Below are 60,948 nucleotides of genomic sequence, written 5' to 3'. Positions count from 1 at the left end.
CCACTGCAACAACAGCACAACAGGTAACTCAATTACCCCGCCTCCCGTGCGTACACACAACAGGTACCACGGACAAACAGTTTAATACCCATTTGTCTGTTATATGACTGTGATATCGCCAACGGCGGAACATTACGCATATTATTACGTGTTATACTAATAATAATGATAATAATATTAATAACACTATAAACACGGTCTGCCGCACGTCCAACCGGTAGCGGCGTCGGCGGTAGGACATGCCACCGACTAATTAACTACGATTATTAACAATACGAATAATAATAGTTATTATAATCGTGACGACGGGACGCCGCTGGGGCGAGAGACGCGCGTCAGAGTTTCGCGGCACCGACCTCTTCGGACGGGGGGGGGAGCCGGGGGACGCGCGTTTCCCTGTCGCGCGAGTACACTGTACCTGCAGCAGGCGGCCGGTTAGCCGTGTCACGTACACACCGCTGACCAGGTTTCCGCGGGCGGCGACTCGGAAAGCGGCGAGATCGTCGTCATCGGCTCTCGTTCTCTTGGCCGGCCCATACCCTCGGGCGTCCGTACGCGATATTTCGCCGCCGCCGTCGTCCCCGCCGTCCCGCGCCCAGAGTTCGGGTCGTATTCCGCCCCCTCCCCGCCGCCGCCGTAGCCGCCGCCGCCGACTGGTCAGCAGCGTCTCGCGCGCTATACACGGCCGACACGCACGCGACGCCGCGCTCGTTCACCTGCGCCGCGGGCACGCGCGCGTTTTTCCGAACCTCCGCCGCCGCCAGCACACACACCGCACCGGATAGGTCGACCGCGAACACTCGCGCTCGAGAAAAACTCCCGCAGACGGACCGACCTCCGACGACGGGGAAGTATATCACACCGTGTCCGCGGACGAGACGCGACATTCACGACAGCATAACGGCGAGCGGCTGACGTACCGGTCACCGAGAATTACGTGACACCACCTGTAGGCGAACGCCGCGTAACAATAATATAAGTATAATATTGTAAACGCACTTTCTGTCCGCCAACATCCGTCGACGCCGCAACACTACCGCCGCACATAGGTATATACACACACACACATATACATTTTTTAATATATAATATTGTACGACGTACATAACAATAATATGGGCACTTGCCGTAAATAGCACTATGATTTTGTACACCGTTAATGGGCCAATCACTGTCGTTGTAGATCGATCGTTGTGTACACCGGTTAGTCAGCACCCGTCACGCACACCGCCGTCGTTTCGCGCCGACCGCATCACCGACGAACGCCGCGCGACAACATGGCACGCTTGACGTTGGTCGTCGGCATAGTTTTCGGCTTCGTCGCCGCGTCCGCCGTCGGCATCACCACCACCGGTAAGAAGACACTATAAGAGACCACCTGCACGTAATACTACGCGCCGTGAGAACGGTTCCATTTTGTCTGTTTGTTTTTTGAAATAGCTGTATCGTTTATACCGTCGAACCGACGATGACGACGAGTACATATTTTTTTCGGCGTTTTCGTTTTGCATTTATTTTCAACCGAATAAAGTTCGATCGATGGCTATGTGATTTAACCAGTAGTCAGGTTTTTATAATAATATCCTGTGATGCAATACTGCAAGAGTAATAATTTGTTTGCTTATTTGGTATATTAATGTTTTTGACGATATTACATACGTATGTATTAATATACGTAATGTTTACGCAGATTAAAAAAATATCCTAAACAATTTAGATACAAACGTAATAATATATTATGTAATAGAATAAAAATTACTTATAAGTTGATTTGGTGACCTGTTCTAATGCAATATATTATGATGTATAAGCACTGTTTTAAATTATTGTTAACGCAGTATAACTTTATCAGGTTATTGCTTTATATTTTTTTTTTTTTTATCGAATATGAAGTAATAGAAACACTTACATTATTTTTTAATACTATCACCGATTTTTAACAAAAATTATTATTAGCTTCACTATTATTGGGTATATTTATGTTTGTTTGAGTAAAGTTATTATCTTAAAATATATTATAATTATCATCAACACACGCTTTCAAATTTTTTTCGTGAAATATTTTTAATTAATTAAAATAATGTGCACGAAACAATATTAATTAAATATTAATGAATAGTTTTATTTAGTGGTGTATAACGTATTATTCATAATATATTAATATAATATGTACAATGATTATATATTAGTATACAAATAAATATTCCTTTTATATCAATATGACAATCAATTAGTTACCTGAAACTGTTAACTAATTATAATGATAAAATTAATATGTCCTACATCAATAGTAATTTACACGTTGTTATATTTATTATAGTTACATAATTTATAAATTATAATATCATCACAAATACTAAATTCTTTATTCGTATAATAATTGTATAGCTTTTGTTTTAAAAAAAATTTTAAATTCGTGATGTTTCTAAATAATTATTATAATCAAACATTTCGTGTACAACATATTTCATATTTGTTTAAATGAGAATGAAAATGTGATTTACTTCTAAATATATATATATTATTTATTTTAATTTCACTAAACCAGTAGATTAAACAAAACGAGTACAAGATTATTTTCAGTTCAATTCATAAACACACAATGTATCAAGAAAAAATACTATGTAATATGTATTGTAATAATATAGGGCATTTAATAGACATGCACAATATAAAAATTACAATAATTCATTCATGATATTTTAAATATAATAATATCTCAACCTTAAGTAAGTTTCAAATATAAGTCTTAAATTTGAATTCATTATAACGTATGCAATAGCATACGTAATACAATTATTAGCAGAGGTGTATGAATACCTACGTATATCAAATTCTATTTGTAAATATTTTATAATTTATTTATATTGAGATTGATTAGGTGTATTTTTTTTTCTATATTAGTAGTACTTATACAACAAATTAAACTTATATTTGCAAATATTATAAAATTATTATTATTGTATTTTATATTAATATTTTGATTATTAATCTATAAGTAAACACCAAGCAGCGTGACAAATTCGTAAACTTGTAGTTTAAATATCTTAAAATAAATGTGTATAGGAAATATCAATAAGTGTTATGGAAAAACGTTTCAACTAGTTTCAAGTCTTTGCAATTAATATTTTTTGAATTATAAAAAAAAACTAAAATCATCATTACAAATATTATTACCTTCCGTTAAAATATCCAATTTTGTCAAATAATAAATATTGGACTTAAAATGTATATAAAAAAAAAATATATAAATTAAATGTATTTTTTAATTTTTAAATGCGATAAAAATGCTTATGAGGAATCGTGTAATAAAATGTCCAAACTCTTTTGTTGAGAAAAAAACAATTATTGACAAATTTAAAAAAAAAAAAAAATTCTAATGTCTGTAAATATACCCACCCATAGTATTTATAGTAAACATTTAATTATTAATATCATTATTTAATTATTACACAATTATTAATAAATTAACTTCAAATTATAAAAAATATTAAAGTTGATTTTACGTACTTAAATATTTCTACTTTTCAGTATTTTTTTTTTTTTCAGTAACTACTTGAAATTGCTTTTTATTTACTCTCTCCCCTTCCCTTGGAAGAATTATTGCCTATTGTATTTAGGTATCAACCTAAAAACCACCATTTATCTACTAAATAATTAACGTTTAAGAGGTAGATATACATAATATAGCTAAATAGTATAGTTTTTTTACTGTTTTTCAATAGAGTGGATAAACTATTTTACTTGTAATTTATTCAAAATTTCATCAAGACAAAAATGAATAAAAATTAAAGTATAAACTTTAAGATTTTGGAATTTTAACTGAATTCTTAAAAATTGTTTTATTAATATTAGCTTCCAATTAATAACTATAATATTATATAATATACCTATTTTATTCATGTAAAAATAATATCATAAAAATAATAGATTTATAAAGTCTAATCATTTGTTAAGCCTGAAGCTTTAAAAATGATATTTAAATTGCATTAAATAATTCTATCATTCACGTACAATTTAAATTTAAGCATTATGAAAATGTAACATTATAAAGGTTTTTTAATTATAGTAAATGTAAGTTGAAGACTAAACACACTTGTTAATGAAATTTATCCATAACGAAATAAGTCGTGTAACTCAAGTATACATCAAAACTGTTATCGGAATCACAATTTATTTAGAAGGATATTACTACACCCGTATATGTTGTCTCTATCTTATAAATAACATACATCATGGCAAATTGACTGTCAGTAGAACCGATGCTATGGTGTTATTTTTAATCTTTAAGTAAATTGACCTATTATTAGACTTAAAGGTATGAACATTATCCGTCATCTCTCATCGATTTTTAACGATATTTTAATTTTTAAGCAAATTATATGCATTTTTATATTTTATTATTATACATACTTATAACTTGTTTAAAAATTATAAAACCATAAAAAACCAAGAAATAATAGATAATTTTCTTACCTTTAAGTTCAATAACAAGTAGGTTAGTTATAAAAATAAAGGTAACAAAACAATATCTGTTTTATTAAAATCAAATAAAGTTACTATGTTGAGCGTTTGTAAGACGGAGACAATATACGTGCGGTTGTAACTTATAAATAATATCCTCTTAATACTCAAACGCTTATTGAGCTAATTAACTGAATTCGAAATTTTCTACACAGGTAAAATTAATTCTAATATAAATTTAAACTGAACTATTACAAATATTGACAAATTTCAACAGAGATTAACCACGTTATATCGAATTAAAACCATGTATGATTTTATCTTGTTTAAAAAAAAATGAATTTAATTAATAATTTATGTGAAGGATAAATAATTATATTGTAAACATCAAATATGTGCCTTATGCAGAATTACAAAAGGTGTTATCACGGTTTATAAAACTTTTTCCAATACCATGACTTAACCAGTTTATTAAATCTAAATGTTAAGAGATTGAAATAATGATAATTATGTAGATATTAATAGTTTTTCAAAGAGGTGTAAATACTTAGACCAATAAGTGATATTAGAAACATAATTGTTTAATTATAATTGACATTTTTATTATGGTGGTATGGTAAACTAAACTAATTTATACCAAAAATATTGTATTTTAAAATATAATTTTATGTTTAAAATAAATAATATAGGTTAAATGTTCCAAATACCTACTATCTTTAAATTACAAAAAAATAAAAAAAAATAATTCTTTGTTTAAACATCTAATTTTGTCCAAATTTTAACAATTTCTAAACAATAATATAATAATAATAATAATACTTGTATTATATTTTTTAGATTTTCTAGTTACAGTATATAGTACCTCTAAGATATTTTATGTATTAAACTTTAAGTCTTTAGTTATAAAAATTCAACATTTTTAACATTTTTAACTACAAATTACTTGCAAAATGTAGTGATTTTGTACAAAAAATCGTATATATTATATTTCTTTAATATTTTTAAGGAAGCTATTAAAACATTTTATAACTTATCTTGTATTCAATTTTCAATTTTTTAATATAATATCCAATGATTTGACAAAAAATAAATTTACATTATACTCGTAATATTATTTTTCACTTGAGATCAACAGCTAAATACTCTTGAAAATTAACATGCCAATAAATTAAAATTGATCATACAATACCAATATATTATATAATAATATATAAATCGTTTTATGTTATTATCAAAAAATATAGTTATTTATTTTATTATAAAAATGAGTGAACTCTATGAAAAAAATTAATATATTTAAAATATCCCATTGGTAAATTTGATTTTTTCACGAATCAAATAATCAAATAATAACATAAAGTGGCATTGAAAGTATAATGATTACACTGCCAATGCCAATTAACGATAAAACATATAATTTTTAAAATCAAATACATATCATAATAATAATATAATTTTGTTTTTTCGTTCGCGCGGGGTACTATGACATTACATCTCTTCATTTTGAGAACTTCACGATCATGATCGTAAGTATAAAAACATTTTTTTTCAATTTTTATTTAAAACTAAAATAAATATTATACTTATTCCAATTCAAAAAAAAAATTAATTATAATGATTTCTATTATCTTTTATTTAGAATCATCCATTGTGGGTTTCAAAAATATATAATTGAATGCGTGCGTTATAAATTTCAAAAAATGTCTAAATTTTTTACACTGCACAAAGTTGTTGAAAATATATCGTTTTTAGTTTTAGACCGACAAATGGAAGCTTATAGTTAATATATTCCTTAATGTCCGATTACTGTTTTAACATTATGTATAAACGAAATAAATTATTTTCTTAGATATTTAATTTAATTTTTTTAACTCAAGAAGCTTTTAAGTTAAAATTATTAGAATTTTTTTCTTAAATTCTAAAGATTAAATATTTTTCCAATATATTCCGGTAAAAAATAATATGTTAAATAAAAATCTTATGGTAAATTTAATTGGACCTACTAAACCCAAGTTTATACTTAAAAAAACTTTCGGTTACTTACAATTTCTAGTTTCTAGCGTTTCTACTTTTAATTATTAGTAAGTTAGAGTATATTTAGCAGTTTTTTTTTTATGCGATTCGACATTAATGCAAACATTTTTATGAAACATTTAACATTATATCCATTTATTATTAAACCCGATATTATTATTTTGCTATAAAAATATGGATGATAAGTGAATAAAAATAATTCTATTGACAATATATAATATGCAGATAAATATAAAATAATAACAATATTATATATTTAAGTCATTAACCGAGACTAGCTGAAAAATAAAATTAAAATAACTGATTTCATTGTCACTTAAAAGCAAAATAATTGTAGCTATTACGCACAATTTAAACATTTTTTAATTACTTTTGCGAGTAAAAAGTAAAAATTCCGATTTTTTCACCACGTTTAAATGTAGGTTAGTATGGTAAATTTCGTCATTTTGCTATTAAAACCAAATCAAAAGGTTTAAAATATATGACGTATAAGTGTATATAATCATATAATATTTACCTTCTCACTACTATAATAGCTCTGTTGTTTAATTTTCAAGCAAATTCGCAGTTACCGCATGTGCAAATGTCGGGTAGTCAACCATTTTTACATTACTCGGAAACATGTCAACACGCGCGACCGCAAATCGCATCTCAATAATTATTACAGCTTATATACCTACTTGTACGATAATATTATTGAAATATTTTAAGACGCTGGTCCTTTGTTCAGCTCTATAATTAGATACCCACATTTGATTACTAACGCACAATTAAGTACTTCTGCACATGCCACTATATACAACAGTCGGATTTTGACTTGAAATTTCCACTCAGTCGTTTTGAAATACCGAAATTTCTCGGTGCTTATTGTCACCTTCTATTATTATACTAAAATCAAACAAAAGATCAAGTCTTCTTATATATCCTACACATGATTCATGAGTAGGTACAGAATAGTACTACAAGGCAGATATACATAAAATTATTTCCTAAAGCTATTGAAATATCACTATATTTTTTAACGGTTAAAGCGATTTAATAAAATAATGATTTGTATCATTCGATGCCTATATTCTGCTTAAAGCAGTTATGGGAAAATAAGCTAAATAATTAGGTATAACTGATCATTAATATTTAATAGTTTTTAATAAGCACTAAAATATTAGGTTGATGTATTATTATCTATTATGTAAATTTTATAATCAAAATTATTTAAATTTAACAATAAAAAAAATTATTTTGTAAAATTGATAATACTCCATATTATATTTTATTGTTGCCAGTGATTACTTGTATTCTTATTAATTATATAATATATTTCAAAGTATTATTATATCTCAATTTATTGATCCATATAACATATTATATTGATTTATTCAACTAATTACCTGTATTAAATTTAATTAATTAATTTATAATAAATGTGTTAGATATTTTTTATAAATCATTTTAGATATAATAATATTTATAAGCTAGGAATTGATCATAGATTTATTGATTAACAGTTAAATTGGGATGATATTTTTAATAATATGGTTTATATTTTTCACTTTTGTAAATACGGAGGGAACTTAATAAGGGCTTCAAAAAATATCATTAATTTATACATTAAACTATACTGTTTTATTATTATTGCATAAGCACGTTTTAATTACACCATCTTTTATGAAATCTGTTTTAATTGATTTATGTTACCTATTTACAAATGCTTATATAAACTAGGTATTTTACAATTATTTTAACAGTAAAGAAAATTCAACGAAACACAATTCAAAAGTTCAAAGCACGTTAAATGTCAATTATTTAATTAATCACCATTGGAAAATTTAAAACATCTTCAATACTTACGTATAATATTACAATCATTATGTTCATAAAGAGATTCTTAAATATTTCGCCTGAACAAAATCCCAAGTATTATAGCTGTAAATACTATTCTGCAATTTATTGATATTGTGTATGTAACAAAATAAACAACTATTTTTTATAATTTATAGCATTGAAACGTACATAATGCTATATATTTTAAATTATAAAACCATGTATTTATCATTAAATTTGTTGGTGTTATAAGTCAGTTTTAAGTAAATTGAAATTCCGAGAAACTACTATATGTATTCGTACCCAGGAAAACAATATTCTATATTAATAAAGGCAAAGATAATATGCTGTCAAGCGTCAAAAACACCATTTATTTAAAATTATAATATAACAATGTAGGTAGGTAGTATAGACTATATGGATATCTGCACGTGTAGCAATAGTCTGAAAGTTTGAACAAGTGGCATGTTTAAGTGTATCAAAGAAGGATGTTATTTTGTTCAATATAAATAATAATAATAACTTCATCATTATTAAGACGCATGTTGCATATAATATTATATAATATTATAAAACATAAACTCAATCCAATAAATAAAAATAGCTTGAACACATAATGTAAGAGTCTATTATAAGTTCTCCTACTTATATTATTACTATCACTACTCTGTACTACAGTATAAAACATAGGCAATTTTGTGAGACATTCGATACAACTATTAAATGCTGAAAAGCTTAACAACAAAGAAAAAAAGTATAAGGAAAACCATCTCCGGAATTATTTTATATGTAATTTTCATTATTAAGTGTTAAAGTATTCGTATGAACTAAAATTATGTATTTTAACCGTTATTATACATATAATACATACAGACTATTAGGCAGATGTAGCATTACTTAGTTTTATTCATTTTACTGTCGTTTTAATAAATTTTGATTTTTTATTAATAATAAGAATCTCAAATTTGTATCAGCTAATTAATAAATACAATATCAATAACTATAATTATAAGCCATTAACTTCGCTAAAATCGAAAATAGTATATATTATATTATAATAATTCAGTAAGTTAGGTATACTTAAGTATATCTATTTGCTAATTTAACTAAGAAAATGTAAAGAACTGTATTGTACTTTTTTTGAATTGTTAAATGTAGATAATTCTTATTTTTATAATAGGTAATAACTAATAATACATTATCTCTCAGTCAATAGATAAATTTAAATTTAAAAAATACAACAACAATTCTAATAGAAAACTTAATCTATGCATTAATTTAACACAATTGTTGGCTTATTCAAAACACTTCTTATTTATAAAATGTAAAATATTTATATTTATCTAATTTTAATTTAAAAAATACAATTTGAGATTGTTGTACATTCCTCTATAAGTTATTTTTAGAAAATTTAATGGTTTATTGTCTATTACTCATTTAGAAATATAAAAATTTCCAATTGAATTAACATTTGTAAAATGTTTGTGTTAAGCTTTAAATAAAATATTTAAATCCACAAATCGATTTTTATATTAATAAAACATTGTAATGATGTTTAACAATTTATTGTTAAGTACAAAATATAACTACTTTATACTATTACCAATTACTATATATATATATATATTAATTATAGAGATCAAATTATAAATAAGTTAGCCTTTTGACAACATCAACACGATTAACGATTGTTCGGATCTTTTTTGTATATTATATTCAACTTCAAAAAAAAAAAGGTTTACAGACATTATATGTGCACTTAGCTAACACAGTAAAATAACGATGACGTCAAGATTACATAAAATATAAATTTCTTTGAAATATTCGAAACATGTATACGCCCTAGAATATTCAGCTTCCAGTATCCCTATTAAAATTATCTAACTATACATTTTTCTCTGAATAAGTATTAGGTACCTAATATACTATAGTCTATAACTATTAAAGTATTTAAGTGAATTTTCAGTAATTTCCTTAAACGTTTGATGATTATAGGTACATAAATTATTTAAAAAATAAATTAAAATTAACCATCATTCACCTAATTATTAACAATTTATGAACGTTTAATTATTTAAATAAAATAATAAATTATTTCAATTTTAATTTTTATCATATGAATACCATGAAAATTACAATTGACAACAGAGTGCTTGTGTTTATTACAGATGATGGTACTGAAGGTTTGTCGGCGGTGGCAGCACCTTGGGATGATAGTCGTATGGATGAGAGGATCTACGCCGATACTCCAAATTATCTGACATTTCAGCTGAACAGCAAGAGATATTCCGTACCTTATCATCCAGTGGCCAGGTTGAGGGCCAGTCAAACGGCCGGTGTAGTGCTACCATACGGCATGATTGCTAACAGAAATTACGTAAACGACGATGTAAACCGATGTAATGATTTAAGTAACAATTTTACTTAATTTTATGATACAATAATATTAAGTCTTATTGGTCGCGATGATATAAGTACATATTTCTACTTATACATGTACAATCCCTAATAACCCCCCCTTCCAAGCCCTCTTAAATGCGTTTATACAAAAAACTATAGATGTTTATTGGCCAATTTACTGAAAAAAATCATAGCAAACAAATTGAGTTTCAAGTTTCTTTTTTCATACTAATTTCGTCCGATGTAAATATACCTTACTTACTTATCTGTGTAATACAGACTTAAAATTATTGTCAATAGTAATATTGAATAACATTGCTAAAGGTAGGTTAAAAATATTGTTTCAAACATTTGGATCATTTTTTAATAATTATTAAAAACGTAATTTATAATAATTAGTTACACAAAATATTTGATGTTGTTCATTAGTCATTACTCATAAAATTTCACTCACAATATTATTAAACTCGTGTCTCAAGAATTAGAAACTGAACAGTGCTCTATGGTCAACGATCATTTCAAAAGAACGACATGCAATCTAAACACTTTATTAAACGTGTAAATGTATTCATAAATTTCAAAGTATTTTCAACAGATAATAATATGATAATACTCACATATAATTAGATATCGGTACATAAGTATATTGGAATAAAAAAACCAGGACTTAATTCATATATCACGCACTTAACTCAATTTTTATATTTAAGACGCAATTCGTAAATTTTTCTAATAATCCGACTGCTATATTAAGTACTATATAGGGAAGAGCAAGCGCCGTGGTTTTTTGTTACCTTTTGTAGTACAAGGTACCTAATAGATTTATATCTATAGTTAACACTTAACTGCCGGTGAATAATATGCGCATCGTACCTTTGACTTGACGATCATTAAGAATTAGGAGGTACATGTATCATAGATTCAAAGGTAATCAAGAATCGTTTTGCTATACCATATCACATATATTACCAAACATATTATAATTTATAATACGTGAGCGGTAAAATGGAATTCCACAGCTGGATTTTCGTTATCCTTAAATAACACTATTGCATACGTGAAAAATGGAAGAAAAATATAGCTATCTATTGGACAATCGAGAACTTGACAGTTCCAGGATACAAATTCTGAGAAAACAATAGATGAATATATAAATGGATAGGATATCCTCATATCAAATATACAATGTTTATTATATATTATACATGATATGTTATGACAAAATTATATAGCGTAAAGTATTAGAATATAAACACCAACGTTTGCAACTTTCTAAAGCCGGGTTCACAGTTATGTCATCAGTAGTGCCGTGTCCAAAACTTAAGCTAGGCCCAACTCACAATATATCATGGTTAGTGAATGATAACATGAATACAATATCCAATCAGTTTATGATACAATGAACACGACACAACTATCAACTACGACTTAGTTCGGAACTTGATTTAAGAGAACGCCACAGCCGCATGTGTTGTTCTCATCGCACATGCATATCACACAACAAATAAAGGTTCATCAGAATTCATTTTATGTTGTTACCTTCAATAATGAAATAAATGAATCAATCATCAAACATAAAAGTAAGAATATTATCTAGGCTTATCTGGGCTTTTATTATTAATATCATTTTAAAATGAATTATAGCTATGTAAAATATTACAACATTAAAATGCTCATAGCTCACTTTAAAATTATAATATTATGGCTTAGATAATATTCTTACCTATACGTTTGACAATAGGTAAATTTACTCAAATATTAAAGTTGACAACATATTAAAATGTATTCTGCTATGTTGTATGTATGTAAAACAGGAATATCACATGTGGGTGTGACGTCTTCTTAAGCGATAGATGCGGTTTATTAGCTAATCGTGGTATAAGGCATAAAGAGTTATACATAGCAATATAATAAGCAATTATCCTTCATGCCAATTACGTTAGATTCACAGATACACGTCTGTTATGTTGCGTTCCTTGTATTGTATTCTGACTGGCTGTTGTAATCATGGTGTTATTTTCACTAACAACTATGATCTATCGTTAGTTATCGTTAGTAATCAACTGTTGGAAACAACGCGACAGATGACATAGTTGTGAATTTAGATCTACACGGTTTTTATATCAGCGAAAGTTTAAATAATCTCGACCACGGTTTTGATTATTTGAATCAAGCAGACCAAACAGTAGATCACGGCGTTCGCTATATTTGCAAACGTTTACTTTACCGCGCAGAAAACTTACATCATGAATTTATCCTTCATTAAACGTTTACCAGTATGGAATTTCCTCTATGAATGACGACTTTCTGAATGCGTCACGTTCTCCTCCTAACTTTACTATTTATAGGTATCTTTAGTTTTATTCATCTTAAAAAACGTACAAAAGAAATAAATGTTCATTTCAAACCACTAACGCGTTCCGAAAATGACCGTCCTACAGATAATATGTAACAATAAACCACGCATAGCTTAGACAATCAATAAACCATTCCACTCATTAGTTCGGGCGCTCATAGTTGACGTAGTTATATACTAGTCCCCATATTTTCCACGGCAAGCCGTATTGTATTTTAAGTTTATTTCAATTTCATATGGCGCATCATTTAAAATCAATTGCACAATAAAATATCAATAACTCACGACACTAACAGTTTTGGTTCAGTAGGATCTAAAACACGATCTATAAATTATAGCCAGAAATAAATATAAAAAAAATATTATCAATAACCTATTGGAATAGAAACACATGTTGGAAAAAAAATAATTTAAACAATTATTCTCACATGCAATTGAATGAAAAAAAAGATAGGTATTTACAATAAATGTCCATGGATAAACGTACCATAAGTTTATAAATACGATCTGATGTACTAGCCGCAAGAGTATTCTATGATGATTATAGATGCATAATATGTAGTGTTGGAGTGTATCTATCTCTAAATATTGTTTTTTGTAAGCAATAATTTGCGTCAATATTTCTGATAACTATCAAAATATGAGAAATAATATACTCGAGCCCTCAATTATCTGTGATAGAATTTCATTACATTTTATAAATATATATAATTATATTATTGTTTGGTATCGATTTTATCTATTTGTAGAATAACTTAGGAGGATTATATGAAGTATCCCCTACAGCTGTCTATACAAAAATTGTATACTTGTAAACTCTTATGAATTACTTAAAAAATATTTATGATGATTTGAAGTGGTTACTACTATATTGGTGAGCCAACTTCACAGTAGTTGACACTGCTCTTTCATTGAAACTCCAATAACCGCTGAGCGGCAGCTGGTACTTCAGTGTTAGCATGACATATTTAACAAATATGATATTGTGTTCAACGGTTGTCTAAATTATTGAGATCTTAATAAAATTAAACGATATTATAATAATAGGTATGTAGTCACTTAATGCAAAATAAGCGCAAGAATCAATAATTAAAAAAAAAAAAATGGTGATTAGACACAAAATATGCATTTTTAAATATCTATCTTAGTTTTGAAATTGATAGACTTTATATACATAAAAAATTGTATATATATATAATAATATTATGATGTTATTACTAATATTTATAATTTATGCAAACAGTCTTAATAATAAAATACTTTTATACTTAGATAAATATGATCATATGGTACCTAAATAAATTAAGCTAAACCTTCAAACATAAACAAAATTCAAACATTCCTACCAAAATAGTTCCATAAAATATAAAACACCCAAAGTACCTATTTAAAATAATGCACTAATAATATATTACTCCATAATGGTTAAAGATTTCTTAAAAATGTTGACGAAAATTTTATCAAACGCTTACACTTCAATCTAATCGACCATCACAATCCTTTAATATTCGACCAATCCGTTTGTACTACCTATCCTAAAATCTATAATGATTAACTTTAAACGCAACGTAACAAAATGGTATCGTAATCTTTAAGCGTCTAAAATCAATCATTCAACGGCCATCGCCATGCAGTTCAATCAATAGACGAATCATTAGTTTCTTTACTAAGATATCTGAATTAGGTACTTAAATAATCCATCATTTGCGCTTATTGCAATATAATTGTACACAGATTGAAATAAATAAAATCAAAAAAAATAAATAAATAAAAATAATTTGAAAGACTCTCAATCGTTTAATCGTGTCGTGTCATAGTCTCCATTGGAGATAGGTGAATTGGGTCCGCGATAATTTGGGTTCGTTTTGAAAGCGGTAATTTGAGTCCCGGCTATAAAAAGGTAATAGATAAGTTGGGTCCCGGCTATAAATCATTGGCGCAATTAGGTCTAAAATATTAAAAACTTAAAACTTTAATATTTCATATTTATATAATTTACTTTTGAATAATTGTTACAATAATACGTCATATTGCATACAGTGTGGTACACCGCCTGGACACCAATTAATTTTACGCATGATGTTAATGTGTGTATACACAGGTATTCTTCTTTATTTAGCTTATTAACATTTTTAATATTATTTATACCATATATTGTAAAATTTGACATACTATATTATTTAGCGTATTAACATTTTTTTCCCGGTACACAATTTTTTAATCATTTATACCATATATTATTTATTGAGAACATAATATTATAAAAACCACATACATTTTAATTTATATTTTTTTTTCCGGGACCCAATTTACTGAGATAAGGTCATTTGGGACCCAATTTACCAATCCCGTCTCCATTCTATAATGAAACTACTTTTCGTACTATAAGACTTCTCGTGGCCGCAGGAGATTCGTTTTCGTTGATAGACGTGCGCGTATTCATCGCCTTATGCCGAACAGACAGCTAGCGTTATTTCGATACAAAAAGTTTTGTTTTCTTTTCATAAATACATATCATACATTAAACATGTGACAAGTTATGTCAATTTTAAATGACGAAAATGAATAACTTAATACGTTGACCGATCAATTACAATAAAAAATAAGATTTTTTTCTGTAATAACATTATTATTATACAATAATAGAAAATCCCACATGGTGAACATAACTAACAATCAAAATATGTTCAGAATATCGTGAAAATAAATTATTATTCATTTCGCATGTTTGTCGATACTCTAATTATGACATTATTTTTAAAAACCTATTATTATTCAGTTCGTATTATATAGTTTATAATAGCATATATGATTATCACAATATAGTATTAATACAATGTAACCCAGATCATTTATTTATGTATTGTATTCACTCAATTTATTATTCAAAATTAACCACCCAAACAATATTTATTTGCGTATTTCAAGTCGTCGTTTGAATGATCGAATCGTTGTACTGACACATACAATATTCGTAATTAAAAATAGGAAAAATAAAATCATTTCATGTAATAAGTAATAAAATGTATGTATAAATTACTATAAATAAAACGAAAAAGGTATCAACAACAATAAATATTGTGATTATTGGTTACATTAAAAATTATACAATACGTATTGGATAGTGAGCGATTTATGGCTATTTTTATGTCGACATGATCCAACTGGATCAAACTCAACAGTCGTATATAATATATTTTATTATGTATGGTTTGTACTTATACAAAAATATATAAATATGTGTAATCATGACAATCATTTTGAGTGACAACCATAAAACTCAAAGGTACTAAAATTAAAATTAAGCATGTAGAAATAATTTTAGTATGAAACAAATATATATGCAGTCATATCGAATTGTTGTAAATAATAAAATGAGTTGAATAACATTTTCATACTATACGTAGATCATAGGTACCTACTATAATTTAATAAATTATTATACACAAGTATATATTCAATTAGTTTTGATAAAAATCAATAATCTAAATTAATAATTTTTTTTTTTTTTTTTTTAATAGCATAAAGTAGACAATTAGTCAAAACAAACTATTTTGTATTACCTATGATTATTAGGTACTTACATATTAAAATGCTTTGAATTTTGTTTTGAGATATCATTTTTAAAATTATTTAAATTTTAAAATAAGTATTTTTCATTAATAATATTTAATACATTTATTCTTCTATATTTATTATTTTTAAATTGATATTCATAGGAGAACTATTACAGACATAATACAATTTAATAGGAACACTCATAATATTAATATGTAAGTTACCACTATCATTTGTGAAAATAATTAAAAATATAATAAATTAAAGTAAACAAGTACAATTTTTGTTTCAGAAAAATTTGATTTTTTTACATTAAAATTTATCACACATTTAATTAATAATATTTTAATATTGGTGTGAATTCGTAATATTTTCAAAAAAATAAATGCAATTTCGAACATTAAGTTGGATATATTTTTATTTTTTTGTTTTAGAACTTTTAATCACAATTAGAGATATAAATTAAATAAACGTATCATTAAATCTTAGAAAATGTATTTAATATTTTTTAAAATAACCTAAAATTAAAATTTTAAAAATACAAAAACTATAGTTTTACTAAAAAAATGGATTTTTTTTTGCACATGCTTAATTTAAAAATAATTAGAAGACTAGTTTTTCTGCGTAGTTTATGTTGAATAATTTTTGTCATTAAGTACACTACAATAATTAATTTATTTAATTTAAATTCAATGATAAATCGTTGTACACGAAAAATAATTCTAATTGAAGATAGTTTACCTAATTCCTAAAAACTAAATTCCTAAAGGATATGTACCTATGTGGCTATGTGGTTATTACTTATTAGTAATTTATTTTACTATAAGAAAGAATGAACTATTTTTTATAAAAAATGTATAATATAATAAAGTTTCATATTATAATACTAACTTATAATACAAGGCAATATATTGTTTATATAAATATACCAATAAATAGGTAGGAATTATATGCGTATAGTAAAAGTTTTTAAATTAAAATAAAACTATAAACTAAATCTAATTTTTAACAGAAATAATATATAAATTCAAAAATCGAAGTACTTTTACTGCTCTTAACGGTAAAATGTCTTGTTATTATTATTGTGTTTAAATAATAATAACAAGAAAAAATCTAAATGTCATTGTTAGGCAATAAATTAACTATTCCGCTCACATTTTAAAATTATATATTATATAAACTTCATTCATTTAAATAAGTGTTCAGGAATTATTTTTATTTTTTTTAATTAATTGATAAATAATCTGTGTAAAATAAAAAATAATTATAAATTTCTGTATGAAAGCTTTAAGTATTTACTGAAATCGTAAAAATAGCACAAATTAAAATAAAATAGAAAATAATGACTTGGAAAATTAAAAGTACCTACCTATTAAAATATGCAACGAAAAATGAAAAATAAAAGTTTCAAGGTTAAATTAAAATACTTTGAGTTTGTGGCGTGTGCTAAAACAACGACGTTTACATAAATATTGTTAATGCAATAAAATAAAATAAAGATTATTTTTCTACAAAATCAATCTTGGTGTTAATTAACACGTATGTCATAGTATAATATTTTAATCATATCATGCCTGTGTCATTGCAGTTGAACCAGTATGGAAGCCGACCGCTGCTGAGCTATTGAATGTGCTAATGAACCGTCGGAAGAATACAGACACTGGAATGGACAACACAAATTTCATGCGATTTGGCATCAGTAAAAGAACGCGTTTCTATGATAATTAAAGAGCCTTCAGCGCGCTTGCTTCTTATTTCTGTAACGGCCATTGTCGGCTATTATTATTATTATTATTATTATTATTATCATTATCATTCCAAAATAGTTAAATATTGTTTTGACATTGCACTTGAGAAGGAGAAAACAAAAATTATAAACAAAATGTCATAACTCATATTTTATCGTTTTGTTTTAATTTTTAGTTATTTTATTGGTTTTAATAAAATATTTTTTTTTCTAAATATCTCATCACATATATTCGTATACAAAATTGTAATAAAAATAATTTAACATACTCAAGTTATATTATTATACTATAATAATATCCCTACATCTGCGTGCACACGTATACCCACGAATGAGACGTAGTTATAATATAATATAATATAATATAATATAATATAGATTAGGCATTTGTATCTAATGCAATATGTGGACATGCAGTGAATGAATGGTTTTCATTTTTTTTTCAAGATTTAAAAAAAATTAAATTCGCAAGGTTTGAATAACCAGAAGAACAAATTGCTCTTGTAGTGTCTGAACAATCTGAACACAGTACCTAAGTTAGTGATAAAAAAACAACAAAAAAAGAAAACAATTAACTAACTGTTATTTTTATTATTGTAAACATTTCGTACAATGAGTAGCTAATGAACACGTCTTCTGCTTATCAAATATTTATTATTTTTTACACGTTACGTGTACATAGGAGTATAAAATATAAATATAAATAAAAAGATAGGAGGAAAGTTAAAGAAATATTTAATATCTATCACACAGCATACCTGTAGCTATATGTTGGCTAAACATAGACGAATTGTTATTAAAAATATACTGGTGGTAAACGTATTAACAGTAGTCCTGTCAGTATAAAATGGAAATAAAAACTTAGGTATACGCGACAATTGGTGATTGTTGAATTGGAAATACTTTTAGCCCATCTCCAATGATCCGCCAATGCACAAAGTTCTCAGACTAAAAAAAACATTTTAGACTACTGGTCACTTATGAGACCATCGTACAATTATTATGATATTATGTTATATCACTATACGTTATTTACAGAACAAACTACGCTTTAAGAACAAGCTTTTTTTTTAACATATAAATAATATATTTAAGTATAATAAAAAAAAAATATATATATATATAATACTACTTATGTATTTAATAATTAAACGCGTATTTAACTTATTAATATGTATGTGTGTATAATATATATATATTATATACATTAGGTAATAGTTATCTGTATTAATACCGACAATGCGAAAGTAAATACGTAAAGAGGAACTTTCATTATTGTTTTACACGAATAGTAAACAAACATAGTACACATATTAAAATATTATATATTGAAATACTTTTACGACGGCTATAACAATAATAAATCCACATAATCTACTATCGCGATGTATGGTTTCAATGTAGGAAAAAACCATCGGGTAGTACAAAAAGGGAAAATATCTTGAAGTTAAAGATTTTTATATACAATCAATTTAAATATTTCTTCGATAAATTTCATAAAAATGAATTGCAATAAAAACAAAATTGTAATTTACATAATTAGTATTACATACGTAATAGTTATAAAAATAAAAAGAAAGAGAGTTTAATTGTTAAATTATTTAACAGTATTTTTCAAAAGATCTTAAACATATGATGAATCATTTAGCACGATTGATCATGAATTATAATTTGCTTATCACAGAAACGCTGATTGAACTCGGAGACTATTGATCATCCTGACTTAAAATAATTTTGTTCGGAACCTATTTGCGAACTTCTAAGAGTTTCATAAAGAGAGTCACCATATTATAATAATATCAACAAATAGTAATAAAATATATAATAAAATTATCAATTACTTATATAATAACTAACGATATAATGCGAATATAAAAATAAAACATATGTACGATGTCATTAAAACGAATCCAATACACCTCCTGAGAGTTTACTTGCATACAGATTCACCACCTGAAATCATTAATATGTTCAGTTAGACTTTAAACAATATAAATAACTATATAGAGTGATTACCAAGCATTCACAGTACACACTATGCACATACCCATTTATTATTTTTTTTATTTATAATGAATTCGGTTTTTGGAATTTTAGAATTGTTAAATAGAAACACTTAAGGATCATATTTTCAAAACTTTTATAGTGTTAATTTTTTTAAGAATTAAAAAGTAAATACTCAAATAAAGATTTGAATGAGTTATTTCTTAGTTATAAATTGTAAATATATGGTAACTGCTAAAGTTAAAAAATCTTTAAATACAGTTTCACGAAAATTTATTATTTTTAAATAATTAATTTCATTCAAATTTGTACTTAAATTTCTTAAAAAAATTAATTAATTTTTAAATATATTCATTACATTTCATGGTTTCAGTATAAATTACTTTTTAACAATCTTGTGTTTAATTTTCAAAACTTAGATGTAAAAAGAAAAGTTTTTATGAATTTCTAACTATAAAATAGTTAACAATTTTTTTATGTTATTGACGAATTTCGTCAAAATTCTAACTTTAAATGCACATAAAAAAAAAATTATCTATGCATTTTTAATATTTATATACAAATATAAGAACAACTTTTGTGAGAGCTTACATAAAATGTTCAACAATTTTGACCCAGCAATTATTGATATTTATAGAAAAACATTTTTTTTAAATAAAAATTTGTCATACCTAGAAATAGCTCCAAAAAAAAAATTTAATAAGGTAAAATAAAAATTATAATATAACACTTGGTTAAAATTGAAAATATCTACTGATATTTTGAAAAGAAATAATTATTTTACAATTGAATATCCGATTTCATAAAAATTTGAACTTGAAATGCTTATAAACATTTTAATTTTCTCTCCGGTATAATTTTTATTTTTTTATAAAGGTCAAAAAGCATAGAAAGAAACCAGTATTAAATTTTCAAATCTTAAGTATAAAACTAAATTTTTTATGAATTTCTAACTACAAAATAATTTGATAATTTTAACGATTTTCATTAACATTGTGACTTAAAATTTTCAATATTTTTTTAGTTTAAAAATTATCAACTTATGAGAACTCATTTAAATCGTCTATCAATGTTGTTCTTACGAGTATAATTTTTTTTTTTTTTTTTGTATAAATGTAAACACTACTTCATAATTCCACGTATCTATATTGATGGGTATGATATATATAAAGTTATATTATATGACGTACAATTGTACAAAAATAATTTTCGTAATAATATTAAGTGTTGAGTGTTGATGTTTCATATAACTGTGATTAGATCAACAGGGAGTAAACACTTGTTAAAAATAATATAGTGCACGTTTCTACTGCAATAACTGCAGAATAAAATGATATAATGACTTGTGAAAAAAAAAGGTTGGTTATTCAGAAAACTTTTTTCGGCTCGTTAATCTCTGTGCGGGGTAGAGGTGGGATGTGCTATTTGTATAAATTGAAAAATTTCATTTAAAAACTAAGATATATTTGAATAAAAACAATTCTCGTTCTTCTTAATGGTACTACACGAATATTTTAGAGCACTAATGCTCCATTTATAAATCGGGAAACAAAAAGTGTTAACTGAAACGATAAAAACATTTACATAATACTGAAATTAAAATCTACCCATCACCTGAAATGGCGAAATATCTTTCGATATACAAGTACTTCTATTCAATAAAAATCGTATGTGGAATTTAAAATATTTTTTAGGTGCGTCCATCAACTGACAGAACGTCTGAACACCGAAATCCGGTCGTTGATATCATTGCACACACGGTTTACAATTTTTTTCCCCCATATCAGGATAAAAAAAAAAAAAAATTAAATATTGTTTTCATACTTGTTAAGAATCTGAGATAGCCAATTTATATAACTATAACAATGTACGAGAACAAATAATACTGTAAGATAACCTAACACCTGTATATTTTATGCATTTATTTTTTTTTTAGGCAATGTATTGATATAATATGTATCACTGTTTAAGAGACACGTTAGGTGGATAATGAAAACCTACTTGAGTCCTAAGTCATAAATATAATTTATATTATTTTCAAAGCAACATCATTATACCTTATATATGAGAGCGTACTGTTCCCTGGTCTGTACCGCGCCGGCCCTGCATCGCCTAACAGCGTACACAGTTTTCGGGATGTCGACGGTCCGAGTCACTTCAAAATCTCTGATGGCCATATCGCACGCGATAACCGTACCTGTTCGCCCGGTTCCGGGGCTGCAATGCACCACGTGGGGTCCGCTGTTGGTTTTCATGTGCGATCTGGCCTCCATGACGAACGACAACATTGCACCCGGATCGGACGGCACTCCCTGCACGGGCCAACCTCCGTACCACAGGTGTGTCACGTCCCGCCAAAGATTCGTCTCCAAGTTCTGCCGATACACAAGAAAAAAAATTAAAACCACATAAATTGTATTTCGTGTAAGCATAGTAGCAATAACCTCCTGGAAACCTAAAGTTGTAAGTGTCAAAATTATAATTGAACGCTTATTAGCAACTGCATAATATTATTAAAATATTCTACATACGCGTTTATTATACTGTATTATATAACCTGAGTAATACTCATGCAGTCCCGTCCCGAATTAAGAAATTTTGAGATAATTTTTAGGTACCTCTAATTTTATACCAAATATTTATAGTAAGTATTTTAATTATTATTAATTAAATAGGTATATATAGTGCATAAAATAAAATCTTTTCATCTATAAAAATATTAACTTTAAGAAAAAAATTGAAATCGGAAATTTATTTTCAAAGTACTGTACTACTTTTATTTTTTAATTTCCTTCTTGACATTTAATTTTATTATATGTCAGGTCATATGAACAATTAATTAATATGATAGTTTGATAATATTTAATGGAACTATCAAGGACCACTAAATCATGTTTAAACGACCATTGGTTCACTGTTCACTATTGATTCGTTAAATGTTTAGAGATTTTTAATGCGACTCGGCAATAGTATTTTATTTTACAGTTAATAAATTTATAGACGAGATTTTATAAAAATTTGTTATAATGAAAGTTAGAAAAAAAAATTAATTTAAACAGATACTTCTACGAATTATATTTAACGTTTTATAAAAATAAAAATACAATTGTAGACAATTATTTTTATTTCATATTCGTGTTCTAAAAAAAAAAAAAAATTTAAAAGGCCTCAAAAATCTTAATCTGATCTTATCTTATACACGAATAGCTCAAAGAACAAAAAAAAAAAAAAAATGTGAGTGATAAAAAATATACACTTACATAATAACAAGATAAAATACTCGCAGTTTTATAAAGTGATATGAATAATATTTATACATGTATAAATTATTGAATGTAGGTACCGTTGTCTGTTTAAATATTGTAAAGACTAAAGAATGGTTTGAATCTTTAAGAGTAATAACTAATAAAAGTGAAAATATGATATATTAGTAAGTCTAAAAAAAAAAATCATTAAAAATCCTCAGCCTTTCTTCTCCCCAAATCCGGATCACACTCTGTGAAGTGTCCATGTACGATTAACATGAAATATAACTGTTGTATTATGCTAATATATTTATGGCTTAGGTTAGTACCTTTAACTGTAAACTGGATATTATAAACTTCTCTTTTACTTCTCGCTTCTTCAATGTTATTTGATAATCACCAAACAACCGATGGCAGTCCAAGACTTCTGAAGGTGGTAAATAGTCCGCACATCTTTCCTACACAAAAATAAAAATAAATATATATTAAAACATAATAATATATAACGCAAAAAATTAAAAAGCAAACTATATTGAATAAAATGGTTAAATTTTTATATTCCTGACTATCTCTAGTTATACGTTTTTATACATTACTATTACACTATTGTGTATAAGCTATAGTATCGATTAATTTACTTCAACATGGTTTTGTACACGAATGAGGGTACATCATAAATTAACATTCAATGTCTGCTAAAAAAAATCGACAATAAAACGCTCTTTTTTTACATGACACAATCAACAAATAAATATAAATAAGGGCATAAACAGAACAATTAATGAATTATGAACAATGAAATATATTATAAAATACACCAAACAAATAAAATTACAATATTTTTGAAACTATCTCCATTAAAGTTAAGCTACCTATCTATTCACCACTATTATATCGGCCTTAAAAGTTAATTTTATAAATAATTATTATTCTTTTAAACATATAGGTAATAATTTATAGTTATAATAATATGGACTGGTATAAATATATAGTATTGTGAATGTACGCACAAAAAAATAAAAAATTATAAATCACTATTTAAATATTGGCATTTTGTAACAATATTAAATGTCCTTGCAAATAAATCGTGATATGTCAAATAAATGTCGAATTATTTACTTTCGATTTAAATGTATATATAGTTTAATTTAATATTTAAATTATTATAATACCTTTTTTAATGAATAATGGTATAATACAATATAATATAATTGAAGCATTTATTTTATATTTAGACAATGCAATTGCTGACTAGAATCTCTTATATCTATTACTTTATATTGTTGAATAATCATACTTCACAGATAAAATTTAAAAAATATATATGTCTATAAAAAAAAAAAAAAAATGTATTGCTTAAAACAAATAAGCATTACATAATTAATTTATTATTATAAAAAACCCTGTCTTTTGCTTTTCTAACTATCTCTTTAATGATTCAACATTTTACCATAGTGATTTTAAGAAACAAACAACTGTTTTTTTTTCTTCAATCCAATTAAACAAAAAACATAATTAATTTAATTGTTAGTATGAAGAACATAAAAAAATGATTATTAATTTATACGAGTATTATAGTACTTGTTTTTACACACTAAAACATAATAAATAAATAATTATTGAATACCTAGCTGCTAATGTGAAACCTATGTTATATTTTACATTTATATAGTTATTACTTTCGAATATGAGTCATTCTGTATTGACACTATTTTAGTTTAAATACCACCTATAATAGTTATTATTTTAATTTATTTACTGTGAAAATGCATCTACAAAACACTGTCCTTATAGGAAACTAAGTACATAGTAAATGGTATGATGAAAAATTAATGATAAATATATATTTTTCATGTGAAATTGTGAAAAAGAAAAACATGTATTTTGTAATGATAACAATGCAATGGGAAGTCATTTGAAATTTATTTAACAAATAGTTATTAAATTTGGGTATATTTTTCATTCTTAATTTGTTTGATTGTAAAGTTAAGTGACAGTCTGTAAGACTACTATATCATCGAAAATTCACAAGCATTTCAAAACAGCTTGTCTGGTGTGCAATTTTGAATGGAATTTCTATGACTCAATTAATATCCATAACATGTCTACCTACTTAAATTATTTTTAGATAGTATACTATAATAGTATAAATCATTACATTTTAATTGCATGGTTATAATCACAGATGAAGTTTTTTTTTAATTTTATCGATAAAATTGCTTAGATGATAAAAAATCCGATTGTTCTAATCGAATGAATACAAAAAACTTATAGTATTGCATAATATAATGAATTATTTTTTATTGCTTAGAAATATATACAGTATTATTGTATATTTAATGTCTTACATAAATTATCAAGCATTAAGTATACATACAATGCAATACAGTTAAAATTTTTCCGAAAATATTTAATTTGTATTAATGAATACAGCTGTGTTTTGTGTATTTAGCTAAATATTCCTATTAATATTTGAGCTAATGATATCAAGCTCTTATCATAACAGTGGATTTTAATTTATTAAAATATATAAATTGTAACATAAACTTCTTACCAAGATCTGAATAAACATTTGTTTATAATATAATTTTTTTCTTTTTAACATGCACGATAAAACATATCACAAGAAATATAAAACGATTTATCAAAAATTATTATTTTCCTATTAAAACATACAACTTTTTTAAATAGCAGATAAAATACCAGTTAATTTTGTTTTATTTTTTATGATTAAAAATGCGATAATTATTTTAGATTCAATTGAATTTATGAAAATACACATCAATAAATAAAATTCTATGAAATATGTGGGACGAGAATTTAGTATGGTTAACCTAAAGAAATAACATATACATTTTCTTTGTACCTTGCTATATTAATACATAAGTTCTCATAAATTTTATAAAATATGTTAGAGTTTATACAATATAAGTTATACTATATTATTACTAACAACGTATAATAACTCAACAAATAATTTACACACGCAATATTAATAAAGTTTATGTTAAAATTTGGCTAGACAAACTAAACTTTAAACTTACCACTCCTTTTTCAGTCAAGCTAGTAACCATAATAATGACTCTAGTATTTTGGTCCCAAATCATTTGCCAAAAGTCGGGAATGGTGGATTGCATCGGAGCTTGACAAGCGATATAAAACTTTTCAGCACCCTTATAACCCTAAAACAGTGATCAACGTTTAAAGTGTATTTCAAAATACCTATACAGCCATAATACAAGTAAAACTATCATACCTTGACATAATTGGCATTTATGTAGTCTGAATTCAATCCAGAACCACGTGGATTCAGCAGAACTCTCGTTTCTGGCATTGGTATAACATTGGCGTAACGGTTCTTCGTTTCAGCACCCGGTGGCAACTCGTCTGGTTTCACTGTAATCACTGGTATGTTGGAAAACTCTTCGTCAATCGCCGGTCGATCTTCCGAAAAGCTCACAAGCCCAGCAAAGTTCAATACGTGTGAACAAGCCGACTAAAATTAAATACATAAGTATACCAAAATCAAAACATTCAATCAAACTTGAGTAGGTACATCTTTCATAAAAATTGTAAAAATACTCCATCGTCTACTATCTCGTCTACTTGACCTACTGGCTCTGCTATCTCTTCTCGCCGGTACAGTCCGACCGTACTTTTGACGAAAACAACACCAATAGCACATAATTTGCACATAAAATAATATTTTTAGAAGATTTCTACTATTTAACGGTATATCGTGTACTATATGTTAATCTGGGCGTAACAAATGTAAACTAAGCTATTAAATCCAAACCGAACATGTTATAATATTATTTGTGATCACGACAATTATTATTTATAATATTTATAACACATTGACAAACAGTCGTTTTATCAATAGGCGACCTTTCTTTTTGACTAGCACACCGAAACACTAACATGTCAAGGAACAAATCATACGGGAAGCGATAAAATAATTTGTGTGTTGAATGTAATATTGTATGTATAGGATAATATCTAATACAATAAGTGGGAGAGAAAACCATTTTCAACGGCGCATCATCATATCTAGTGTAATTGGTTTCATTAGTTCTAGTGCACGTACGACGTACGTCTCAATTATTTTCTATGGATTAATAGAACGACGACGTTGGTGATAAGTGAATCAGTAGGCGAATGTTTTGGGTATGCATTTATTCGTGTGACATTTTTTTTTTTCTAAAGTTTATTAATAAAACACATTTTTTTAATATTTATATATAAATATTAATAAAAAATATAATTTGACTGTCGGAAAACAAATATTGCCTATCAGTACGTTTTGTTTTTGTCACAAAAATTATTACTATAAATATATACGTGTACCGATCATAATATTATTATCATTCATGTGTAAGTTTTTTTTAAGAAAATTAACTGTGAGCGATAATTATCGTATGTAATTTAAAATTATTGTTAACGATTTATTTGGTCACATCTACCAATATTGAAATATTTTATACAAACATACAGTTTTGAATTTCAAACCCATAGTAAATTATGTTGAAACTATAATAATTGAACAATTATATCCTTCATATGTAAAAATATAACTAATTTTTTATCGACTAGTAATACATTAATACCAAAATTAAACAAATAAAGTAATAAAAAACTTATATATTCAGTATTATAGTAGATATTATAGTTAAAAAAAATTAATTATTTATGTTACTTATGTAACTAATTACTATAATTAGGTATCATACAATTTTATTTTTATATTTATTAAAAATCATTAAATTTTTATGTATCTATAAATAATTCATAAACAAAGCCAATTATCAGTCTCTTAGCAAAATAAACATTTTTAGAACTTGAATCTAATTAAGTTAATGGATAAAAATCGATTTTATGGCAAATGAAACTTTTACCACTTAATTATGATGTTGTCAAATTAACATGATATACAATATATAAGTGAAATACGTTTTAAATAAAAATAAATATAATTTATAATTAAATTTGTTTTTAATGCATTTATAGTACGTGTAATCAGTTTTTATATTTAATAGAAAAATAAAAATTATACCTAAGAATAAGCAAAAAAATAAATAAATAAAATATCTTCATTTTTTTAACATACAATTTTTAGTTATTTATGTATATTAAATTTATAATATGATAAGTTTAAATATATTTTTATAATCATTTAAAAATACAAAATGAATTAAAAGGTTAATTTAATAAGAATTTATTTTTATTTTATTTTTTAATATGGATTCTAATAAAATATTGTTTGTATATAAATTAGAATTAAAATAAAACAAATATTTTAACAAATCCAAATTTATGTATTCAAAATAAAAATTACTTCTGATATAACAAGAGCGGCTTCGTAAAAAGCATAATCTTGAAAATATTTTGTTTAACCCAAGTCAAATAAAAATAAATTTAAACTTTATTTATCATCATACAATAAAATACGAGTATTTAAATGTAAATATGCTTCGGATTTTAAACATAGTATTAAATTGCTAAATAAACTAAAATTGTAAGAACTATGGATTTATTTATTTTAAAACAGTATAATCATATAGGTAGTTTTTATACCGACACAAATTTGTAAATGAATATCGACCTATTTATTTATTAATATAATCTATATTGAAATTAGAGTGAATTTACTATATTTAACTAATTAAATATAGTATATAAATATTGAATATTGTAATAAATAATAAAAAAAATACAATTACCTATATGGATAGGTATTTGTTTTATACTTAATATTAAGTTTTAACTAAAACAATAAATTAGATACTGAAACTTTATGCTATCTCGAAGTTTATAAAAACAACATTTAAAATGAATATGAAATGAACAAAAAAATACTTACAGAATCGTCAAAGGCAGGATTTCCATATGACCGTTTTGACGCCCTTCGTGCGCCTTTTCTTCTAAAGCTATTAAACACCGATATATTGTCCATACTATAGTCGTCTAATGAGACAGGAGTACATCTTTGGCCATAGTTGAATCGTTTTTGACGTTTACGGACAATTATCTTAATTGTTAATAATGTTTAAATATCAATACTTATATAAACACTAAATCACTAACAGGTATAATACGTATCAAATATTTACTCACTAAAATCAATACAAGGATGGTGCAAACACCGGCTACACATGATAGATATATAGCAGCTTTCACTCTTGGATTTTGAGTTTCATCCTTATCGATGTCAACTTCTAGAGATCGTTTCATAAACTTGGCTCTTATTATCTGTATAATATATTAATACATATATCTATAGTTAATTATTATTATTAAAAATAATAAAATATTCTAACATTTTAATATTTCAAAAAAAAATAATAGTTTATTTTAATTAAACAAAATTCAATAAAATTGCATTATTATTTTAGATCATTATATATTTACGTACATCTGATTTGTAATCAAATCGATGGTTGTCTAGCAAGCTAATAAACTCTTCGTTCATTAATGTGCTATAATCGCCATTACTGTTCATCAAGTAAAATTCAACCTCAACCGGACTTTTTTCATCATCGGGGTTTAAACATTGTTTTTCGACGGTATTAAGGAATCTGATTTGATTTTTCGAATTAACACTACGAAAAAATACATTTTAAATTATAATATTTTGTACAAGACACATTGTTATTTTTTTACCTCTCGGTTCCACTTTCAAACAATTTAATAATTGCGTCCTTAAGATTTTCTTTGTTTTCGCATACGTCTGCCATTGTCGAGTTAATCAATATATTTAAGTATGATTGAATAATTGGTACATTAGGTGCAAAAGTAGTCTTATCTGAATCGATCACGGCTGGTTTTGGTCTTAAAGTAATCGAATTTGGCCGAATAGTTGTTGTAGTTTGTTTACTTGACAATGTAGTGGTAGGAAGTTGTGTAGAGGATATAGGCTTTCTAGTTGTACTAGGAGTAGTTATTTCAATCACTATAGGTGGAGCAATAGATGTTGTTATTCTTTGTGTAGATGTTGGTGTTTGAGTAGTTGTAGTTGTTATTACTACTGGTTTAAATGTAGTCGTAGTTGTTGTTGTTGGTATCTGGGTAGTGGTAGTTGTTGTAGTGGGTTTTGAAGTCGTGGTAGTTGTTGTAGTGGGTTTTGAAGTCGTGGTAGTTGTTGTGGTGGGTTTTGGAGTCGTCGAAGTTGTTGTGGTTGTTGTTATTAGTTTTGGAGAAGCTGTTGATGTTGTTGTTGTTGTTGTTGATGTAGTCAATAAACTAGTAACTATAGGAACATCATTTTCAGAAATATCTGATTCTGAAGTTGGTTCATTCACTACCACAGAACTTGGAGAAGAGGTTTCGAATGATTTTTGGCCATCATCTCCTGTATCATCGTGACTGTCCGTTGAGTTCGATTCGAAATCAATAAAAGATATATCAGGGGTGTTAGACCAACCAGGTGCTTGAGAAGTATTTAATATATCATTAGATGGTAGTTGAGAAAATTCTGTTGATAAAATAAATATTATTAGTTTTATGGACAATAATTATATTAATGTTAAATCAAAAAACTTACCCGATGAGGTTTTTTCTGGAACCGCTGTTTCAACTTCAGTCCCTACAGTAGAACTAAGTGTAGGATGCTCGGACGAAAACTTATTTGTAAAATCAATAATTTCTAAAGAATCATGATTGTCTATAGATTCTGTTATTTTTGTATCTAACTTAGTTTTAATACTTTCTATATAATGTTCAGTAGTAGTCGAATGATTTTGATTATTTAAATCAATATCATGAGAAATCGAAAATTCAACGTCTGAATTACTCGATTGGTCTCCCGCCGTTGTCGGCATTTTATTACTATCGTGATACTCAGAATAATCAAATAAGATTTCTGGCGCTTTACTAAATATTTCTGTAGAAGTCTGTTCTACTGGTAATTTATGATCTTTTTCATTTTCAGTATTCAGTGTTACTCCACTATAATTAAAAATATTTAATGGGTCCGTCATCAATGTTGTAAATTCGTTTTTTGTCATTTCTATTTTTGATGTGATTGATGACACAGGAATTTCAGGTGGCGTAAAAACATTTTGTTTGGTTTCTGAATCATTGTTGTTCTCAAAAATTGATTTATAAGACGTTACCAACAACAAATTAGAATTTTGCGATTCCGTAGGTATTGTAGACGACGATGGACGCAATGTTTCAATTACTGTAGTTGTATTTTCAACGTCAGGTTTTTGAGATCCATATATTTCATACTTATTTTGATCAGTGTCACCACCAATACCATTCGTAGTAGAATCATTTCTATTTGGTTTATGACTTGTTGACAACATTGACATTGTATGTATTAAAGATTCTGTTGAAGTAATTTCCGGTGTTAATCGATTGATAGTATTTAATTTACCAGTTGAAACGTATGTCTCAGGCATTCCTGTAAATGTTTCATTTGACTCCCCTATAACTAATGCACTGTTTGAAGTAGAAGTTGTGCTTAAATTATCTTCATTTGTTTTTTGTAATCTAGTGGACCAAGTAATGAATGGTTTGATTTTAGTAACTGATTCTTGTATACTAGTTACGTTTAAAGGTTTCTTAAATATTCTATTGGTGTTATTTGGCGCTTTTAACGAAGCCAAAGCCCATGCTGTTGCAGTTGGTGGAATCGGCTGTTGAGATGCTGATCCTTTTGGAGTGATCACTTTAATTGGTCTCATTTTATTTAATTGCACATTAAGTGAGCCAACTTCAGATGTATTGTTATTAGCTATTATATTTTCAGGCTCTGTTACTTCTGGTTCAGATGGTTTTGCTTTAATTGTAGAAGATATTATCTTTTGTTTTAAGTTTAAATTTGATCTAATTGCAGGTCTACGAGATGTTTCAGTTGACGTTCCAAAATTTGGATGGTGAGTAGCAATTAATGGTGGTTTTTTAAACTTTGGCCTTTGTAGTTCAATTTCAGAATTATCCATTATCGTAGTAGTATCAATCAAATCATCTACTATTGAAGTCGGAACAACTTCATCTTTAATGGTTTGTTCAATTGGTTTAACTCTAATAGGTTTTTTATAACGTAAATTTGTTGAAATTTCAGGAATTTCTGAAGTTCCTTGTTCATTTTGGAATCTCGTTCTACCCCTATTTGTCGTAACACTTTTTAATCCATCTAACCGTTGTCTAGTTTTTCTCTCTCCATTATCTATGGGGTTTTTTTTCACTAAACCCTCAAATGATGTGGTAAAATCATTATCAACACTAACAGTGATATCTTCGGGTTCATCATATTTTGTGAAGCTTGACGATAACGAAGTTTTAATTTTATTAGTCGAGCTTCTTATAGTGGTTGGGCCTGTTTCATTGTATCTAACTGTAAAGATTTCCCTATATTCTTCATTTTCTTTTAAAGGTCTAATTATAAATTTACGTTTTTCCATAAACTTCTCTGTGGTAGTAGCGCTATTACTTAATTCATCTTCAATTTGCTCTTCTCTAACTGTAAGGGTAGGCTTTTGCGACGTTGTAACTTCAAAATTTTGTAATTTTGAAACTTCCGATAGTATTGAATTCTTTGTTGCATTATTGGTACCAATGCCATCTTGACATAGGACTAAGGAAATGCACGCCCAAATCCAAACTAAAACATTACGAATTTAATTTAATTTTCTAATTAGAAATATGCATTAAGAATGATTAGGAAAAAACAATCATAATATAATATATTACCTATACACCCTAGAAGAAACTTCATCTATACGGTTGAATTGTTAAAGTATCCAACAGGGGACATTGTTTGATACCGATAGTCATCTTTAACAAAATTTGTTGGGACACATTCTTGTACCTAAAAATTAAAAATAATTTATTAGATTTTTTCATTTTAAAACCATGACAGCAAAGAATAACATTAAAAAAATGTATTAAAAAGTTTAATTTGATTGAGTATTAAAAACACGCAGGACACAAGCATTCAACTATGAAACAATAAATAATAAAAACATGTTTCATAAAAACTATATTATAATATACATACATATTATTTTAAGTATTAGTAAAATTACTTGATTGTCTTATTATGAGGAAATATATATAACTGTATATATTTATATTTGTAAAATATTATAATTAAAAATACATCGTAAAACTACTGTACATCTAGAAAACTCAACGGAATTTATTTTAACCAAACTGTCATAGCTACTTATATAGCGGATTTATATAAAAAAAATTATATAAATTCATATTTAACATAAAATATAATTTGTAAAAATAAGACCTTGTGATAAAAAAAATAAATATATTTTGATAAAAAGTATTCACTTAAAATATATATCGGAAATAAAACAGTCTAAAATAATAATGAAAAACTATTTCAATGCTATTCAATTGACCCTGGTTAATACATTAGTCAAACGTCCGCAATTTAAATCATGTAACATACAACACATTGCCGGAAGCTAACACGCCTCATTTTGTTAAATTTTGTCATAAATGTACGGATCGAATAAAATTTTAACAATTGAATTAGACAAAACACATATTAATGATATTATAACACAAATATTTGTGATACAATATTTTAAACAATATAAAGTAATGTAGTTATCGTTAAAAAAATGTTGGATATATTTTTAGAGGGAATATGTTATTTAAGTTAACTATTTTCATAACACAATAATATATTATAACAACTGTTATTAAAAAATACTCTCATACCTAATAATAATAACTAATAAGTAATATCTATAAGTTTTCAAATTTATTTTTAGTATTTTCCGGTGTATTAAGGTAGTTAATGATATTATATTATTTAAAATGTTCACTTTCAACTACGTCCAAAAAGCAAAATATTCAAATTAATGTATTATTTGGCTATAGTTATAAATAATTTACATCATTTTTATTGCCTAAATCATTAATTTTGTTATGATTAAAAATGTGCTTAGGTATTTCACCTACATTTATAAATAACCAACTCAACTTTAATTATTTCTTAAACGAGTTTTAGTTATAATATCTAATTATTCTTAAAACATTAATACCTACCTTTATAATGTAAAATGCAATATACAATTATTTTCTTTAACTGATTAAATAATTAAAATTTAATGAGTCCAACTGTCATTCTAGTACTCTAGCCTTGTTGATTCGTCATCGTACCAGTATTATTCATGAATATGTACACACACAAGCGAAACATTCAAACCGAAAAAAGTAGGGTTATCCAATGGTAGATCTAGTAGAATTCTTTAATTTTTAGAGCGTAAAGAGAAAAATAATTGTCTATAACTGGACTACGAGAGTATTCATCAGAGATACTCTCCCGAAACACTTTAAGATGAAATAAATCAATAAATGTCAAAGCATATAGACATGATCGATACGCGATTTTTTTTATCTTTTAATAATAGCAGTCAACTGTATTATTACATTCAAAAATTGTTTCAATGTTACTACTAATAGGAACGTATAGGTGAAGATTTATACGTAGAAATTCAAATTTATATTAACATTTTTTCACTAGCATATAAAACCAAAGTATAATGATGGTTGGAAATTAAATAAAACCCGTAGTCATTCTTCATTTCTTCACATTATTTATTTGACTGAAATGTTAACATTATTCATATCTGCGTAATAATCATGTATTGTAGTCTTATTTCATATATACTACTAGTATATAAACGCAATATGTTTTATTTCAATCTTTTGTTACGTGTTTAGCAACTACAATTAAAAATATAAAATATTTTGTACAGTTTGGAAGTACGTATTGAGGTATATTATTAAATTTTGTAATACATGGTGTATAATGGCTTGGCATTGGCAAAGTATCATATTATAATAGATACCTTTCACACATAAACCGAGTATTTACATTAGTATTCTCGAGATAAACTCTTTGTTGATGACAGAACACGTCATTATTCATAGTTTTTCTATTGTTCCGATAACTCCACATCAAGACATTTTAGTTTTACCATTTACACGAATAAAATAAACAATCTTAAATTTTATTTAGACTCAAGTATAGTCATTTTTTATAAAACATTAAAAAGCCTTATGAAATGTCTAATTTAGTGAGTATAGTATTGTTATAAAAAAAATTAAAAACTAGATATTGTAAACAAGTAGGTCCTAGTATACCTTGACCAAAATCATAATACACCCATAACCAATTTTATAAACGTTAATGTCATACTACATTTTCTGCAACGTTAAAAAAAAAGAAAACGATATACAAATATATTATTATTATTATTATTATTTTAATTGTATCGTTCATTAATTATATATGTCACATATATTCATATAATTCAATAAATCATTTTGCTTTTATTATTTATATAAGTATTTAATGGAAATAAATATATAATTATCATTTGATGAAATTTTTACAGGTCAATCTATTATCTATAAATCCAAATTAAATTATACACTAACAGCTCACTTCAATTGATATTATCAAGTAGAAACATGCACATACCTAGGCGTATATAAATAATATAATACAAACATCAAACATCCACTACAATATTATAAATCATAGTAGTCCATTAAAATGTATAAGTATTTCACAAAAATGTGTGATGTTTATCTCATAAAATAAAACAATTTCGAAGTATAAAACGTTTCAAGGGTTTTTCATGTTTACATTCATGTAACAACACGCATATTTGGCTAAAATAGCAGAGCTAATGTCGTGACAAATTATATTTTACTTTAAATGGACTAAGCAAGAGTCGAAATGTCCACTGTTGACTAAAACCTTACAAGTTTATTAAATTATCAGTACTGATACAAAAATAAAATATTTACAAGTATAGACTTTTAAAATTTAACCATGTAATATCTTTATAGTATATACACTATAATACTGTATAACGTACATCATGATTGTTCAAATATTAATATTTACCTTAAACTTCTAGTTTAAATAAACTTGTATATTAACTGTAAGCAGTAAAAACGAAATATTAAATAAAATATAACATCAACAACGTGTATAATGTATAATGTATACTATAATGACTAATGAAATAGTACAATAAATATAAAATCCTTATACTTCACATCGATTTTTGGGGATAACTGTGTTTATAAATAATATAATGTGTGTGTGATGACACGCAGGGTAACAGTTCACAACACGGTCGCTAAGGAAAGTCCGACCATTGCACTATGCGGACGCTAAACACTCGATAATAATAATATTCCTTCAAAGGTTTCAAAACACAGGTTTTCAAAGTGTATACATTTTTTAAAAATAATTTGAATACTATTATATTGAATGTTATTGATGCAAATGATGACGATGGATTACAAAGTATTGGCTGATAATTTGCCGTCATGGTAGCGCAACCTGCATTTTCCGGTGGAGAAAATAATATAATATAATATTGTGCTTAGTTATTTTTATTTTTTACATATTATATTATATTATAATTATTATTTTATTTTTAAACATTATGGCTACAATTTACATTTTACATAAATACTTATTATATAAAACTATAAAATATATAATTTGATATGATTACCTATACGAAAAATTCAAAAAATCAAATACAATCTAAGGAAAGTGAAGATAGACTATGAATGGACCCATTGATTGCATCAGTGGACTATATATATAACACATATTAAAAATATTAAAATATATATTTTTCATCAAAAAAGAAAATTAACTTTTGTTTTCGTACCAAAACCGTTTTAAATACACTATTTTCTATTATGCACATAACACATCACACTCACGCGATAACATTTCCTCTATTAAACGTTTTAATATAATAATTACACCTTAAAGACGTGTTTACGGCACGTGTTCCCGCGTGCGTGAGAACGACCTTGAGTGCTGCACTCATGTAAAACACCAGTAACGATTGCATTCTACTCGAGCAACCCGCAACGGTAGAGGTACCTTATTAGTTACTGGAGAGAACATAAACCGTCAAGGGCAACGACATTTTTTACCCAAACCAACAAATCTTAGGATATGCCACCGTTTCCGTGGCTGCTGGGTAACGGATAATTTCATAGTACCTATATAAAACGGCGTGGGAGTATGCATAAGTTGCACACAAGCAAAACTAAACCACGTAAAAACAATGAGTTGTAGCAGGTGACTCTTAGTTGAATAACACAACGCAATGATGACGCGTCAAAGTATAATATTAATATACCTGTTATATATAAGTGTTTAAAGCTAAGTTGAATAAGGTATACCGAGGCCAGACCAACATAAAATGCGCCAAATGACATATTTTTTCAAGTATTAAATTATTAAGATCAGTTTTTTTTTCTTTTTAACTTTTAGAGGTATAATATACAAAGTTGTAAATAAATCTATTAAATTTTTAATTTATATATTTCACGTATAATTATATGTTTAGGTATATGTACTCAAAAACATTTTTAAAATAATCATTTTTTGTCAACATTACCCATATATCAATTGAATTTCAAATTTCAAAGAAATAATGTATACAAATTGTGTTTTAATTACAATAACACTTAAAATAAACTTAATTTTATAAAACGAAATTAATTATTATAGATGCCTACCTACTCGTATATTACATGTATACTCATTTAAGGAAAGTAAAGTATCTTAATATTTTTTTGTTCATTAGACTTGAAAATAAATTTTTAATTCAAATTAAGATTTTAATTAATTATTGAAAGTATTATATTCTAAATTTTAAATTGAATAATATACAATGAGTTAAATAATCATAAGTTGTATTTACAAAAAAACAAGAGAAATTTTAGAAATTGTGTTTAAAATGTATTAATTTAATTGATTAGACACTAATAACCTTTAATCCAGATCTCATTACCTATTATAAAGATCTACAATATACAATATACACATATAACTGAAGTATCAACAGTTTTTCTACTTGATTCAACACTATTTCGTCCGGATCTCCTAGAAATTTGGATACATTTATGAACAATTATTTAAATCGCAACGATCACAGTATAATAGGTATAGCTCCGGGTACATAATTTTACTTCTTCTCTCACTATACATATATATATATATATATAAAAATTATAAATCATGTATATATAAATATATGTACTTTACAATGTATATATTTATCCTAATTTTTGGATGATGATAGCGTTACGGTCGCATGTATTTAAGAAATATGACAGTTTACAACGATAATAATTGCGCACACAATACATTTAATTACACGTTATTATATACTTTCGATTTTATCGATAACTTTTTTTTCTTGGCAAAATCGTCGAAATTTAACACTGAAAAGTGCAAATATTAAAGAACGGAACGTATATTTTATTATTATAATGCAAGTAAACTATAAAAATATTATCAACTGAAGCAATGATATGACGTAGTATATTCAGCGACAGCAGTTTAGGTGAATTACCTATCGGCTGACCCACTTTCATCTTCTTGAGACTTAACAATAATAATAACACACTAGAACGACGTTCGTCGGCTAAACTATTCGCGTGCAGTAGTTTGATTCATATTATGGTTTCTATACTCATATTGAACACAGATATATTCTCGCTTCGGTGTCTAATACTTTGCTGGGTGTACAAGTATATACGCATATACGATAGTATAATGTATTGTTATATTAGCAAAAATAATCCACGAGCGCAAGCTAGTAAAATACTACATCCGTCACATTCAGCACACTTTTAGCTATTGTATCTTTGTGTAAATGTAGTATGTGTAAATAAATACAAGTCACATTTATAGTTATCCTTTGTCACGATATAAACTTAAAATATTTAATACTAGATTTGATTAGTAAAAGTGAATTATAACAACTAATAACAAACCGCATGTTGATAAAATATATAAACGTAACTACTCGTATTACTGGTAACCCCTCTAATGACTTCTCTTTTCTATCATAATATTAGAATATAAAGTTTTCTTAACCATACTTAAATATTTGATATTACCTCGATATAAAGCACAAAACTTGTCAAAATCACTACTAAATAATAATATAATTTAAGTGAACAAACGAATACTACGAATATCCATCATACATTATTGCATTAACTAGTAAAGATTATCTATAAAACCCTGTCATTAGGTTGTACATAATAAATTGCCCATGAATTTGTTTCGAAAACATTATAAACATTATAGTAAACAAAAATGACATCGAACAAATTATGTTTTGCATAACACTAAAATAAAGTCATAAAATGAACATCTGCTGTATTTACGGTTTTAGATAATGTAGGGCATATTATTTTTGTTTATTAGGCAACTGTTGATATTGTTAAATTTATCTAAATATGTAAAAACACATTTTACGATGGACAGAAAACAGAAAACTTTTGACAAAAACATTATTTAAAATGTATGACACGAATAATAATATGAATTATAAATAAAATAATATGCAAATGTATCATAGAAATTAAATTTATATTCTAAAATAATAATAACTAATTTAATATCATATGAGTATATGACATAATATTAATCCTTTACAAAATATATTTTTCCTAACAATAGTCTTGTGATAATACCTAATTAGTTTTAACAGATAAAAAATAAAAATTAGAATTTCATATGTAAATTTAATATAGGTACCTAGTAAAATAATATTTATTGCCTATTTTTAATTATATTATTACCTTTTCCTATTACTTAATACTATAAATAAAGAAATTACCAATATTGAATACTAATTATTTCATAATTTATTTGTTAATACGAAACAAATTCTTTAGAATTACAATTTACAAATGTTAATAAAAAAATATATTATACAATACTAGTATATCTATAAAACAAGCATGTTATACAAAAATAGTGACTAACCGTGGCTAATATACCAAGCATAAAATCAATGAATATTTCAACAGTAATAAAATAGGTTATCTACATAAATATACCTACGCGTAGTAAACTGTTATTTTTTTCAAATGAAATAAATGAAAAAATACATTTGAAATATATTTCAATATAGGACAAATTCAAAAATTAGAAAAGTAAAAAACAATATTCTGTTAAGGGAGTCGGAACCAACACATTTTTATAACAAAACCTTGCCTCACAAAAAAAAAAAAACTCCCACGCCTTGTGAAATACATAGAATATAAATGTTGATCATTTTTTTTTTATTTTAAACATGAAGACTTTATACAAGTCAGTTTTGATTCTGATTTTTATAACTCTATTTTCAGTTTAAACGTCTATATCTATATTATACATTTTTGAATATTTTAAAATTAATTCAAAAAATCAAGACTCTATTTGAACTGAATAATTTTTTTGTCTTTCAAAGAATAATAATAGTAAAAAAAATTACTTTAAAAGAAATATTAAAAATCATTTCATGAAATGTACAATGTACATATTACTTAGTGTATAGCTGACGGACCGTCTTACCTCAGAATTACTTTTCATGTACAATGATATCATTGAATTCAAATCTAACACAGCCATTACAGTGATTCACTCGACACTGAATGTACAGCTGAGTGGTACCCACTTGTTCACCTTTTTAGTTTGAAAACTGATATCAATAAATGATTTTATTATTATAGCAGTGACCCATTAGTTAAACACACTCACACAATGTGTTTTTACAGAAATAAAGAAAAAATGTACAACAGATTAATAAAGAAAAATAAATTACACGTATAAAATAATAACATTAGTAACAAGTACTTTTATATTATTGTTTTAAAATATTTAAATGGACATCTTATCATGTATACTTTGTACGTAGACAAAGTCATTACATACAATATACGAGTACATGTATGATTGATTATTATTGTTATTATTATTATTATTATTTTATGTATGGATCCCTGCATGGACATAACTTTTTAAGCTATGTCCACCATATATGAAATTTTACTAATGAAGCCCCCTATTAGCTAATGGATATTCGATAATTTATTTTTGAATCTTAAACCGGACCGAAACATTTTTATTTAATGAACGCTAAGTTTAAACTGAAACAAATAAACAAATAACTAGTTTGAGTTTCCTACATTTCTATAAAGCGTATAGAAACTTGTTTTAGTTAATATAATTATATAACCTTGATAAATATTATAATCACAGCAAAATAAATAAATATAAATGTATATGTATACAATTTTATAAAAAGTATTTTAAATATCAAGTTAAATAAAACACTGCTAACTCTATTATCGATTTAAATTATAAGTTATATTGTCTAAAATGTATATAATATAGTTGAAACACACTAACTCGTGCCACAAAAAAAACATATGTGCATATTCAAGTTCTAATTTTGTTATGGTCAGTAATATTATACATTGTATGAACACAGAACAAATTATAATAAGAGTGTATTGTAAGATATGTTATGACATGAAAATTGTAAATTGTGTCTCTATACGCTACTATTTGTATGAAAAGAGACCCTTTACAATTATGTATTATTTGACGAGTAAGATTGCTATTATTCAATATCTATCGTTCTTAAATAGGTAACTATTTCTCAATAAAATTATGCAAGACCGATTAATATATGTAGGTATATATAAGTTACACAAAATATTTAACAGTGTAATAGTTATTGTCAACTTGGTTTATATAGATACTAAATCAGTTGTTATAATATAATATGTAAATCGGTAAACGGGTAAAGGAATGAAAATGAGATTACATTTTTTTTTTAAAACTTGAAAGAATGGGAAATGAAACGTGTATTTTTTTGGTGATACACAACTATCTTGGAATTTGGTTAAATTTTTTTTAATTAAACAACGGAAATACAAAATATGCAAAATTATAATTTAAATTTAAATTAATTGATAAAATATTTAAATAAAAAAATATATTGGTTAACTTATTATCAGTAATCATATATTTTTTTCACCATTGCGTTATTAATAAAATGTTTAAAAAAAAACAAACAATATTGTGAACGAAACGAAGTAATTATAATAAGCATGTTGTCTCTCAGCGTGATGACAATTTTATGAAATCTATTTACTTGTGTTCTATGCATACAATGAAAATAATATAATGAATACCTACGTTTGTCGAATACCTAAACAAAATAAAAAAAGACAAGATAATAAAAGGACAAAAGAAATGAACGTGGCAAAGCATTCCTCATAACTACCTACAAGACTACAATAAAGGGTGAAACAAAATATTATACCTTCAAAATATTATATACCTAAGACGGGTTTCAATGTTAGATAGAAGTTGAAAACAGAATATTATACGGGAAGTCGTTTTTAAGGGGGCGTTACATTACATGGTATAAAAAATAACAGGTCCACGTCACAACTCGATGACCTATAAACAAAGATTAAAAATATATTTGGATTATTATTATGTATTAGTACCAAAACCTTAAGTCCCAAGTAGTCATGTTAATAATATATATATAGGTATGGAACAACAGGCATATATTATGATAATTCATACCATACGAATAAATCGTTTAATTAATATTAATATATAAAAAAAAAAAATTAATAAGCTAAATAAATTATACATAAATATAGATTTATGATTATCACATCACAAAAATGAAGAAACCCGATATTTGTTCCGTATCACAAAACGTAAAGGAAAAACAGTATAGAATAGTTCCGATTTTGTGGTTAGGATAAATAGGGTTACAAGATATTATTTTTTTACTGAGGTATCTGATTTTTCGATAGTTGAAATTCAATCAACTCTTTACTTGTCATGATTTTAAAACAATAATAAAAGAGTTACTCACTAAAAAAGTCATTTCAATTTCAAGATATTTTATCGATAAAATTATTTGAGTATTGAACAATTCTTTCTTTTAATTGTAACTTGACCTTCTTCTGTGATTTTATTACCAATGGTTATGTACGGGAATTTCCATATTTTAAAAGTTTGTCTCAGCGTCTTGTTTATAAAAATATTTCTACAATTTCACACATAGAAAAATATGAAAAGAAAATTCCAGTTGTTAAGCGTATAAATATCATTATGTAACTATTAAAAAAGGTCCTCTTTATTATTTATTCTGAACTATATTTTTAAAGATGTTTTTATTCGTATAAATATGATATTATGTTATTTAATTAAGCATAAATGTTTTAATTTGGTAAGTATATAATAAAAATAGTCTTGTATTTTTGTATTTTATATATGGCCTCGCTTCAAGTGGTGATTTTGTATAGACCATCGTCATTAGATAAAAAACAATTTGATCAAATATTTATTTTTGTATATTTTAGAATTTTTTAGTGCACAAATTTATGTATATTTAACACATTATTAGTGCACGAAATTCACCGTCTTTTTAACTAATAATTCACTATACGCCATTTTTTTAAAAACTTTATTTAATCCCATAAATACATTTTATAAGGTACATTGATTTAATAATAAATGATACTAAATAATTGTTTAAACGTTTACTAAAAATATTATTGATTTTACTTCTAAATTATAACATAATATTTAGGTAATCTTAGTGGAGGGGTCTGCAACAGGTGTCCCACAGGACAAATCTGACTCGCCGAGCAAAAAAAACTGGTCCCCAAAAATATTTATTTTTTTTAATGCTGGTTTTCCACACATAATAAATATTTTATCTATTCTTATAATGCATTTAGAATTCTTAAAGAATAAATATCGTTCAATATTGACTAATCTCCACCTTAAAAACACTGCGCATTAGTTGTTTTCCAAGAAAACCAAATTTCAAAAACTAGCTCAGGACAAAAAATATGTTTTTTCTCATTAAACCTTTAAATATAAAATTGTATTGCTATTATTATAAATCATTATTATCACTATTAAACAATTTTCTTTAAATAACTTTAACTATTTCTGACACAAAAATAAATACATTAATTATTAAAAATATATTTCTGGCCGTCAAAAATATTTTTTCTAATAATTATCAAGCTACTATAAAATTTAATCGCCGATCCCTAGTTTAATAATTAGTCTAAAAAAATTGTTATTATTAACTAGGTAATAAGTAATAACAATTTATTTTTCTTGATGCATAGGTATAAATTCACAAACAAGTATTAACTAATATATTATACTATCAATACAATAATCCTTAAATATGATGATCAATAAATTAATACACGAATTTCAAGTAAATAATAACAGAAAATAACATTATAATATAGCTAGGGCAAAAATATGTTATCTGTATATAATTTTGATCATTCTATACTGTACTTAAAACACTTATCAAAAAATTTGTATTATGCATAAATATTTTTATTTTATTTCGTAATCGAAACCGATAGTGGAAAGATTTTTTGTGTGCATTAGTAACATTAGTGTCCTATATTAAAATTTGAATTTACTCATAAATTTCTCATTTTTTCACCATTTTATTTTAAATCCTAACACTAGAACTCGTCTTTTTCAAAATTTGTGGAAAAAACTATGTTTTTATAATAAAACAATACAAATATAAGTAAAAAGCATAAATTTCTTCAATACTTAGATCTCACACCTATATTAATTTTCTTACGCTTGCGTATAAAATAACAAAATAAAATATAACACATAATATAATAAAATAAAAAGTATATAACTAGACATCAGTGAAATGATAAAATAAATTGAACTATTTAATTTTAAATTGAAAAATACTTAATAAAATAACTTAAACAAGATTAAGGTCAAAAATTATTACATTGCATAAATAAATAAATATTTTTAAAAGAAAAAATTATTTTTATTAAATTGAGAATTAAAAATGCGTATAAAAGAAAATTTTAAATAAAGCGATAACAATTTTGAAATGCTCACAACTTTTTAATTTACAATATCACAAAAATCTCATGTGGATACCTGGATAATATTATTATACCTTTTTTTAATTTATTAATATATCAATTCACTCTAATATAACAAAACTGAGTGAAATGGATTCTACTGAATGTAAAATTGACCACGTTATGCGTTAATAAAACCTACAATACTATGCAATTATAACACTACCTTAAATGTGATCAAAAGTAGTGAGGACTGAGTCCCTTGCGCCTTTCTTCCTTTAACCCCCGAATAAAGTGAACACGAAACTTCAACAAGAATGTAAAATTACTTATATGTTTATTATTTACTTATTTTTATTTTTAGAACTTTTCAAGGACATATTCTTCATAGTACAATCAATATTTCAATTGGTAGGAAACATGTTATGGGTCTAATCTAACTTCTACATGGATACGATATTAATGTCCATGACTAAGAGATTTTAATAACTAATTTCCTTGCAAAAAATTTGCACAATAGGAACCCATTACAAATATGTAACCAACACATCATATGATAATATGCCTTGAGGGGTAGAACACGGTTAGGTTCAACAGCGTTGAAAATAGCAAACGTGGGAAACTGTTGACAACCATAAAGGTTATGTTACGATACGGATTACGGGCCCATTATAAAGATATTATATTAATACAATTTTCTAACGTATACCTATTTAAACGATGGTATGTCTATATAAAAATGTAACTAAATGAGAGAATGGAAATTTATTTAATAACCACGTCAAATCTGCAAAATATAAAAATTGTCCAGAAATAGTTTACTAATAAAAAAAAAATTATTAAAATTAATTCCATAACATATGATTGACTATCAAAGTGAAAGTGAAACAATAAATCGACTCATGAGCAATAACGGTACGTGCGGAACATTAGGTATATTTCGTGCTTTTATTACAATTTGAATATCAACGTGAAATTATTAAAGATATAATAGTACATAATATTATAGATCAATTAAGATTTAGAAATAACATAATATACAATATATTTACAATCATTTGTGTCATGTAACCAATTAACCAACAATATTATCCCTATATATTCTAGCTATTACATAATTAAAATGTATAAATAAATTAATAGAAAAATATTTTTATTTGTAAAGCAGGCATTGGCGCAACTTAAGAGGTGCACAGAACACATGTGCATCCTCAACTTTAAAATATTCACCGCTAAAAATAAAATCATTTTCTATTAAAATTTGACTACTTCTTAATAAATAGTATCAAAAATATTTTATACCTATTATATTCCTAGCTATCTGTAAATTAATTTATTATGCACCCCAAAAATAATGGTCTAGTTGCGCTTATGAGGAACAACACCGTTTTCGATCATGTTAAAAATATAATTATACATTAATATAGCGCTTAAATTATACATAAACCCAAATAATTATAATTTCAAAAACTCTTAACAAACAAAGATTATATCTTTGAGTATATGATTTATTAAAAACAGCCTTAATTTAAATTATGAAAATATTTTATACTTTAATTATTAATAATATTTAGTTTTAATTTTAAATTTATAATCCTAATAATATTAACTTTTATTTTTATTAAAATAACAATTTAACAATTATTAATAATTGTCAACAAATATACATTCATCACTGCAAAACCCTAAAATATTATACTTACTATTCAAGAAAAGTACTAAATTAATGAGTATTATACATATTATATAAATAAATAATTTGTATTCTATTTCTTGTTATTCTAATGATTACTTGAATATACAGTAGCATGACGCTGTGAGGAGGACAAGAGGTCAACAACTCGAAAGTGGATAAAATAAATATTGAAATACTTAAACTGTAATGTAAATGTTGATATTATACAAAATAAAAACGAAAATATGGGAGTTGCTTAAAATAGTTAAAGATTCTGATTTTATAAACATTTTTACATTTATACTATACTATACTATATTTTTATAATATTATGAAATACTTTATGAAATATTTCCGATTTTTTTTTTTTTTAAATTTATAATGAACCTATACAAATAAAAATAAAAGTTTTAAGATGAAATAAATAATAAAACTATAGTTATGAACCAAATGTAGTATATAAAAATATATATTATTATCGACCCATACGCCTAAACATGTTTTGCACGTGCACGTTTAAGACGTCAACTAGAGTTTGAACAAATTATACAAGAATGAGACTAATTGAATTAAATGAATAATATGGCCTTGTACCATAATTATTTATTTATTGGCTTCAAAAGATTAGTCCGTAAATTAACCTCACCCATACTAATACGAAGAAACCATTGAAACTGTCAACAATTATTATACACCGCAATGGGGTGAATAAGTTAAATACCATTTCACAAGTCTCTCTAAGATGTGTATAATATACACTGTATATGTATGTAGGTAACACGAATACTGAATCATACACAATACCTATCTCTTTTATAATAATTTAAGATTTTTAATATTTTCAATATTGGCATCAACTATTATTACATGCCAAGAGTTCACGAAATTAGACTAAAATATATCACGATTTCATTATAAATTTTCTAATTTTATTTGATACCTATAAAGTTTGGCTAAGATCAAAATAACATTAAAATAGACGTAACTGTTAAAACTATAAAAATACGGAACTATATCATAAAACCGTGAATTAACGCGTTTGATAAATTAATTACGGTTAATTATTCAACAAACATCGATCGTTTGTTCTGAAGTATATTTGAATTTCCGTAAAATATATATAAAAAAAACAACAATATAATTCACTCAGGGTGAAAAACATAATATATTATACCTACTCAACAAATTTCTCCGAAAATTACGACAAAACCAGACATAATATACGTACCTACGAACTCCGCGACTAATTAATCATTTGATTTTCATTCATGCATAAGAAAAACGTAAATTCTTTGAAAAAAATACCTACACCTAACGAATTTTAATTGTTATCGATGTCGTTGAAAATCCAAAGGAACCTATAGTGAACCTATTTAATGCACATTTCCATAATGTGTGAATATAAACGTAAAATCATTGGGTATTTGGGAGCATATTATAAATAAAATATATGCGATTGAGTTCTAATGTTATTATTTTTGCAAAATTACTATAAATATAATATACATACATTATAATATTATACAAAGATTTAACTTTAAAATTAATAATATTAATCATGTTTCATAGAAACGTTTTTTTACTTTTTTTATATATTGTAAGTACCAATTCAAAATATAATCAAAGTAAAAAAGGTAATTACAATAAAAACATACATTTTTATACTATTACATCATTGTATTAAGAATCTACAGTAAATACATAAAGCTACTGAAAAAATAACTACTATTATTATATGACTGATTGCAATCAATTTAAAATTCTTTTAGAAATTATTATCTCAAAAAGTATTTCATAGTATCTATAAGATTAATCAATGTATTTTTATTTTAAATAATTCGTATTCAAATTTAACTATATACTCTTTAGCACTTAAATTATTTTTAAATATTTTTTCTTGAAATGTAGGTAAATGCCAATTATATAGTAATGCAAATTTATTTAAAAGCATCAAAATGCTGTTTTATTTTAAACATGTCTAATATTACACAAAAATAATATAAAATTTTTAGTTAGATATCTATTTACTCTCTAAAATAGCATGTCTTCCTTCAGTAGTCTTTTCCATAATTGCCATCACTTGATATTTTTAGTTATTAGTTCAGCCAAGCATTCGTTCTTGAAGACTTGAAACCCATCATTTTACAGTTAAGTTAATCACTATATTCGTTCCGATTGTGAAATACCAAGTACCGCAATATTAAGCATTATACGTCACAAAACCGACAAGGTCTCAGTTGTTATAAATCGATCATAGAGTTTTGGAAAACAAATCATTATTCATTTCATATCGTACTATAAACATTTTATTATTTTTGTAGAAAACAATTAAACACATAAAATGATAAAATTTATAAATTAAAATGATGAATTAAAAATATTGATTCTGAAAGTTCATTAATTTCTAAAATATTTTATTTCAGCATTAAAATAGATACACTATTTTTGTGTTTCTTTTCTATTGCTTAATTTTTTTTTTTTTAATAGAATAATCAACTCTTCGTTAATTTATTTTACTATTCAGTGAACACATTTCCTTTCGAATAATTTGGTACATATCATGTTTACCACACGTGCACGATCCATAATATTATTTTGAGGCTGAAATGATTCATCCGAAACAAATAATGATATAAATACTCTAAACATATGGCTAATTAAAAACTAGCGCATAATAATGCATGGATAATAAATATTTAAAACTAAAATATGTCCTAAATAACCAATTTCTACCTTGAACGAAGGTGTATTATATTATACAGACTCTCTGATTTGGTTTAATGATAAGAAAACAGAACAAACGCCTTCACGCTCCACCACAACAAATGTCCTTCGTGTCGTTCTTAATAATGAACGTAGAATAGTATATGTGCGACTATAGTATATAGGTTATAGTCTCCAAAAAACTCTTAACTTCTAACGTAAATTATTTTGCTAAAAATTATAGCTATAATCTACCTTAAAATCAAAAATTTAATGATAATAATATATTTTACTTATAAATATGCTGTTAATTGGGTAAAAAAAATCATAAAATCGAACTACGAAAAACTAAATTAGTACTTTCAAATACAAGCTATGTAATATCTTTAAAAATAAGGGTATAAGTAATATGATTTTCACTAAAACCAAATACATATATTCTTTTCTGACAATAATACTGATACCTAAGTAATTTACTGAATATTAAACAAATTCTCTAAAAGGCCGATTTATAAAAATTACTTAGTCACATATTATTTTGTTATTAGTTTCATACATTTTTAAATGTTTAAAATGTAAATAAGATATAAATATATGATATTTTGACAAATTATTTGCTATTAAATTAATAATTAACTATAATATGCACCCATAAATTCTAAATATTATAGAAACAAAAATAGCCGATGAAGATGCTGTTTTTTTATATTTAAAAGTATAACATAGTTTAATTTTAATAATGAATTACTTATTATTATTTAAATAAAATTTTTAATTTATTAGCTACCTACCCATTTTTATATTATTGAATGTGTTCTTTAAACATAAGGCAATAATTCACAAAACATGCACCTCCTGATTTTATAATAATGTTGATCTAAAATCCAGATAAAAGCCCACGATGGCACCATTAACCATTTTAAATGTCAGAAAAAATATAATACAAATCTAATTATTAACTTTATGAATAAAAGTACCATAATAGTAAAATAATTCTGTACTTATATTTTGACAATTAACACAAATAGTTACATTAAATACAATAAGTAGCTTAAGAAAAACATAAAGCATTACGTTGTCAATTACCTTTTTTTAAAATAGAAACATCGTATATAATATTAATTATAGTTTAAAATAATAAAAATAATAATTCTATAAAAAATCATAAAAATCAGAAGGCCGTATAAGTAACAATGGAATTGATAAAGACAATATCAATTCAATATTCGTTTTACTTCGTTCTACACTTCTAAATATCTACAAAACACACCAAGAAGAATAATAATCAAGTATATTACCAAATAATTTATACAAAAATGACAAATAGTCTATAAAATGTATAAAATATAAACATAATATACGATATATAACTAAAGTTTTTTTTTATTTATTTGTTAGACCGTTACATTAGTTAAATTGTTTATAATAATCATCATGGAATATATATGTTGACGTTTTATCTGAATAATATTTAGATATCTATACGTAACATAGCATCGGATACATTACAGTAAAGACATTTTTAAAGACTGTTTCATGTCGAAAATCATATTACGTGATGTCAGTTATACAAAATAATATATCTCTTCTAAAAAATATACTTTTATTATAAACATTTGTAACTATTGTAAGTATACACAATGGCAAAGCGCTATCAGACTTATCATGTTTAGATGTATTGAAAATATTTATTTTAAATTAAAACTATTTCAAAAATCAGTAATAAATAAATTTAACATTGATTACCTAAATAGTAAATAATATAATAGTTTTTATAATACCCTGCATATTATATATGTTTAATATATTTAAAATGTCCAAATAAATTGGTTTAAAAAAATTAAGCCAATAATTTATGTTTTGTATATTAGCTATTTAAGTACTGTCGCAATTTATTAATTCAAAAAGTTTTGTTAATGGAACATCATATTTATTACTTATTTATAGTTGATAGATACTATACTACCACTCAGGGATATAAAATTTTTTAAACGTTACGTACAAATAATTACCTAGTTTTCTTCTGCATGTCATTAAGTTATAAAATATATATATAAAAAAAATAATTATAGAATTTAGACTATTAGTCATTGCGCTATGTTAAGTTTAATATGTTATATTCTACGTTTTTAACAAACCTACATTTTTTTTTCTGGAAGTACTTAAATTTTGGTTTTCTTATTTATTATTAAAAATATAATAAATAATAAGTATTTAAATTTTTTATCTACTACAAATTTTCCATCTTGCTATAAATAGTAAATATAGTAATGTTCAAATATAAATAATATACTATTTAGTAATTTCATTATTAATAAGTTCAAATAGTTCAATGAATTATAATATCTGCAAGGTCTTAACAAACTTGCCAATTTAATTCTAACCTTCTTTTCATACTCATACAAATCATTTAATAGATATTATATATTATAATAAATATATCCACATACAATAAACTATAGTCTATAATAATAATTACTTTCTTCTAAAATTACAACAGAATCGAATAATGAATGTTTCATTATTTTTATTTATTATCTTTTATCTGACGTATAATGGGTTTAAAACAAATCTCCAAACAAAGCACATAAAAATAACAGAATCAAGGTTACTATATGTATTAGTTTTTACTGTTCATACAATATTTTAATTATTATTATATTTCTAAAAATGTATTAAATAATAAAAATAAAAAATTTAATTTTATGTATTCTAATAAAGTTGATCTCTATCTATTAAATAATATAAATTAAATATAGTAAATAGTTAAAATAATAATATTAATAATAGTTAATTATAATATCATTAAATAATATTCCCTTCCAACTTAAAATTTATATTAATTTTATCTGCATTTTTAGAGTAACAACTAACAAATATTTATTGTAGAAGTTTTTAGTTTCTACCAATGTCAGCCATTTGTATATATTATTACTAATGTTTTTATTACATAGCAATCGATATAAATAAATAATTAATTGAAAATTGTAAGATATTTAATGAATTATTAACTAAATTATGAAGTTATGGTAAAAATAAATATTTAGTTTATGTTTAATCCATTATAGATTTATATAATATATTACAATATATTATGTTATGTAATCTGTAAGATTTACAATTCACTAATAATCAACTTAATATATAACGGTTAGACTGAGCATGTTTTCGTGATAAGACAATATATTATTCTATAATCTATACATTGTTTCTATACGTGAGCAAATTACACGGCTATTCTCTAATATAGGGAAGTAGATTTCTTTTAAGATTCGCTTCTGCATTGTCATGCAGTTTTTAATTCTATTCAATCTTTCTTTCTTTGTGGTTTGTATGTTTTGTTTTGAATATATCATTATACGTCACATAGTATAATTTGCCTGACAGCCAAATATACTTATCCGGCGGTTGTGACAATGCAAAATTCAATACGCCTAAGTTTCTGTTACTTTTCGTAGTTAATGGACTGTTATAGAGAGTCTAAGAGTCTATTTGCTATTATACAGTATAACAGTTTCTGTAATGTACATCGGATTCCATAATCATGCTTCCGTTATTTCGTAAATATTTTATCGTGTACGATTAACAAAATTTATGAAACTGCATACATGTATAAAATATACTTATTATATAAATTATGATATTAATAACATTAACATTAACAATTTTTTTAACATTTACAAATATTATTTTTATTTTAAATTTTATAGTACTTAAAATTATATAGTTATATTTAAGTATAAACCAATAAGCTTAAATATTAAAATACAAATACAATAAACTGCAAATTAAATTAACTTAACTGTAAATAGGCATCTACTATTTATAAATATTTAATGTTAGAACACGAAGTATTGAGAAGATTAAAATATTGTAAAAAATTGACAAAATCGTCAAATCAAACCTAACCTGAATACAAATTTCATCTAATGGATAATCATGGTACATACAGGCACACAGCTAGCAGTCGTTCAAGTCACCAGATTAAAGTTTCCAAAACAAAAACAACAGTAAGATATATATGTAACCTACGTCTAATCATTACATTAATCATTATCGTTGCCGTCATATAACTAACATGACGACCTCGACAAACTAATGAATAGGAAAATGCACGTCGATTAATATTATTTCGTTCTGTAGGTATTTATAAGATATAATGTATAATCACAAAAAAAAATATATTATTTTTAATGATTACACTATAATACGCACTCTAGTATTATTTTATCGGATCTTATAGCCTATAGGCTATTGAAAAACTGTTAGAATGATAAGAAAATTTTGACAATAACGAACATTTTAAATACCTTAATGTTTTGATGGTCTACATTTTAATCAAAATACAAGTTAAGAGCAATAACTTACGGCAAGTATCATATACTACGAAATAGTGTTCTAACAGAGTTTTACACATGGACGACAGACTAGACTATAACTATACGTCAGAGACTTCGATCGAAACTTTCACATGACGGCAACAGGTACGATAATTATTGGTGACGGTGGTTACGCGCTATTACGTTATATACATATATATTATATTTTATAGTATATCGTCGTGACACAGAAATCTTCGCGACATATTATAACGACAATAATAAAGAAAAATATCGTGATATAGAGTTCTTGGGAATCGCAAGAAAGAAAATTTCCATTCGTGGGACCTGAGTACCACCGCCGCCACCCTAAGTTGGTATCGCACAGACATTGTTATCGTGTAGACTGTAGGTCTGCTAACACGTATATACATTAGGTACATCAATATCGGCCAATCACGGCATGTAAACTGACGCAAATCGTCAAAATAATATTATAACATGTACATAAAAAATTTCCCGTCCGAAATAAACGCAAATAGCGACTTACAGGTTACAATATTATTAAACCAAGTGCCAACTAAATAGGTATGTTAAGCACTACTATACGGCTGTTATTACTTACTAACTAGATATATATTAGGCTTATTTATTAGCTATTACTACAGTAATGGTTATATTATACGATCAACAAGACATACCCATTATAATTGCTGATGACTGTCTGTCCAGTCATAGATCCTACACACACACATACTGCAGTCTACCATGACGTATCCCATGTAGATCGCGTGTTCTAAATTGCCGTGTCGAACGCGTACTCCGTTCGCGAATCGAGACGTTCCGATTATCCAGCGACGCGGAATTGTAGCAAAAGAATCACAGAAACGAAAAAAGATTTAAAAAAATAATAATGCGTTGCCAGTAGTAAGAGTCGAACGCGCGACAACGACGAGCGTGCTATGAAACAAACGTACCACAAGTATGAGCGACCAGTACAGTCGTTTCTTCACTACTGAACCGCTTACCGCGCACGGACCGTCGTTGGCGGTGGTGGCGCGGCGGACCAAACAGTCCTCCGGTTTCGCCGCCGCCGCCGCCGCTGCCTCCACCGACGGACAGGTCGTTGCCGCCTCCGACTGATCGTCGAACGTTGCCGATCGTGGCCGAACGTCTTCGGATTGTCACGCTTTCACGACGTGTCAACACACGCAGCGTACACACCGTTGAATCGACTCAAATTCGCGCTACGGTATTTCGGCCGACGGCCGTCGATCCCCATGGGGACGACGACAAAAGACATGGCTCTTTTGCACTCCAGCTCTCCATTCTCCACAGATCAATCATATCCTATAGTACTCCTAAAAAAAAATGAACGTTTTAAGCATTTTTACTATAGTTGATTTTATGTTATCGTTTGTGACTATACTGCAGTTTGTAAAATAATAGGTACACAAAAACGTAATGATATCTAAATCATTATTATAATGTATTATTGTTAAAAACCCCATACACGATATATTATTTTACTATTAGGTATTATTATATTGTTTTCATTGTCTGACCGAAAAGTGTGTAGAAGAAAAATCGAAGAAAATGTGAATAATTTATTATTGTCTAAAAACGCGTGAATCCAATCTATTTCGTTTTCCAATGTCCTAACTGTGTACAATACAATAGATGTTATATTATGCAGACCTACGCGTATGTGTATGTACATGCCTGTGCACGTGAAAATGACAGCGGAAGTAACTACACAATGATTACAAGTATAATACGGGCGATAATGTGTCAAAAACCGTATTTTCACTCTGGTAAATGTTTAAAAAAAAAAAAAATTAAAACACAAAGCATCGGTTGACGCGTGTTACGGCGCGTGCGGTGTGTTTACTGGTATGTCGTGAAATTAAAAATATTATTATTTTAATATCTAAACCGCATGTATAATATGAAAACTATAAGTTAGGGTCCGGAACTATACCCCGATAATAATATACAATAATATGCATATAATTTTCTCATTAATTTTTTTGACGTTTAGTAAAAACGGCGTAGTGCGTATAGTGACAATTTATATAGATATCTCGCGTCAACCTATATGTTAAATAAGGTAAGTATATAAATCTACGCAAATATCAATCTTGCAGACGTTATCTGCATTTTTCAATTTTTCTTCTCATCGTGACTTTTACATTTAAACATTATTATTGTACTTTCCAATGCATTATATACCCGATTATATAGTTATATTAATTTAATTATTCTTGTGAAATTTACATAAGCATACGAAAAATATGCATACCTCATATCATACAATAATAAACTATAATACTACTTGGTCACATCAAATTTATGTTATAAATACCTATATCAGCTACATATATATAAATTATAAACAATATAATTATTATGGTTGATATGAAAATAAAATACATATAGTATTTTTATTACTCTCATAAACGCATATGATCTACAAGTATATACCTAATCGTGAATAATGATTATTTATTTTATTAATAATATGAAAAATGCTCAACAAAAAATCTACTGTAAAATATTTAATAATATCTAAACAAAATTATGTATATATTATGATTTATGATGCATCTGTGATATTTTAAAAATTCTAGTACAGGAAAGATTAGAAAATATTTGATTATCTAAAAATATATAGCTTTTTTACTTTTAAATTTTTAAATAAAGGTAAAGCGATGGATGTATTATTTATTTAGTTTAACAATGATATGTAGTGAGTGTGTAACATTTTTTGTGAGTTGTTTTACCTTATAGTACAATGACATTTCTCCAAAATTCTATTTTGAACGTAGTGTTGGTGAGTAATTGAATCTAATTGGTATTTTTGGAAGGCCATTAATATTTGAAAATTAAACTTCAAGTACTTACAAAAATAATAAAATTGTGATAAATAAAAATATTTATAAGATATAGGTACTTTATATTTATTACGCAGCAGAGCAACTTCCCTGGTTTTTTTTATATTGAATTTTACTTAACAGATAAGATAACGAATCGTCCAATTAATATCATGTCGTATATTTGGAAGTTTTTGAGAATTTTTATAACATTTTTAACATAGGTTTCTAAGATATGATTTTGAGAGTCAATACTAAGAAGCAAAGAAACTGTGACTATTTTATAAGTGTGAGGTGTTAATTAGTGTTCGTACTAATCTATATTATATAAGTATGCTATATTATAAAATATTAAGTACCTGTCTAATTATTTAAATACAATAAATTCTAAAAATAAAAATATGTATATATAAAATTGTATAATATACAAGTATGAAGTAACTACACAGAACTGTATAATTGTTACAACTAACATGTATTGGTATAAAATATGCATCAAATAATTACTAATTTATGTGCATCTACCTTGACTCGTCAGTAAGACACCCGAAGTTTAATCCTTGAAAAACTGACGACGCGTTTCGTCGGACCGCAGGTGATGAAACTCGAAAATACACGTAAGTATACAAGATTCGTTTAATTCGACGAAAAAAATGTAGTAGCACTATTAACACTACGTACCGGCATAATAAAACGAACTAGCAGACGCCTGACAGTAAAAACTAATAAGTAATAACCATAAACTTTATTTTCAGATAATATAACGTATTTGGTAATAACATTGATAACTAATAATGCTCACTATGCTTATGTTACTTACGATTAAGTAACCACTACTTTTTTTCATCGAACGCTCACTGTTTTACTACGGCAGGACTATTTTATAGTTAAAAATTTCACCAGAATATGTCACCTAGCATAGGAACTATTGTTTAGGATTTGACGTTACGATTTTTTGTTTTACTATATATAAAATAATCAAATGTTATTAATATTATTATATATACTGTATCGAGTTCAATTTTTTTATACGTATCTAGTTAACTACAGCGTAGTAATATTAATGCATATTTAATTTCAGTGTACACTATATAATACAATATGGTACATACATAATATGTGATTTAGTGACGTTTAAATTGTACGATTGAATTTTAAGTCAGGCGAAAAAATGTGAATTATATTATGTCTATATCATGTCAAATAATATATACGTAATAATATTATATTGGCTTGTTTTGATAAGTAAATTATTAATTATTATTAATATTCCCAAAGTGCATTTGTGGCTTATTTCATGTTTATATTAAACTTTTATGTTAAAATAAAAAATAAAATAAATTATTAAAAATAAACTTAATGAACTATTCGTATAATTTTTAAGTAGTTGAAATAATAAAGATTGCAATACTTGATTAATATTGTTTGTATTGTTTTAAATTTTTTTATAAACTTATTTATGGTTAATACTAAATACTAAGACTTTTTTGTACAATATTATCACGTAGACAAATGTTATATTCTACTTATAAATAATGTGAGTATTGAATAATTCGAATAATATTCATAAAATATATACTCTATACAGCCTAATTTATTTATTTTTTAATTTACTTAAAGGATATAAGGATAATATCCACTGAAATTATTACTACAATAGACAACATCACATGACAATAAACAATATTATAACCTTAATCAAAAGATTCACAACAACTATAGTTTGCAGATTTGAATATTGTTGAATAATAACATGCCTTAAGAAATAAATATAACCTGCTTAAATCAATGACTTCAAAAACTAATTATAATTTTTATTGTAAATTCTTATATACCAATCAAGTATTTTATTCATCAAAATCAATGCTCTTATAGTATCTACTATATAATTTTACTTGGAATTTAGTTAGTTTAAAACACACTTAAAATTGTAATTTTCACTAAGAGTTAAATAATTATTTTTATTGATAGTAAATTGCAAATTAAATAGAAACCTTGGTGATTGATTATAAAAGAGAAGATTTTAAAACCCTGTTTGTTATAAAACTGTACAAAGATTAAAAGTACTAAACGAAGAAGAAATGATAAAATTTTCAGATGACCGGGATAATATCAAACAGATACAAAATATAATATAATAGATAAATAGGTATTATAATTTATAATTTGAAAATCTTAACTAATTAACATTTAAAAAAATATTTCAATACATTGTTTATTATACAGAGTGATTCACCGATCATGCTAATCTCCATTTTTCTTTTAATTATGAATTTATTCAAATTTTGAGTTTTTGAGGAGTTTTTAAATTCACTCAAAAATCAAATATAAAAATTTTTTAAATGTTTTGTATTGCTTAAAGAGTGTATTGTGATGATGCAAACTTCTGTTTTTTAAAAGAGATCTCTCTGTATTACTATAAATTATTTAGCGGATAATTTTATTGAAAATATTGATGAATATAATTCAAAATTCAAATAAATAGTTTTTCAGTCATGAAAATGTTTATACTAAGGATTATAATCCCTAAAAATAGTTTTGCAAAGGTACAAATTATACATAATAATGATTCTAGTATTATTTATACTTGGGCCATTTTTACAAATTATAAATATTGATAGATTAATATTAATTAGTAATTACTAACATTTTCAAATCCTTATATATCCCAAAAATATCATCATGGACTTTTTATCCTTAGCAGGTACCAGAATTAAACGTCTCGAAAACTACTTGTTTGAATTTCGATTTTGAAACGTCATATTTTTCAGAAAAATTATCCACTAAATAATTTACTTTCGAAAACAGAGTATTTTCATTTTAAAAACAGATATTTAAAACTCCGCAGAACATATTCTTTTAATAGTACAAATAATAATTTTAATAGATTTAAAAATTGCAAATATCAGATTTTAAATATAGCTACGCGTTACTGAAGAAAAAAGGAAATGAGCATGTTTAGTGAATTACGCTGTACATTCTATCTCTCAATTTCCTATCGTTACCCTATGTCTATCATCTTGGCTATCTACTTACCAATTTTAGCACATAATAAATATTTAAAAAAAAAAAGTTATAACAATTTTATTCGAATTCTACAGTTTAATATTGATTGGTATAATACATTAAAAATATATATATTTAAAAATAATTAGTTTAAAAATGAATTCAACACAGAACATATTACTATATTAGTATAAGCTATTATAGAAGAGAAACCCAACATAAATTTAATAAACATTTTCGATCAATATAAATTACGTATTTGTATATATTTAATAACTATAATCATTACAAACATCATATTATTAGTAAGTTTAATACAATAATTGTCAACGTAATATCATAATAGGTACCTTCAATTACAAGTTATAGACGTACACTTAATCAGTTTTTAATTTATAAGCTCTTGTTCTACTTTCTATTGATAAAATATTCATTTACAAAATTATTTATTCCTAGTTTCTGTTTGAATACATTGTTTAATTTGTTTTGTTTGTGTAACTGTTTTAAATTTTTTTTTCAGATTATATCGATATTTTGAATGTTTATAATTATTATCTAAGATAATAATTTTCTAGATAAAACGAATTTTTTCCTTAGACGATTCCAATGTGAGAAAAAATTTTCTTATTGTACCATAATTAGATAATATAAAAAGCCTATGGCCCAACAACAATCATAAATTAATTCGATGTAATGTATACAATAACACAATATGTAATGACTACTTATTTCATAAAAATAGAGATAGGTACGTTATCATTTATATACGTTATGATTAATAATCTGAATTATATTTCTGTAGACTTTTAATAAAATATAGAATTTATCCAGAGAATAAAATCGCAAGACATTTGTAAGAATTTTAAAAATAAAATAATATATTTCTCGTGATTTCATGTATCTTATTCTCAAGCTAGTAATTATTGTACACAAAACGAGAGAATTTAACTTCGTTACATTATCGCCATTACTTATGTGCGTTTTATGGATTATATAACAAGCACAGTTAAATAAAATAGTGTAATAGACGACGAA

General features: G+C 25.7%; 2 protein-coding genes across 2 annotated transcripts; one reads left to right on the top strand and one right to left on the bottom strand.

Moving 5' to 3' along the window:
• Positions 1-737: 737 nt before the first annotated feature.
• LOC112596035 lies at positions 738-18,485 on the top strand. Its single transcript, XM_025341484.1, has 4 exons — positions 738-1,049; positions 1,184-1,353; positions 10,488-10,718; positions 18,222-18,485. The coding sequence occupies exons 2-4, from the start codon at positions 1,278-1,280 to the stop codon at positions 18,359-18,361; spliced, it is 447 nt and encodes a 148-aa protein (XP_025197269.1). The 5' UTR covers positions 738-1,049; positions 1,184-1,277; the 3' UTR covers positions 18,362-18,485.
• Positions 18,486-19,927: 1,442 nt separating this feature from the next.
• On the bottom strand, positions 19,928-55,079 carry LOC112601320 (mucin-5AC-like). The gene is made up of 12 exons (XM_025348867.1): positions 54,736-55,079; positions 33,326-33,443; positions 31,170-33,236; positions 30,290-31,100; positions 30,042-30,228; positions 29,744-29,878; positions 29,490-29,657; positions 26,886-27,125; positions 26,674-26,811; positions 23,959-24,087; positions 22,442-22,759; positions 19,928-20,333 (listed from the first exon to the last, which is right to left on the bottom strand). Exons 2-12 carry the CDS (start codon positions 33,348-33,350, stop codon positions 20,280-20,282), a joined length of 4,272 nt encoding a protein of 1,423 aa, XP_025204652.1. The 5' UTR covers positions 33,351-33,443; positions 54,736-55,079; the 3' UTR covers positions 19,928-20,279.
• Positions 55,080-60,948: the final 5,869 nt, after the last annotated feature.

This window comes from Melanaphis sacchari, unplaced genomic scaffold (assembly GCF_002803265.2).
Source record: "Melanaphis sacchari strain LSU unplaced genomic scaffold, SCAv2.0 Contig0_pilon_pilon, whole genome shotgun sequence".
Taxonomy (NCBI): Eukaryota; Metazoa; Arthropoda; class Insecta; order Hemiptera; family Aphididae; genus Melanaphis; species Melanaphis sacchari.
Note: the sequence above shows the minus strand (reverse complement) of the source record. Positions and strands in the feature narration are given on the sequence as shown.

What these genes read in the sequence shown, in the direction of transcription:
- LOC112596035 (XM_025341484.1), top strand. Translation starts at nt 1,278, where the DNA reads ATGGCACGCTTGACGTTGGTCGTCGGCATAGTTTTCGGCTTCGTCGCC. An exon ending in CGTCGGCATCACCACCACCG is followed by an intron (nt 1,354 to 10,487) that starts GTAAGAAGACAC and finishes TGTTTATTACAG; the next exon opens with ATGATGGTACTGAAGGTTTG. An exon ending in AAACGACGATGTAAACCGAT is followed by an intron (nt 10,719 to 18,221) that starts GTAATGATTTAA and finishes GTGTCATTGCAG; the next exon opens with TTGAACCAGTATGGAAGCCG.
- LOC112601320 (XM_025348867.1), bottom strand. Translation starts at nt 33,350, where the DNA reads ATGAAGTTTCTTCTAGGGTGTATAG. An exon ending in GATTTGATTACAAATCAGAT is followed by an intron (nt 29,879 to 30,041) that starts GTACGTAAATAT and finishes TATATTATACAG; the next exon opens with ATAATAAGAGCCAAGTTTAT. An exon ending in TAAATGCCAATTATGTCAAG is followed by an intron (nt 26,812 to 26,885) that starts GTATGATAGTTT and finishes TCACTGTTTTAG; the next exon opens with GGTTATAAGGGTGCTGAAAA.